The sequence below is a fragment of the Miscanthus floridulus genome, chromosome 6 (genome assembly GCF_019320115.1).
Source record: "Miscanthus floridulus cultivar M001 chromosome 6, ASM1932011v1, whole genome shotgun sequence".
Classification (NCBI taxonomy): Eukaryota; Viridiplantae; Streptophyta; class Magnoliopsida; order Poales; family Poaceae; genus Miscanthus; species Miscanthus floridulus.
Genome location: NC_089585.1, coordinates 80,606,659 through 80,678,747, shown reverse-complemented (window position 1 = coordinate 80,678,747; position 72,089 = coordinate 80,606,659). Strand labels below are relative to the sequence as shown.

Here is a 72,089-nt window from a genome sequence, read left to right as displayed (position 1 = left end):
CTAGGTGGCACCGACCGATGTGGCCATGTGGGCCTATGGCCCCCTGCCATGTCCACTTGACTCCTTTGTGTGTATTTTGCACCATTTTTTGCCAAAATTCCTGCATACAAATATTTCTTCATGTACAAGTGGAACTAGGTGAATTATAAAGCAAATTCAACACATGAGATGATGATTTACCTCACTTTAACTTGCTTTTGGGTGAAATGTTGATGGTCAAAATGGGTGTTAGTGACCATCAACAACGGTAGGCCTATATCGGAAAGGAGGGCCCCTTTGGGCCCAAGGCCGGCAACTCCCAGACGAGTTCGCTAGGCCCTCACTCAGCCCTGATAGCCAAGCTGATGTAGACAAGGCCCAATCTTTCGATAGGTATGATAGCGTCGATTGGTGGAGACTCGACATTCATGATCTAGGCTTTGAACCAAGACTGATTCAGACCCACACAACCATTACACCACTGCTCCGTTGGTTATCAACCACACGAACACAATTGACCTCACCGAGAAGGCTTTCCTGTAAGCCAATCGAGAACACAAGCAGGAACGGGATGAACGCAATTTGAAATTGCAAATAAATATGAGGCTTATGATAATGAGAAGGTGTTCAAGTCTTTATTCGAAAGGACTAATCGCCATAGGCGAACAAGATCAAGAACCGGGGCCTTGGTTCACATCAAGCGGCCTTAGTGGCACAGTTGTAGCAAAACAACATCTGTTTCGCAAGGAAATCAAGAACTAAACAAAACCCAAACCCTAAGGAGAGCGATAGCTGCTAATTATAGAGCCCCAGACGTCACCCCCTTGGATGCGCCCCCTAATGGGCTCTAAGATGATACACGGCCCAACGGACCAAAAGTCGGTGTCGCAGCACCATGGCAGATTCTGGATGCTGACTTGTTTCAACAATTCCTGTTGATTTTGAAGGTCTTTTGATGTAAGACCACTTGCATTGACTTCCTTATCTAATTAGCTTTCCATCCATATGCGGATCATAAAAAACAGAGCCCGGATGCGCTCGTGTGACTAGTTTTATGACATACTGGTCCTGGAACCTGAGATGGGCTCGAACTTGATTTGGGCCTCCACCTTGGTGACTCGAACCAGATGAGCTTCGAGTCTCCTTCTCGGTTAGGACACCCTTGCTGATCTCCTTGTCCTCTATCTCCAAGCATGGTCGTATGCATGGAGCTCATGTCCTCATCACAAGCGCTCCCATCATACTTAGGAAGAAGCCCCACGAAGGGCGCCGCACTCTTGTTACTGGAGGCCATCCCCGTTGTGGCTGGCTCGGTCACCAAACGATCGAACTCAGCCCTCCATTGCCATCATGAATTCAGCTAAGTGAGGCTACGAAGGACTCAAGGGTTCATGATAAGATCCTAACATAGGGGTATGTTAAGCCTCAGGATCAAAGGTTTCCGACCCAGAGACCCCTTATCAACCCATCTAGGATTGCCCGGGGGCTCGGGGGCTATACTGAGAATCGAGAACACAAGCAAGAACAGGATGAACGTAATCTAAAATTACAAATAAATATGAGGCTTAAGATAATAAAAAAGAGTTCAAGTCTTTATTCGAAAGGACTAATCACCATAGGCGAACAAGATCAAGAATAGGGGCCTTGGTTCACAGCAAGCAGCCTTGGCGGCACAGTTACAGCAAAACGATGTCTGTTTCATGAGGAAATTAAGAACTAAACAAAACCCAAACCCTAAGGAGAGTGACGGCTGATAATTATAGAGTCTTGGGCATCACTCCCCCTAGACGCGCCCCCCTAATGGGCCCAAACATGATACACGGTCTAACGGATCAAAAGACGGTGTTGCAGCACCCTGGTAGATTCTGGACACTCACTTGTGACCACGATTCCCATTGATTCCAAGTAGCTTTTGATGTTAAACCACTTGGATTGGCTTCCTTATCAAATTAGCTTTCCATCCATATGTGGATCATCGAAAACAGAGTCCGGATGTATCCTGGGTGACCAGTTTAAGGTAGACTGGTCCTAGAACCCAAGATGGGCTCCAACTTCAGTTGGACTGGGCCTCGACCATGAAAAGATGAATTGGACACCCATACTGGATCTCCTCCTCTCCTTGGCTTGTATGCGATGAGGTAGTGATATCCTCATCATCCTCCCTTTCTTGAATTGAAGTCGTCCTCAACTAAAGTAGATCGTCTCCTCTATTGGATGATAGCAACGATGGCTCCGGAAGAAGACGTTCATCTTGGCGCCCCATCCTTCGCAAAGGTGGCTACCATGGTGGCTTCTAAAAGGATCAAGATGCTCAAGAGGGGGGTGAATTGCACTAATTCTAATTTTTCTTGCAATAATTAAATCCTACGGTTAGCCTAATTAACCCCTTGTGCCTAGAAAAGTGTTTCTATTAATCTAACGCACAACAGACTTGCAACCTATATTCCAAACTTACTCTAGCATGGCAATTCTATAAATGTAAAGACAAGTATTGAATTGCTCAAAGTAAATGCTCAAAGTAAATAGAGAGAGAGAAACACGGCAATGTTTTGCTGAGGTATTGGAGAGTCGCCACTCCCCACTAGTTCTTGTTGGAGCACCCGCACAAGGGTGTAGCTCCCCCTTGATCTGTAACACCCCAGGTGTTTGGCTTCCACATTTGCACTTGCATTTCATGAACATGAGCATCATTCATTCATTCATAAGCTTATATCACATGAAACATAATTTTGAAACATGGCAACATGTTGCATATTTCCTGTGTGTTGTTTCTTGTATGAAATGAAAAGTGTGCAACACTTAAGTGCAACATGTGCAACTTACTTTAGTGAAATATGGTTAGTTAATACTATGCAACAAGATCATGAAACATGTGAAACATGACTATGAAACAATTGTAACATTTCATGTGTTTTTCATAGTTTCAGTACATACAATGCTTGATTCTTGTGTGACCAAGGTATGGTGTGGCTAATAATTCTTTTAAACAACTTAGTGACACCTATAATGTCATTTGGAACATTGTTCATATTGATCATGTTGCCTAAATAGGATTTCAAAAAGTGGTTTGACTTATTTTGACCCCTAAACCCTTTTGTTTGACTGTTTAAAAAGTGTAGCTTAGAGTGTTTGCATGTTTGAGCAACCTAAAGCAAAGTTGTAGAAAATTTTATAAGGAACAAACTTTGTTTAGAAGCCAAGTCATGAAAATGTACACAACATGTTCAAAAAGGACCCACAAGTCAGTTTTGAGATCTATTTTGTAACTCTGAAAATTTTCTAAGTCATAAAGCATGTTTCAGTTCCATGTACTGATGTTTAGCGCAGTGTATCTCCCAAACAAAGCCAAACTAGCTCGAGCTCCAATTGTAAAAGTTGTAGTTCACATGTAGATGTTCAACTTTGTCAATTACACCTTGAGCTATATCATCACGAATCAGGAGTGAATTAGTGTCAAACTTTTCCTGTTAGTCGGGATTGATGAACTCTGAAACGCGAGGTTCAGACCGGTCATGGCCGACCGAGGTCAGAAGATGGCCGCCGCATGGCCGCCATGTGCCTGGCTTTGCCTGACCGCGTCGCGCGCTGGCTGGCTTGAAGTGGAGAGCGCCCTGCTACCTCTCAGCTCACCCGCACGTGCTCTGCCTTCTCCTTCGCTTCCTCCGCTCGCCCAAAGCGCCGCAGCAACATCCGCAGCAGCTCTGACGAGCTCGTGCGCGCTCGCCGCCGCAAAAACACAAACTACGTCTTCACCATAGCTCCATCGTGTTCTCCTCTACCTCCTCCACCTCTTAGGTGAGCCGATTGGGTCTTGGTAAGGGCGCATTGGCCATTTCCACCACCGCCCGCCATGACGGGGTCTCGCCGGAGTTGGAGCTCTATGCGGCCAACTACCACCGAGTCTTTCCCATCCTCTTTTCTTTGCTTGGGTAGCATAGTAGTGACCTCCTGAAGCTCGTACCGAGCTTGGTTGAGGCAGCCATGGCTTGCTGTCGCCGACAGCTCGCGCCGGAGCTCTGTCGTTCCGCCATCACCGGCGACGAGCCCCTCCGCTAGGTCTTAGGTCTTGCCACTTGCACCAATCAGTTCCTCTCATCACGTAGAGCACGTAGGTGGCCTTGGTGTCGCCAGAGTCCTCATCATCGGCGAGCAAGACCACTGCCACGCCATCGAATGCCGTCTCCTCTGTTTTGTATCACTGACGAGTGGGGTCGGCTGACACCCGGGTCCCACGCGTCAGTGACTGCTTGTTCCAAAGGATAGTTCAAATTTCTAGTTTTAAATGTTGTTTTGTAAATTTTGTAACTCCAAATGTGTAGATCCAAATAGTGTGATTCAAATTTTGTTAGACTCATAGCGAGGTCTAGTATTTAAGAAAAATATGGCTTGAGCACATGATGTAGAAATTTTGGATGAATTAAATAGGAACTTGAAATGTGTTTTTGAATGCATGCAAACTTGTTTAAATCATATCTTGAGTTTCTGTGATCCAAAAATTATGAAATTTTGTGGGTAAGCTAGTCTTGCTTAGTAGAAGCTCTGGTTAAAATTTGAGAGTCATTGCATGTATGGTTTTTGAGTTATAGATTTTCCTTTTATCATTGATTGATACTTGTGTGAATTTTTGTAAATTATCTAGGAATCCTATGACCATGAAACTTGGTGGGTAGTATCTTAGTACCTTAAGGATGATAGAGAAAATATGAAATCTGTTGCTTGACACTTTTCACTAAGGTTTCCTAATTATGCCATTTTAAGCCATTATGCCTTATCATTTTTGTGTAGGCTGTTATACTTACTTAAATGGTGTGAAATTTTTATGGTAGTCTACTTAGAGCATGTAATATCTACTATAATTTTTGTAGATTTAATGGTGTAGTTTTCATATATGTTTACCATTTTCTCTAATTTATTAAATAAATTAAGAAAGGTATTCAAAGAAATGTTTTGGTGATTAACACCCTACTTTCTGGTGTTCTTGTGATATGTGTAATAAGTGAGTAGAGTTAGTTTTGTCCAATTATTTGTTTACATCATAAGTTATAATTATTTGTTTGCATTATGTCCCTCGGGACAGATTCGGGGACTTTAGAAAATTACCCATAATATTTTGATTTGCTGTGAATGTAATGAATACAAAAATTGTGGACAATTTATGTATCTAGCTCCTATCAAAATTTGAGGGCATTTGGCCTAGTAGTTTAGGAACTACAGCTGTTTAAAATTAGGTTCCAGTTTTACCTACTCTCTGTCTTGTGTGGACAGAGTTCTGTTGATTAAAGAATTCAACCTGGTAAAGGTTGGAATCATGCTTTGAGGTTTAAAAATGAATTGTAGACAATTTCATAAGCTTTCCAAATTGTCTTGTTGCATGTCAATTAGATTTATAAATCTCTAGTTATGGCTAGTTTACTGTACCGCTACATCGTCTTCATTTTGCTGAAATACAATGTTCTCGTTGATCGTTTAGGGGTTAGCCTAACTTGAGAATATGCTTAGGTGCAGGTGCTAGGTCATTAACTGAAGATGAGCAATTATACATTAGGTTGTATAAACTTGTTAAGTAAAGTGATTTGAATAGGGCTTAAGTTGGAATATGCCGACTACAGCGAACATGTGCATTCTCCGAGCATCCCTGACATTCGTTCATGTGCATCCATGATATTTATCTTGCGCATTCATGCAATAGGCGTGCCGGAGGGAGTGACATTGCTGGAGTTCGAGGGAGCCAACCAGGAGGAGGAGCCCGAGGTGCAGGAAGTTGACGAAGCAGCCGCCGCGGAGGAGTTGCCCGAGTGCCCTGACCACCAGCCTTCCTCTTTCCTGAAAGGCAAGCCCCGGAGCATATTAAGCCTCCCATGTTTTTACAAATACATTGAGTATCTTTTATTCGTTGAAGATGCATTAAGTATAGGAATTGGTTGGAACCAATTACTGCATTATATATCCCTCCTTGTCCAGATATCGCACCGGAATCCTATTTAAATTTAGGAACGAGTTAAATGCTTAGCCATGCTTAGTGTGGTAGAAGTCAGGTGATTTCCTATCACCTGCGAGCTTTAGGATGAGGTGGATCACGGTTGGCTATATTTGCTATCGTGGAAAAGAACCATGTTAATAATGAATTAAGACCGAGCAGAGTCTTGTGTAGGTTTGGACATAGTGACTCCGTCTGAGTCGTTTAAGGACCGATACGCTGTACGTCCTTATGTCATGTTGAACGCAGCCTAACACTTAGCTGGCCGGATAAGTCATTCCGACCGCAAAGCCTAGTAGCTCGGTTCGGGCCAAGGACGCAAGTAGGGGTCCACAATCTAGATGGAAGTAAGGATGTGCAGGGAACCATTGGCGTAAGCCCAAGGGCGGGTTAAGTCACCAAGCACTCATGGCAGAGTGGTTCTCTAATTTTGCGGTGTTGTTTGGACTCGTGACTTCTGAATTATACCAACGGTGACTTGTTTGCGACCCTGATGGGGGAAGCAGGGTTTGTGTTAGGAATACCCCTCCAGCTGGATAGGAATTGATTCGAATCGCCGTCTCTCCCAGATAGTGAGAACTTGACTAAGCCGCGGCAACGTAGATTCAATTAATTTAACGATATGGTTAAATGGATGATGATGATGATAAGGTTGCCACAATGAATACCTGATATGGTTATTAATGTTTGCACCCTAATAAAATAATTGCTTAGTACAGGTGCTAATATAGATGACAGGTTAATGGCTAAATGTCACTGCTAGTTCAGGTTAAGAGTTGATCATTATTACTTATGCTTTTCTACAAAAAGAAAGTGTCAGCCAGATCCACTACATTAAGCTATGCATAATCCTTGGTGTCATTTGTTTTGGTTTTCGACGGGTAAGTCTAGTTGAGTACATTCTCGTACTCAGGGTTTATTCCCTCTTGTTGCAGATGACCTCCTATATTAGGGATTCTATAAGTATTGTCTCCACCCAGCGGGTGATGAAGACTAGATCATGGGCATGATCTCCATTTCTCTTATCTGAATGCTTTTATGGGATTGTGATCAGCGAACCAGTATTTGTATTTGAACTCAGGTGTGTAAGTCAAACTAATTGCTTCCGCATGTTTTACAAAACTTGTTTTGTAATAACAATGACTCTATGATGATGTAATCTATTTGCAAACATCTGCGAGATGTTGTAACGTACGATATGTTATGTTGAATTACTGTGATCTTGGTTGTATGCAAGTTGGTTTGAAATCCTTCGAGATTTTAGTTGACTATCGGGTTTATATGGGCTCAAGTTCGAGAATTTGATCGTTTCGGCGATTGTTTTTGTACTTGTGCTCTTATAAATTGGTCGGTTCGGTGACATGATCCGCGCAAGGATCAAGTGCTCTCTATGGGTTGATTCTTTGACACTCCGTCACGGCGAATCACCCAAAACCGCTCACAACTTGAGTTGGGTCACCCACAAGCTCTGCTGGGTGATCACCAAGCTCCCAATCACCACCAAGCTGTCTAGGTGATGGCAATCACCAAGAGTAACAAGCACGAACTCTCACTTAACCACTCGAAGCCTAATGAGAACGGTGGATGCACACTTTGCTACTCTTGATTCACTAATGAGGCTACTCTCTTGGATTCATGAATCTCAATCACCTCACTAGGACCTTGCTCTTCTTGGCACTCACAAACATGTTTCTTAGCTGTTGGAATGAGCAAAAGTAACTCCACATACAAGTGGAGCTTCTATTTATAAGGCAGTCTAAAAAACGAACCGTTATGAGCTTTTGCGGGGTGACCGGATGCTCCGGTCAGTTCAACCCGCATTCCAGTGTTTAAGTGTTGACCAGACGCTAGCAGGGTTCGATCACCACTGACCGGACATGTCCGGTCACATTAAACCCTCACTGGATGCTTACTGTACTCGACCGGATGCTGGATCCTCAGGGTCTGGTTAGTATTGACCGGATGCGTCCGGTCGCAGGTTTCCTTCTCTAGAACCTTACTGGAGTCGATCGGACGCTGCCTCTCAGCGTCCGGTCACTTGACCACTCCAGCGTCCGGTCGCCCCGAACATGGTCTCTTGATCAAATGAACTGACCGAACCCTACGACCAGTGTCCGGTCACACCAGAGCCAACGTTCAGTTAGCATTTGACCCTCCATTCACTTCCAACTCTTGAACATATGTGAATGAAGTTTGCTCCATAGGATCATAGGGCTGTTGTGGAGCTACCTAGTGCTAGTTTTAACAAGTGTGCACCACACCTAACTCACTAGACTCACCTAGGTCAAGCTACCCATCCATACTCCCCTTAATAGTATGGCCAAAGGAAAAAACAAAGTCCTAAACTACTCTAAGTGTCACTCCAACTCCAATCGACACTTAGAACTAGTCATCCTTAACCTTGTCGTCCATCCTTTGAAAACCAAAATGATTTCCATCGTAGGGGCATGACAACCTTGATTGCCCAATTGATCTCCATTACCATGACCTAACTTAATTGCCTCTACAAAACACACGTTAGTTATAGTAATCTTGTATTGTCATTAATCACCAAAACCCAACAAGGGGCCTAGATGCTTTCAATCTGCCCCTTTTTGGTGATTGATGACAATACCACCTCGAGTATGTGAAAGAGTGAGGTTTTTGTTATGCTTGGTTCATATAAGCTTTTGTCAATAAGAACAAAAGAGTTAGGCAAACTTATATGACCCAAGCCAACACAATGTACTCAAAAGATATGAAATAAGCATGAGTACAAGTAATAGAGCTCATTTGCATCGGAGTATAAACACGGAAGCAAAGGCAAATGAGCATAACACAAATGATATGATATATAAATAATTCAAAGTAGAGAGCACACATGTCATATATCACAATCACGTAGATATCACTGTCACATAGTTATAATAGTAAACATGGATGCATAATGTATCACACACATAGAAACTCCAAAAGTAATAGATAATAAGCTAATAATAGATAACTAGCTCCCCTAAATGTCGCTCTCCCTGAGTCAACATACTCGAACCCTCTCCCCCTAAATATCACTCCCCCTGAGTCAACATACTCGAACCCTCTCCCCCTTTGGCGTCAAACACCAAAACCTAAGGGTTGGTCGGCGGGGCTGCAGCGGACGAGCCAGATGTTGAGGTATGAGGAGCAAGATGAAATTGGGCGCCATCATCATCTAACCCTAAGCTCTGTACTAACTGACCCTCTATGGTTGGAAGTGTTGCTGAAGTGGTCTAGGTCTGAGCTAGGGTAGGTGCGGCCTGTGATGCTGCTGGTATGTCTATCGTAGGATCTGAAGAGGCGACAGACGAAGGGAGCCTCTGAGTAGTCACGGCGACAAGGGCTACTATAGAAGGACCGGTGATATGCATATGTGGCGATGTAGGCATGCCTATCAACTCACTGAAGGATGCTCCAAGACTCCTGGAGACTGACATGTCTGGCACAAATAGCGAGAATGCCTGATTCGGTGAGAAGCCCATATGATATGGTGTGAACTACGGGGCTACTACTGGCGAGGATAACCACTGGGACACCTATACTGTGGGAGAGGCAAACAGAGCTAGAGGCTATCCCTGACTCTGAAGCCCACTGGGCTATACTGCTAGAGTCGTCGAAGTGGTGGCAGGCTGAGCAAGCTAGGGTGAAGGCTATGGCAGTGGAGTCCCAAGTGTTGTTACTACATGCTGCATAAATCCCATAAGCTGCTGCTGCATGAGTAACTATTGCTGATGCATCTGCTGCTGCTGCTGCTGGAGGATCTACTGCTATCGCTGGAACTCATCCTAACGAGCCTGAAACTGTGCAAAGTTGGCAGCTGTCTCCTAAGCCTATCATGCCTAATCCTGCTACATCTGCTCAAGAATAGCAATCAAGGTGGGGTCCATCTGTGGTGTAGGTGGAGCTGAGCTGGAACTGCCGGCCTCTGCATTGTGTCTACATGGAGGCATCTGAGGAATAGGTGAGTAGTCGTCATCTAAACTATCACTAGACTCGGTCCTCTCCTCCGAAGCCTCAAGCTACTCCTCCTTAGTAGCGGCTATGCCTCTGATAATCTCGTCCTGCTGAACTACTGACTCTAGTATATCTGGACGATGGCAAGGCTAAGTGGGTGCTTGTGGTGTGCTATGCCTGATTCTCTATGCCATGTTATAAGCTAGAAACTCAGTGGTGGCACCTTTGTACTCTACAACCATCTCAGGGGTCCTAACTTGCATAGCCTTAAGCATCAGGAAAGTGATCCAATGTGCATATGGAAGCTGCCTATGACCCTTGAAGCCCTCAGCTATAGTATCCTCCATGTCTGATAGAAGGAGGTCTCAAATGTCGAACATGGTCTGTTGCATCAGGGCATTGAGGAGCCAGAGCTGTAGGTGAGTCAGACCCTCTCTGTATCCCAACCTAGGAAGTAGTGTCCTCCTGATGATAGCCTCTAGCACACGAGCTGTAGGAGTAAGGTCACTGGGGTTTCTCCTCGACCCCTCACTAAAGGGCTCCTTGAAGCAATGGCGCACAAGATCTGTAGGGGGCACCATACCTCCATGAGGATGCCTAGGAGGCTCCTGCTATCCATAACATACCTCATGTAATCTGACAGGCTGCTCCTGTAGCCTTAGTATCTCCCTAGCCCTGAAACTCATCATCCTATAGTCTCTACCTCTGAATGCAAAGTGTATGAAGTTATGTTGCGGGTTAATGCAGAGCAAAGCATAGAACTGCCGAACCTAAGATGGTACATACAATCCTGTTCGGCCAATCAGATCTGTCAGCCCTGGCAAATAGTAAGGGCGGATATGCTCTCTGGCTGCTGCCACAATAGCCTTAATACTACAGACTCTCTGAGATCTGAATACTGCCCCACTATTGAGATAAGCATTGTAGAAATCCTCCTGCAGTGGCATGTAGAAACCCTCTACTACTCTCTCATCCCTCCTCGAAGGAAACCACACCTCAAACTCTACAAATCTTAGCTGCCGAACCTGCCTAGCCGTGGCGGCCCTCAAGTCAAGATGTACCACTGGAGGAGGACCCTGTGGTCTAGGTGGTGGATGTGATCCCCTCCACTATGTCAGCAGCCTCGGTGAGACTGGAACATGGGTATGACTAGAGCGGCATAGCTGGGTGCCTGCTCGGTCTCCTCGGCCTCCTCGGCCTGCTGGCCCTCCTAAATCTCCTAAGCTGGCTGAGGCTCTACTAGTGGGGGCTGCTGTTGTGGCTCCTGCTAGGACTCCCCCTGAGGCTGAGGCTCCTCAATAGCCAGACGATGTCCTGCCATCATGACAGTCCTAGGTGGACCACCATGACGACGCTCAGCCTCCTCAACTACTGCCCTATGTGCTGGTGTAAGCTGCTAATCTACAATGACAACACCACTGCGAGCACTGCCTCTCTCGGCATGCTCTACGGCCTCAGCGACTGCTGCTGCTCTGGCTGTCTTTGCGTCGGGGTACTTGCACTTCTTAGATGTAACCTGCTTCATTGCCTTGCCTTTGGTTCCTGCGGGCAAGCGAGGTGGGGGCCTCCGATTGTCATCTCCTGGACCACCAACATTCTTGGTGCGAGCCATCTGATCTGACAAGAGAAAAACTACCGCTATCAAGATCAACTATCCACTAACACTTTTGAGGCATGGCCTTGATCCATACTCATGAGCTTGGCTCCGAGTTAACTGACAACTGCACCTATCACCTTAATGACACTGACTCGCTGCATGATGGAGTAGATGGATATATGAATAAATACGATATATCTAAAAGATACGAAACCCTATGAGAGCAAGCAATTTAGATATGAAATTGAAGCGACTGGCTTGCTACCTGATGAACCAACAATCTGAGAAAAGAAGAGACGTCACGCGGGGAACCTTTGGAACCGGCTAGGGTTAGGGTTGCAAACCACTTCGATGAATCAGCGGCCCTGGATGTGATTTGAAATCAATGCTTTGAAATCTATCTAGGTCATGGGCAAAACACAGTGGGTGCTAGGGAATGGCCTTACTAGTGGAGGGGAGAGTGATGGTGGGGGAACAGTCGGCGATGAGCACTGGTGGGCTGCGGCATCGATGCATGGGCGCAGATGTGGCATTAGCAAGGGCTAGCGCTGGCATGGCGAGCTGGCGTGGGGAAGAGCAGGGCGGATGCAGCAGTGGTGGAGGCACGGCAGCGTTGGCATGGGAGGCGCATGGGAGGCTTGCGGATGCGGTGGGCGGTGGAGCTCATCAGTGATTAGGGCTTGGCAGCGACGGAATAGGTCAGCAAGGATGGCTCGCACGATTAAATAGATCCCCCCACGCGACAAGAAAGGAAACGGATAAAGAGTCCTAAAGCCGTATGAGATCTATTGACCGAATGCTTTGGTGGTAGCGACCGAACGCTACCACCTAGCGTTCGGTCGATTCCAGAGAGGTCCAATTCCTCTGGAATCATGACCGGACGCATTTGGTGGTCCATGACCGGACGTAGGCAGGGTCCGGTCTATTGCCTTGAACGCCATGTAGATCGACCGGACACTGGAACCCTTCCTGACTGGACACTCAAACGCAGAGTCCGGTCACTCCTTCAGCTTCTATTCACCTCCTATGAACTGACTAGACGCTGGACAACAGAGTCTGGTGCAGCGTCCAATCACTCTTTTCTAGCAAATCTTCAATGTTTCCCCGCGCTGCCTGTTCCCAATCAAGTCCCAACAAGAATAAGATCCAAATACACACCAATTGGGACTGATGTGAGTGACCTCTCTCAAACCCTCATATTTTTCAAAATATTTTACCTTAGGCTATAATTCTTTTTAAGAAAATAAGCAATAAGAGGGCAAATGGAACAAAATGACAAAACAACATTCATGCATATGCAATACTTTGTAAGTAAATCTAGTTGCTTGTCAAGTTTGATCCAAGGTTAAGCTTCTTCACACGCTTTTTGGTGGTTATCTTAACCATGTTAGACAAGCCCTATATGTATTATCAAAAAATAAACATGTTGTATATTACAATGAATGCAAGGGACAACACAAGCTCAATTTTTTGTGAAGTTGCTAAAGTCAAGCACATTGAGCTCATTACGCAATCTACAAAATGTAGCCTCATCTAGCGGTTTAGTGAAGATATCTGCTAATTAATCTTTGGTTCTTACACCTTCTAGTGATATATCATTTTTAGCAACATGATCTCTTAGAAAGTGATGGCGGATATCTATGTGCTTGGTGCGAGAGTGTTTAACCGGATTATTTGCAAGTTTTACCGCACTTTCATTGTCGCACAAAAGAGGTACCTTTTCTAGAACTACACCATAGTCTAGCAAAGTTTGTTTCATGTATAAAATTTATGCACAACAAGCACCTATAGCAATGTATTCTGCTTCGGCGGTGGACAAAGCCACACTATTTTGTTTCTTGGAGGACCAAGACACAAGTGATCTACCAAGCAAATGGCACCCTCTGGATGTGCTTTTTCTATCAACTTTGCAACTGGCATAATCCGAGTCGGAATAGCCAACCAATTCAAATATAGCTCCTTTGGGATACCAAAGGCCAATGCTTGGTGTGTGCTTAAGATACCTAAGGATTCTTTTTACGGCAATTAAATGTGTTTCCTTAGGATTATCTTGAAATCTAGCACACATACACACACTAAACATGATGTCAGGCCTAGATACGGTTAAATATTACAAGCTACCAATCATGGAATGGTAGAGAGTTTGATCAACCGGGTTACCTCCCTCATCTAGGTTGAGATGTCCATTGGTAGGCATTGGTGTCTTGATTGGCTTACATTCATCCATCTTGAATCTCTTGAGAAGATCTTTTGTGTATTTCTCTTGAGAGATGAAGATGCCTTCTTTCATTTGCTTGACTTGAAAACCAAGAAAGAATGTAAGCTCACCAATTATGGACATCTTGAACTCCTTCGACATCAATTCACCAAATTCTTTGCATGAGTCTTCATTTGATGATCCAAAGATGATATCATCAACATATACTTGACAAATGAAGATATGCCCATCAAGCTTCTTGTGAATAGTGTGGTGTCGACCTTCCCAATGGTGAAGCCCTTCTCAATGAGGAAGTCCCGAAGGTGCTCATATCGAGCTCTTGGGGCTTGCTTAAGCCCATATAGTGCCTTGGACAACCTATAAACATGATTAGGATATCTAGGGTCTTCAAACCTGGGAGGTTGATCAACATAGACTAGTTCATTAATAAAGCCATTTAAAAATGCACTTTTCACATCCATTTGATATAGTTTCATTTCATGATGTGATGCATATGCAAGAAGGATATGGATGGCTTCTAATCTTACAACCGGTGCAAAGGTCTCTCCAAAATCCAAACCTTCAACTTAAGAGAACCCCTTTGCAACTAGTCTTGCCTTGTTCCTCACAACAACACCTTGATCATCTTGCTTGTTGCAGAACACCCACTTTGTCCCAATAACTCTTGCGCCTTTTGGTCACTCTTCAAGAGTCTAAACTTCATTGCGAGGGAAGTTGTTCAACTCTTCATGCATGGCATTGATCTAATCTAGATCTTTGAGAGCTTCTTCTACCTTGGTAGGATCATAGCAAGAGACAAAAGAGTGATGAGCAATAAATGAAGTAAGTTTTTGAGATCGAGTCATTACACCCTTTGATGGACTCCCTATGATGAGATCTTGTGGATGATCTTGTAGGAGAGGTGTATTTCTTCTATTGACCACTTGAGGAGGAGGTTGTGGAGCATCAACATCTTGTGCTTGTACCACCGTTTTCTCATGGGAGACATGAGTGTCTTCATTTTCTACTCTCCCATCTTTTTCACCATCTTGTGGTACATTTGATGAAGAGGGTGGATTTATCACTTGTACATCATCTTCATCATCTTTAGGCTTGATGTCTCCAACTGGAATGTTCTTCATAGCCTCCCTCAATGGTTTATCACCTACATCATCAAGATTCTCATGTGCTCCTTGGGAGCCGTTAGATTCATCAAATTCCACATCATATGTTTCTTTAACCAAGCAGGTGGCATGATTAAATACTCTATATGCTTTGGACTTTAATGAGTAACCAACAAGAAAACTAATATCACAATGTCTTTGGAACTTCCCTAGGTGTTGTCGCTTCTTATAGATGTAGCATTTGCAACCAAACACCCTAAAGAAGGAGACGTCTGGCTTTTTCCCATTGAGCAACTCATAAGATGTCTTGCTAAGGAACTTTTGAAGGAATAGGCAGTTTGATGCATAGCATGCGGTGTTGATTGCTTCTGCCCATAGAGCTTCAGGGTGTTGTACTCATCTAGCATTGTCCTTGCAAGAGTGATCAAGGTCCGGTTCTTCCTCTCAACTACACCATTTTGTTGAGTGTAAGTTGCGAAGACTTCATGCTTGATCCCAACTTCATCACAATAAGTTTCAATGTTTGTATTGTCAAATTCTTTTCTATTGCCACTTCTTATCTTCTTGAGCTTCACTTTAAATTCATTTTGAGCTTTCTTGGCAAACTTCTTGAAGCAAGATGCAACTTTGGATTTGTCATGAAGAAAGAATACCCATGTATACCTTGAATAGTCATCAACAATCACAAGACAATAGAAATTCCCTCCCAAACTCTTGTATGTTGTTGGTCCAAATAAATCCATGTGAAGGAGTTTTAGCACTCTTGTGGTTGACATGAAAGCTTTGGTTGGATGAGTATTTGCAACTTGCTTGCTAGCTTGACATGCACTACAAAGCTTGTCCTTTTCAAACTTTACATCCTTCAATCCTCTCACCAAATCATTCTTCATAAGCTTCTTGAGTAAACTCATACCAACATGAGCAAGTCTTCTATGCCATAGCCACCTAAGTGTTGTTTTGGTGAATAGGCAAGTCTTCAAATTTGCATCTTCAGAGGTGAAGTCCACTAGATATAAGTTGTTGTATCTAAATCCATTGAATATCACTTGATTATCATCTACCTTGGATACAACAACCTCCTTCTCGGTGAACAAGCATTAGAAGCCAATATCACACAATTATCCAACAGATAGCAAGTTGAAGCTCAATGAAGCAACATAGAGCACATTGGAGATGGAATGATCATTTGATATTGCCACTTTGCCCAATCCTTTAACCTTGCCCTTTGAGTTATCTCCAAATGTTATTTTCTCTTGTCCATATACCTCTTCATCTAGTGAGGTGAACATACGAGGATTACCGGTCATATGTTGAGTGCAACCACTATCAATAACTCAATGACTTCCACCGGTCTTGTAGTTCACCTACACACAAGAGATTCAAGCTTTAGGAATCCAAACTTGTTGAGGGCCCTTCACCTTCTCAACAAGTGACTTAGCCACCCAAATCTTCTTAGGCCTATTCTTGTTAGAGGGTCCTAAGAACATGACTTTCATCTTTCCACTAGAATCCTTTCTAAGCACGTAGTGAGCGTTGAAGGCAAAGGGTCTAGCATGCTTGGGCAAGGGTTGTGGCGGTGGAGTTTGGCACTCATAAGCAAAGTGGCCTTCTTGTCCACACTCAAAACATCTCTTTGGCTTTGGCTTTGGCTTTGATTGTTGTTGTTGAACTTGAGCCTTCTTCTTTTCTACACTTGCCACATATCCAATGCCACTTCTATCCATCTTCATGACGGTATTCATGAGTAGCTCACTTTAGGGGTGCTTGCCTCTAGCAAACTTGCTCAACCCAATCTTGAGATGCTCTTTCTCCAACTTGAGCATCTTATTTTCTTCCTTTAGGGCATCATCTTTCTTCTCTTCCTTGAGCTTCTTGTTTTCTTCTTTGAGCTTCTCATTATCAAGGATCAACTCTTTGTCATGATCAAGAGTTTCTAGCACAATGGTGTTGTGGCTTTTCATCTCTTCAAGATCTTTCATGAGCTTTTCATTTGTGTTCTTGAGCTTGACATATTCATCATAGTCATTGCACTCAACCACTTGCTTGCCTTTGCCACTAGATCCTTGCTCAATGCTCTCATCAATTAAATCATCACATGATATAGCTATATCAATCTTAACAACATGGTTAGTAGCATCATATGGTTCATTTGGTAAAAATTCTTGAGCAATAACAAGAGTATCATGATTGATCTTAAGAATTGTATATTCATCTTTTAGCTTGTTGTGGCTAGTGATGAGCTCATTGTGCACCCACTCAAGTTTATCATGTTTATCTTTAAGCTCTTTCTTAGAAGATTTGATCTCCTTGAGTTTGGATGATATATCATCATTTGTTTCTCTAAGCTCAACATTAGACTTTTCCAATGTATCGCATTTTGCTAAGAGTGAATCATTTTTAGCATCAAGCTTTTCATTTTTAGCTCTACTCTTTCTAATGATCTTAGTGTATTTTCTTAGTATTTTGACGAGATCATCATATGAAGGTGAATCATCATCATCGCTATCACTATCATCATCACTAGCTTGCTCATCATCACTATTATCATCACTATTAGTTACCTTGCGTTCACCCATGGCCATAAGGCATAGGTGTGTAGAGGATGATGATGATGGTGGTGGTGAAGATGGAAGATCAATAGCAATGGCGACCACCTTCTCATTGTCACTATCATCATCGGATGATCCACTAGATGAATCAATGTCCGTGAGCCAATCACCGACGATGTAGGCCTTTTCACTCTTCTTCTTCTTGTGGAAGTCCCTCTTTTTGCCATCCCTCTTCTTGTATGGCTTGTTCTTATTCTTCTCATCTTCATGTTCATTACTTGATTCATCTTTCTTGCCCTTGTTCTTGTTCTTGAACTTGTCTTTCTTGGGCTTGGGGCATTGATGTGCTAGATGACCAAGTTCACCACAATTGAAGCAATCCATTTCGGAGATTGGCTTTCTTCTAGAGCTTGTGAAGAACTTCTTCTTCTTGCCATCGAACTTGATGCCACTCTTGTTTAGCTTCTTTAGCATCTTGGTGGCTTTCTTCACCATGAGAGCAAGATTTTCATCTTTATCTTCTTCATCACTTGAGCTCTCATACTCAAGTCTTGCTTTGCCCTTGCCTTGGCTACCTTTGAATGCTAAGTCCTTCTCTTTCTTCTTGGCAGAGGATGAGCCATCTTGTGGCATGATGTGCATGCACATCTCATGAGCATTGATCTTTCCCAAGATTTGTGTTGGTGTAGCAGTGAAAAGATCACCTTGGTGTAGCATGGTCACAATGTGCCCATACTTGTCAATGGGGAGGACACTCAAGATCTTTCTCACAATATCAGATGGTGACATTTGAGTAAGTCCAAGCCCATTGACTTCCTCTACAAGAACATTCAAACATGAATACATCTCATTAGCACATTCTTTGGGAAGCATCTCAAATGAATTTAGCTTTTTAATCACAAGATGATAGCATTCCTCACGCTCACTCTTAGTTCCCTCATGGAGCGCACAAATATCCGACCATAGTGCATGGGCGTCTTTGTGGTTCCTTATGCAGTTGAACACATCTTTGCAAAGGCCTCTAAAGATGGTGTTTCGAGCCTTTGCATTCCACTTTTCATAATTAACCTCATCGCCTTGTAGGTTAGTAGCATCCTGAGATTTTGGGAAGCCTTGTGAGGCGGCTCTAAGAATACCAACGTCTAGAGCTTCTAAGTACGCCTCCATGCGAATTTTCCAATATGGAAAGTCATCTCCCTCAAAGATAGGAGGAGGTCCATCCCCGTGAGACATCTTGCTCTAAGCGATTAAGCTTAAAAACGTGAGCACAAGCCTCTGATACCAATTGAAAGGATCAAGATGCCCAAGAGGGGGGGGGTGAATTGGGCTAATTCTGAATTTTCTTGTAATAATTAAATCCTATGGTTAGCCCAATTAACCCCTTGTGCCTAGAAAAGTGTTTCTATTAATCTAACGCACAATGGACTTGCAACCTATGTTCCAAACTTACTCTAGCATGGCAATTCTATGAATGTAAAGACAAGTATTGAATTGCTCAAAGTAAATGCTCAAAGTAAATAGAGAGAGAGGAACGTGGCGATGTTTTGCTGAGGTATCGGAGAGTCACCACTCCCCACTAGTCCTCATTGGAGCACCCGCGCAAGGGTGTAACTCCCCCTTGATCCGCACAAGGATCAAGTGCTCTCTACGGGTTGATTCTTCGACACTTCATCGCGGTGAATCACCCAAAACTGCTCACAACTTGAGTTGGGTCACCCACAAGCTCTGTCGGGTGATCACCAAGCTCCCACTCACCACCAAGCCATATAGGTGATGGCGATCACCAAGAGTAACAATCATGAACTCTCACTTGACCACTCGAAGCCTAATGAGAATGGTGGATGCACACTTTGCTACTCTTGATTCACTAATGTGGCAGAACCTCCTAAGAAATTGGGCCCACATGCACCTATCATTGTCTTAACAGACCTCGGATAGCGTACATGAGTTCCCAACAACTCAATAGGTCTGTCGGGTGTCCTCGGGAAACCTGAATCATCCACGATTCTCTTTTCAAACAGGATCCCAATCACAGTCATTATAGATTACAATAGTTTATTCAAATATATACCAGAGTAAAAGATAACAGAAGTCTTAAGATAACATAATTACAAACTAGTTGTTTTCAAACTTATAATACCATAAGTGTCATACAACCATAGTAGTAGGATAATATTATATTAACTTTATTTATCATACAAACTAGTGCCTTGTCCAAAGGCCATTCATTAATCCTCATCGTCGTTGACTTCAAACACCGACATGCAGCAGGGACCAAAACAAGCCTGCGCATGTGACTCACCTGCAACAAGGGTTAACAAACCCTGAGTACAAAGGTGCTCAACAAGACTAACCCAACATAACAGGTGTAAGACTTTAGGGATGCAGGGGTTTAGGACAAGGTAAGGATGTAGCAAAATTCAAAGTCCTTTGCCAAAAGCTTACTATATTTATCCTATTCTCAAATTTTACCCCTAAGTCCTTTTAGTTCATTATCTCAAACTAAATGTACATTTCCCATATTCCAATCCTTCTCATTCCATTCTTTTCTCATATTTTAGTAATTCACCAGTCCTGCATTGCTGCTGTAATGAATCGAGTCTCCATATCCGTGGAGCACCAGCAATTCAAATTGATTTAAGTCCCAGCTGGGGATTCCTTATCACACGACATATGTAGAACTTAATCTTGCATATATCAACCTCGCTACCGGATCCTCCTATACTAAGCCGTCTCCACGCCACCCGAGAGCACAGCACACCTCAAATCCGGCCACATTCCAGCCACGAGGGTACACGCTACTCCCGCCATCTCTCCACTCCCAGTGCGCGGGCATTCATCTTAGTATCGGATTAGCCAAAGTAGGCTTACCAGAGTATGTGACTAGTACTACAAAGTGTCTCGTTCAGAAGATCCATAATGAGTGGCCTTTAAGCGACATAGCCGGCAACATTACCCAACATTCAAGATAAGTCACCTGACTAGTCTCTAGTTCATTCAACCTTCTTTCTTTCTTTGGCCAGTATGCCATCTTTGATTGTATCAAAACTTTTACTTTTGAAAGCCTACTATAAAGCATACTAAGCATTCTACGCCTTCATAAATAGAAACATCTTCAAGGATGGTAAACAAGTAACAAGGTAGGTAATGCATCAAGTAGGTAACATTTGAATTAAACAACTTAATGCAATAAGTAACATAGGTGATAAACTTTTCAAAGTAATCAAGGTAAGGGCTTAATGCATAAACCAGGGCTTGCCTTTGTTGACGATCTCAGGTTCTGGATCAGTACCACAATTATCGAATCCCGTGACAACCGGGGATTCTTCCAAAACTTGCTCAACTAGAATTGTTTCATTCTCGGGTTCTACACGAAATGATAACATATGCTTTAACATGATGATAATGTAAACATGATGCTTTCACGGTACATGAAATGTAAAAACATCCGCAAATGATTTTATTTCACGGTACAGTTGCAAGCCAACAAAACCAACTTGCAATCCTACCATTAAGAACCACACATGTGACTTGACCAAATGGATCTTGAAACCCTACTAGTCACAAAACATGACCAAAACAAGATCCAACACTAATCAAACACTTAGGGTTTGCTTTTATCTATTTTTGAATTAATTTGGAATTAAGCCCAAAAATGAACTTGTTCCAAATGACCTAAAAATTTTATGTAAGATTCCTCATGACAAATTAGTGTACCAAAACAAATTTCATAATTTTTGGAATTATACAGTGACCTACAAAAATCATGAAAATTGCATTTTTCAATTAATGGACTAAATATTTGAACATTAAAAATTTATTCAAATTTCAAGTTTCAAATTTTTAAATCATACTAGAACATGTACAGAAGCCACACACAAAATTTTAGAATTTTTGGAGCTATCATAAATTTCCTACAAATTCCCAAAGTTTTAGCACTATTCATAAATTCAGAAAATAAAAATCATCACTGTTCTTCTTCCTCACTCGCACTGATAGGTTGACCCCACTGTCAGTGACTCAAAGCCATCACGGCAGCGCTACCCTCACTGACCGGCCGCAAAATGCACCGATGGTGATGCTCCGGTGAAGCCGACCTCACCAAAATGATCTACACCTTACTACGAACCCGTCCCCGTCCTTGGAATGGCAGAAGGTACACCGGAGAAGACCCCACGCCGGCCATGGCGGCTCGAGCACGTCGGCTCACGGTGTAACCCTGGTAAAACTGTGGTAGAGTTAAAAGTGAAGTGAACTTCACGTTCAGTGGCTCACCACAGTCACGTCGGTGGGCTTGGTGAAGGCGGAGATGGTCTGGAACGGCCTAGCCACGTCAAGGCGATGGTAGCGGAGCTCCAGCCAGGCTCGGGGAAGAAGCAGTTGTGCCGGGCGACTCCGGCCAACCCAAGCGGCATAGGCAAGACGTCGAGAAGCGTAGGACCAAGACGATCGCGTAGGCATAGCTGGGCACGGCGGATGCTGCTCAACGGAGGCTATGGCGAGCAGCGGAGCAAGCTGGCGGCGGAGCAGAGCAGAAGGTGAAAAACGGAAATGACGACGGCATGCTCCTATTTATAGCAAGAAGGAGGGCGTGCGGTGTTGACAGCACATGGGCGAACTCGCCACGGAGGTTTGGGCGTGTCACTGCGCGTGAAAGCGGCGAAATCCGATCGGTGGTGACCTCCGCGTGGCACCGACGGCAAGCAGAGAGGTGGAGGTGATTTTTGAAATAATTATAGAACTGCCACTGCGTCCATTTTTCAAATTACTCACAAATTTTCTAAAGAAGTTGAAAATCTCCAAAAATGAAAGTTGTTCAATTTTTCAAACTCTACAACTTTGCTTCTAGAAATATTTTCAAATTCTACCTCCATTTTGAAATTTGAATTTGGGGTGCATTTGAGCATTTGAATCATTTTAAAATTACTCCAAATTTTATATGTAAGCTTGAAAAACTTTGAATACCAAAGTTGATCTACATAAAATAATCTCCAACTTTGCTTTTTGCCTCAACCCCAAATCCCTCATGGATTTTGAATTAGTCAAAAGGGGCAAAAAGGACTTTTATAATTTGAATATGAATTCAAATTTGATTTATCTTCCTTTTACTCAGATTTTGATTTTTGACCAGTAACATGGCCCATTAGGGTTATTTGAGTCAAATGACACATGGCCTCACATGATCACATGAAATTTGACCCTTGTGGTCATGATCTTTATTTAGGGTTTTTGAAACACATCACATGAAATAACAACATTATGAAATAAACCTTATTTAGTGAATGCATTCAAAACTTTATACTATATGAATGCTTTGCAATGCACATGATGACATGTCAAATTTTAGTATTAGGTCAAAACACCAGAGGTGTTACAACCCCCCTTAAAGAAATCTCGTCCCGAGATTTAAAACTTAAGGCTAAGTAATGGAAAAGGAAATGTGTCAAGCTAAGACATCATAACTTTATTCAAAAGGCTAGTGAGGGGGTTTTCCATTCTGTTGACAAATAAGACAAGTTACAATATAGACAAGGTATTGCAACTAGATAGAAGTGAAGAAGTCAGGAAAATTCTCTTCTGAGTAATCCTCGGACTCCCAAGTAGCTTCATCTTTAGTGTGTTGATTCCATTGTACTTTGTAGAACTTGATCGTACGTCTCCGAGTGACTCGATCTTTCTGATCTAAGACTCTAATGGGGTACTTGGCATAAGTCAAATCAGGATCTAGTTCTACATCACCAAAGTTGATCTCTTGGTCAGGTACTTGAAGGCACTTCTTTAACTGAGATACATGGAAGATATCATGCACCGCTGACATGTGATCTGGTAGCTTGATGCGATAGGCGACTGGTCCACATCGTTGTTGGATCTGAAAAGGACCTACATATCGGGGTGCCAACTTTCCCCGAATCCCAAAACGATGAACTCCTTTCATCGGTGATACCTTGAGGTAGACATAATCTCCCACTCTGAATTCTAGCGGTCGTCTCCTCTTGTTAGCATAGCTTTTCTGTCAGGATTGAGCTACCTTCATATTGGCTTGTACGAGTTTAACTTTCTCTTCAGCTTCCTTGACTACATCCGGTCCAAAGAACCAACATTCTCTAGCTTCTGACCAATTTAAAGGTGTTTGGCACCTACGGCCATACAGTGCTTCGAATGGTGCCATTTTAATGCTCTCTTGATGGCTGTTGTTATATGAGAATTCAGCTAAGGGAAGGCATTCATCCCATTTAGCACCAAAGGAAAGAACACATGCTCTTAACATATCTTCAAGAATTTGATTTACCCTTTCAGTCTGTCTGTTGGTTTGCGGATGATAAGCAGAACTATGGATAAATTTAGTTCCCAAAGACTCGTGTAGACTTTTCCAAAACTTGGATATGAACAATGACCCTCTATCAGAGACAATGGTCTTGGGTGCCCCATGTAGACTGAAGATTCTATCAAGATAAAGCTTTGCATACTGTTCCGCTCAATATTTATCTCCGACTGGTAAGAAATGAGCTATCTTGGTTAAACGATCAACAATAACCCATATTGAATTGTAGCCTGCAGATGTCCTGGGTAGTCCCACGATGAAGTCCATACAGATATCTTCCCACTTCCAAGATGGAACTAGCAACAAATGTAATGGACCTACAGTCTTCATATGAACTGCTTTGACTCTCTGGCAAATATCACACTTGGCCACATATTGAGCTATTTCTATTTTCATTTTGGTCCACCAATATCTCTTTCTCAGATCATGATACATTTTGTTGCTACCCAGATGAATGGAGTATCTTGTAGAATGAGCTTCATCAAGAATCTGCTTTCGCAGCTCCGGATTCTTGGGTACTACCAACCTATCCTTGAACCATACGACATCTGATTCATCAATCTTGAAACATGTTGGTTTCCCAGATCTGACTTTATCCTTAATATGGGCTATGCCCTTACTTTTCTGTTGAGCAGCAATGATCTGATCTTTGATAGTGGACTCAACTACAATATTGGACAGGGAACCTTGTTCTATGATTTGTAAATTCAAATGCTCTATCTCTTGACACAATGTTCGCTGCATCAGTTCTACAATCAGGCAATGACAATGACTCTTGCGACTCAGGGCATCGGCAACCACATTAGCCTTGCCTGGATGATAGTGCACTTCTAAATCATAATCTTTAATAAGTTCCAATCATCTTCTTTGCCTCATATTCAACTCTGACTGGGTGAAGATATATTTCAAACTCTTGTGGTCCGTATAGATATGACATATATTGCCCAATAAATAATGTTGCCAAATCTTGAGTGAATGGACAACAGCAGCTAATTCAAGGTCATGGGTGGGATAATGTTCTTCATGCTTCTTGAGTTGTCTAGAAGCATATGCTATGACTCTGCCTTCTTGCATTAGAACACAGCCAATACCAATTCTAGATGCATCACAATAGATATCAAACGGCCTCTTGATATTAGGCTGTGCTAATACTAGGGCTGTTGTCAGCAACTTCTTCAATGTTTGAAAGGCCTCCTCACATTCTATTGACCATACAAACTTAGTTTGATTTTTCAATAGTCTAGTAATTGGCTTCGCAATTCTAGAGAAGTCAGGGATAAACCGACGGTAATACCCTGCCAACCCTAGGAAACTACGAACTTGATGAACAGTTGTAGGTGCTTTCTAGTTAAGGACTTCTTCTACCTTACTCGGATCAATAGCTATACCTTCAGCAGATAGCACATGACCCAGAAATTGCACTTCCTCTAACCAAAATGCACATTTATTGAATTTGGCATATAGTTGGTGATCTCTTAATCTTTGTAGAACAATATGGAGATGTTCTGCATGTTCCTCTTTGCTCTTAGAGTAGATAAGAATGTCATCAATAAACACCATGACAAACTTATCCAACTCGGGCATGAAAACTGAGTTCATCAGGTACATGAAATGAGCCAGGGCATTGGTCAGCCCAAAAGACATGACTAGATACTCATATAGTCTATATTGGGTAGTAAACACTGCCTTTGGCACATCTTCACGTCTGATCTTAATCTGGTGGTAGCCTGATCTTAAGTCTATCTTTGAGAATACCTTAGCTCCTACAAGTTGATCAAAAAGCAAATCAATTCGGGGTAAGGGGTATTTGTTCTTGATGGTGACTTCATTTAATGGCCTATAGTCAACACATAACCTTAAGGTTTGGTCCTTCTTCTTCACAAAAATAGCAGGGCATCCCCAAGGTGATGAACTGGGTTGAATGAAACCCTTGTCTAACAACTCTTGTAGTTGTATTTTTAATTCTACTAATTCTTTAGGTGGCATCCTATATGCTCTTCTGGACACTGGTGCTGTCCCTGGTTTCAGCTCAATTCTGAACTCTACATCTCGGTCTGGTGGCAGACTAGGCAGATCATCAAGAAAAACATCCGTAAACTCACATACCACTGAAATTTTCTCGACTCCTTTAACAATAGTTGCATAGACTGTTTCCACTATACTCTTAGGAAAGGGAAGTTGGATGAGAAGTTCGGTTTTGCTGTCAGGTGCATTTACCCTTATGGTTCTACGCAGGACATCTATGATAGCCCCGTGTTGAGTTAACCAATTCAAACCAAGGATCACATCTATATCTTGATCCTTTAATATCAGTATATTGGTAGGGAACACATAACCTCCCAAATCAATAGGTACATGCTGAACTACCTCCCTTGTATAGATTCATCCCCCAGGCGACTGTATATGATAGGGTTCTTTTGTTTCCCCAATAGCTATCCCATGCTTCACAACAAATGTACGATTGATGAATGTATGGGATGCACCAGAATCAAATAAGGTAATTGCAGGATGCTTAGCAATGGGAAACATACCCATCATAACTAGTTCTCCTTCTGGAATAGATTCCACTTGAGTATAGAATACCCTTCTAGTTTTCTTCTCAGCCTGACCCTTCTGATTGATCTGAGCATTACCCTTGTACTGATTCTAAGCTTGATTAACAGGGGCTTTAGGTGCATCAGGATTGTTCTTCCTAGGATATGGACATTCTCGGGAAAAATGTCCGGGTTTACCACAATTATAGCATGGAAAATTGTGATTCTAGGGAGTAGCATTGCGGTTTGCATTATTTGTATTGTTCTACTGCTGTGGTGCTTGATGAGTATAAGGCGTATTAGTTGCAGGGCGAATAAAGATCTATTGCCTGCTTTGACCTTGTTGTGGGCGGAATGGCGTACGGCCATGATTCTGAGGATGGTATACTATCTTCTAACGCTTGCCACTTGATGACCCAGAAGCAAATATTTTCTTCTTCTTCGCCTCCTTATGTTGGCGGTAATTCTCTTCTGAAGCGATAACAATGTTGATTGTCTCATGGTAAGTTGCGTTACCACAAGTTGCCAGCATGGTCTGAAGTTTAGTGTTCAGGCCTCTAAGAAAATGATTCTTTTTCTTCCTATCAGTATTCACATATTCAATAGCATACTACGACAGGTGGTTAAAACGCCCAACATAATGCATCACTGGGTGCTCCCCTTGCTTAAGAGCCAAGAACTCTTCTAGCTTCATGGTCATCACACCGTCTAGAATATAGTGTGCCCTAAAGGCATCCTTGAACTCCCTCCAGTTGATTTGGTGACCAGCAGGCTGTACTGCTACCAAATTTGCCCACCAGGCACCAGCAGCTCCTCGGAGTTGTTGTGCCACAAACCTAGGTTTCTGAAACTCAGTATAGTGAATCAGCTCAAACTTTTGCTCTATTGTCCTAAGCCAATTGTCTGCTTCTAAAGGTTCTTCTACCTTAGAGAACACCGGTGGGCGTGTGTTAGTAAAATCCACATAGGTTGACTCGTCATTTCCATTATTATGACGGCCACGATTAGGGTATGGTGCCTGCTGGTTTTGTGCCAACTCCCTTAATAGCCTAGCATTCTCTGCCGTTGCGTTGACGAGTGCGGCTATGGCATCTACCATAGTCGAGGGCATTGGTGGAGGATTTGGGCACTCATCATCGTCATGCGAGCCACTAGCACCAGTTCAGGTGATAGGATGAGGCATCTGTTAGAGAAACATATTTACTTACATTATTCTTTATTGAAAGCATTTAAAAGGTTTCATGCTACAAAGGGTCCTTATTTATATTACATGTCTTGTATCCCACAAGACAACCCTAGTTTTCTAGGAAAGCAGTAAAGGAACTACTTCTACTCCAAGCTCTTAGTCTTCGTCATCCATGCCCATATCGGATGAAACCTCATCTTCATCTAAGAAGTACACCAACTCCTCAGGATCCTCCTCCTCTTCTTCATTCTCGACTTCTCCTGGAGCTACAATCATTTCTTCATCGGTAACTTCACCATCCCCATGAGGTGGATGAAGTTGAGCGTACAACATGTGGACATTCTCATGAAGAATAGCATTGTCCATCTCTAGGTCCTCTACGTAGAACTCCAACTCATTGACGCGTTCATTGGCCGCATCCTCTCGTGTCTAGGCTTCATTCCGTAGCTCCATGGTCATGGTGTTGCCCCTTTGCATTTTTGCCAGCTCTTCTTGGTCTTTGGCATGAGCTCGACGAAGAGTGTTGAGCTCCTTGTTAAGGTTCTCGATGTTGGCGGGGTTGCTTAAAGATCCTTCCTCTCCCAGGTTCTTGGAATTTTCTTCACCAAGCTCATGATTTCTTGGTGCCAATTGGTGACGAGGGACTCCATGAGGTCCGGTGGACTTGCGTGCGGTTTTCTTGGTCTTTGCCATAGCCTATAGGATTTAAGGTAGGACTATAAGAATAGCTTGAGGATAATGGAGGTTAGCAAGAATGGGATTGACATTACTTACCCAACCACTATTAAGGGGAATTATTATGCAGTGTGCTCAAGCATGATGCATGAATCGATCATACGAATCTAAGTACAAAAGATTTATATAATCATAAGTACTAGATTTTTAATACATAGGACAAACCTAATCATATTATCCGCCACAAACTTTCAAATAAGATAGGATTGAGTCTAGATCAAAGGTAAGAAGAAAGAAATTTGAACTTTAAAATATCAAGTTTACTTTCTTTGATCCAAATCAGTTTTGAAGGTTTTCCAAAGTAACCTACAATGATCATAGATGGGAACTGCTCTGATACCAGCTGTGGCAGAACCTCCTAAGAAATCAGGCCCACATGCACCTATCGTTGTCTTAACAGACCTCGGATAGCGTACACGAGTTCCCAACAACTCAATAGGTCTGTCGGGTGTCCTCGAGAAACCCAAATCATCCACGATTCTCTTTTCAAACAGGATCCCAATCACAGTCATTGCAGATTATAACAGTTTATTCAAATATATACCAGAGTAAAAGATAGCAGAAGTCTTAAGATAACATAATTACAAACCAGTTGTTTTCAAACTTACAATACCATAAGTGTCATACAACCATAGTAGCGGGATAATATTATATTAACTTTATTTATCATACAAACTAGTGCCTTGTCCAAAGGCCATTCATTAATCCTCATCGTCGTTGACTTCAAACACCGACATGCAGCAGGGACCAAAACAAGCATGCGCATGTGACTCACCTGCAACAAGGGTTAACAAACCCTGAGTACAAAGGTGCTCAACAAGACTAACCCGACGTAACAGGTGTAAGACTTTAGGGATGCAGAGGTTTAGGACAAGGTAAGGATGTAGCAAAATTCAAAGTCCTTTGCCAAAAGCTTACTATATTTATCCTATTCTCAAATTTTACCCCTAAGTCCTTTTAGTTCATTATCTCAAACTAAATGTACATTTCCCATATTTCAATCCTTCTCATTCCATTCTTTTCTCATATTTCAGTAATTCACCAGTCCTGCATTGCTGCTGTAATGAATCGAGTCTCCATATCCGTGGAGCACCAGCAATTCAAATTGATTCAAGTCCTAGCTGGGGATTCCTTATCACACGACATATGTAGAACTTAATCTTGCATATATCAACCTCACTACCGGATCCTCCTATACTAAGCCATCTCCACGCCACCCGAGAGCACAGCACACCTCAAATCCAGCCACATTCCAGCCATGAGGGTACACGCTACTCCCGCCATCTCTCCACTCCCAGTTGAAAGGTCCTTGTTTGGTTTTGGTAATTGAGTGACAACCTAGGTGGACTAATTGTGTTTATGTGAGATACACAGGTGATTAGTCCACAGGTACATGTGTGTGAGCAACATATGCCATGAAGGTGAAAATGGCTTGGAGATGTTGCAAAGCTCACACATGTGATGATGAAGGAGCTTATTGCACATGAGACATGACATTGAGTCATGTGATCAAGGTGGTGAAGATCAAGACAAGACTTGGCTTGATGGACCGGTTGCAAGCATGAAGGGCAAGTCGAAGGCTTTAGAGTGATGGACCGTGTGGCGGTGAAGCTTGAGCAAGACTTGGCGCCGATGGACGATGGCAACGACGAAGAGCAAGTGGAGTCAAGATCGATGAACCAATATGATCATATGATGATATGAAGTGGATCATATCATTGTTGATCGTGTTGGTGCATGTGTTGCATCAACATTGGAGGAGATGGAATGGAATGCGCAAGGCAAAGGTATAACCTAGGGCATTTCATTTCACCGGTCATAGGTGTGTAGAGAAGTTTATGACCAGGTTTAGGATAGATGGCCGTACTATCAAGAGGGGCAAACTTGTTTGCATATCGGTCATCTAGTGCCACTCGAGTGATCTAACTTTGCATTGTCGCTAGGATCGAGTGGCATGGCAAGTTGAGTGGCTAACATCCTTTGGGAAATGATTGTGAAAATGCTAACACACATACACATGGTGGTGTACACTTGGTGGTGTTGGCACATTTACAAAGGCGGTGGTGTTTGCAGGGTTGAGATGGGTTTGGGTGTTGGCACATTTACAAAGGCGGTGGTGTTGGCACATTTACAAAGGCGGTGGTGTCGGCGCTTTCGGGAAAATGGAATGTCTATTTTCTATTGCGCCGGATGCAAATTCTTGTGGTTAGCACACTTGAGCAAGGGTGAAGAAAATGGAGGAGATGCCAGCGTCGGTCAAGTGACCGGACGCTGGATCCAAAAGCACCAGACGCTGACTGCCTGTGTCTGGTCACACTGACGTGGAGTGTAGCAGTAGCTGGAGAGTGACCGGACGCTGGCTGCGTCCGATCGCGTTCGACCAGACGCGTCCGGTCATGCTCGGGAGCTTACTGGAAACGACCGGACGCTGAGGGTCCAGCGTCCGGTCAGTTGAGTGCTGCTACATCCGGTCAAGTCAAATGACCGTTGGAACCGGGACACGTGGTTGTCTGCGAGCGACCGGACGCTGAGGTCCAGCGTCCGGTCAACACGACTGGAGCGTCCGGTCGGCCCGATCGTTGCCCAGTGAAGGGGTAACGGCTAGTTTAGCCCTTAGGGCTATAAATAGAAGTGGCCTTCGGCCATGGCTGGTGCTGAGCACCTCAAGGGACTTAGTGTCCATGCTTGTGAGTGCTTGGGAGCCCTCCATCACACATATACTTGATAGTGATCATTCGATTGTGTGAGTGAGCGATTCTAGTGCGATTGCATCGTGAGGTTGCATCGAGTGGCACTAGGTGATCGAGTTGCAAGCCGGTGGGGCTTGTTACTCTTGGAGGTTGCCACCTCCTAGATGGCTTGGTGGTGGTCTCCGTCGAAGCCCGCAAGAAGCTTGTGCGGCGCTCCGGAGAAGTGCTTGTGAGGGGCATTGTGCTCACCCCGCGGGAGCCGCGAAGAGCAACTCTAGTAAAACATGTCATTGAGCTACCCTCACTCAAGGGGTAGGTTCTTGCGGCGCCCGACGTGCGGGCTTAGCGGGTGATGCTAATTAGCCGCCGAACCACCAAGTGAGCGGTCGACACAACGGGGACTAGCGTGTTGGCAAACACGTGAACCTCGGGAGAAAAATCATCGTGTCAACCTTGTTTTTCCCGTTGGTTTGCATCCCCATTACACAAGCTTGCAATTACTTTTATACATATTAAGCTTGTGTAGTTGCTCTTGTAATTAGATAGCTTGTGTAGCTTGCTAATTACCTTCTTGCTTGTGTAGCATAGAAGTAGCTCCCTTGCATGGCTAATTTGGTTTTAGTAACCTTGTTAGTCACATTGCTTAGTTTGTGTAACTAAGTATTTACGCTCTCTAATTAGGCATTGGTTGCCTTGTTATTGAGCATTGCTAGTGAGCTTAGTTAGCTTTGTACTTTTGCTTACTAGCATGTGTAGGAGCTCCCTTGTTGTTTAAAGTACTAGTGGCATAGGTTTGTGTGACCTTGCTCCTAGAATTGTTTAGGAGAGCTCTAGCTAGCCCGGCACCTTAGTTGCATAATTAGTATCTTTGCCAGGTGCTAGTGAACATATATAGAGGGGTATAGTCTTGGCTAGACCGATTGTTTTAATTCCGCATTTATATCGGTTAGCCGACGTGATTAATTTTAGAAAAGACTATTCACCCCCCCTCTAGTCGCCATCTCGACCCTTCACCAGTGCGCGGGCATTCATCTTAGTATCGGATTAGCTGAAGTAGGCTTACCGGAGTATGTGACCAGTACTACAAAGTGTCTCGTTCAGAAGATCCACAATGAGTGGCCTTTAAGCGACATAGCCGGCAACATTACCCAACATTCAAGATAAGTCACCCGACTAGTCTCTAGTTCATTCAACCTTCTTTCTTTCTTTGGCCAGTATGCCATCTTTGATTGTATCAAAACTTTTACTTTTGAAAGCCTACTATAAAGCATACTAAGCATTCTATGCCTTCGTAAATAGAAACATCTTCAAGGATGGTAAACAAGTAACAAGGTAGGTAATGCATCAAGTAGGTAACATTTGAATTAAACAACTTAATGCAATAAGTAACATAGGTGATAAACTTTTCAAAGTAATCAAGGTAAGGGCTTAATGCATAAACCGGGGCTTGCCTTTGTTGACGATCTCAGGTTCCGGATCAGTACCACAATTATCGAATCCCGTGACAACCGGGGATTCTTCCAGAACTTGCTCAACTAGAATCGTTTCATTCTCGGGTTCTACACAAAATGATAACATATGCTTTAATATGATGATAATGTAAACATGATGCTTTCACGGTACATGAAATGTAAAAACACCCGCAAATGATTTTATTTCACGGTACAGTTGCAAGCCAACAAAACCAACTTGCAATCCTACCATTAAGAACCACACATGTGACTTGACCAAATGGACCTTGAAACCCTACTAGTCACAAAACATGACCAAAACAAGATCCAACACTAATCAAACACTTAGGGTTTGCTTTTATCTATTTTTGAATTAATTTGGAATTAAGCCCAAAAATGAACTTGTTCCAAATGACCTAAACATTTTATGTAAGATTCCTCATGACAAATTAGTGTACCAAAACAAATTTCATAATTTTTGGAATTATACAGTGACCTACAAAAATCATGGAAATTGCATTTTTCAATTAATGGACTGAATATTTGAACATTAAAAATTTATTCAAATTTCAAGTTTCAAATTTTTAAATCATACTAGAACATGTACAGAAGCCACACACAAAATTTTAGAATTTTTGGAGCTATCATGAATTTCCTACAAATTCCCAAAATTTTAGCACTATTCACAAATTCAGAAAATAAAAATCATCACTGTTCTTCTTCCTCACTCGCACTGACAGGCTGACCCCACTGTCAGTGACTCAAAGCAATCACGGCAGCGCTACCCTCACTGACCGGCCGCAAAATGCGCCGACGGTGACTCTCTGGCGAAGCCGACCTCACCAAAATGATCTACACCTTACTACGAACCCATCCCCATCCTTGGAATGGTAGAAGGTACACCGGAGAAGACCCCACGCCGGCCATGGCGGCTCGAGCACGTCGGCTCATGGCGTAACCCTGGCAAAACTACGGTAGAGTCAAAAGCGAAGTGAACTTCACGTTCAGTGGCTCACCACGGTCACGTCGGTGGGCTTGGTGAAGGCGGAGATGGTCTGGAACGGCCTAGCCACATCGAGGCGATGGTGGCGGGGCTCCAGCCGGGCTCGGGGAAGAAGCAGTTGCGCCGGGCGACTCCGGCCAACTCAAGCGGCGTAGGCAAGACACCGAGAAGCGTAGGATCGAGACGATCGCGTAGGCGTAGCTGGGCATGGCGGATGCTGCTCGACGGAGGCTACGACGAGCAGCGGAGCAAAGCAGAAGGTGAAAAACGGAAATGACGACGACGTGCTCCTATTTATAGCAAGAAGGAGGGCGTGCGGTGTTGACAGCACACAGGCGAACTCGCCACGGAGGTTTGGGCGTGTCACTACGCATGAAAGCGGCGAAATCCGATCGGCGGTGACCTTCGCGTGGCGCCAGCGGCAAGGAGAGAGGTGGAGGTGATTTTTGAAATAATTACAGAACTGCCACTACGTCCATTTTTCAAATTACTCACAAATTTTCTAAAGAAGTTGAAAATCTCCAAAAATGAAAGTTGTTCAATTTTTCAAACTCTACAACTTTGCTTCTAGAAATATTTTCAAATTCTGCCTCCATTTTGAAATTTGAATTTGGGGTGCATTTGAGCATTTGAATCATTTCAAAATTACTCCAAATTTTATATGTAAGCTTGAAAAACTTTGAATACCAAAGTTGATCTACATAAAATAATCTCCAACTTTGCTTTTTGCCTCAACCCCAAATCCCTCATGGATTTTGAATTAGTCAAAAGGGACAAAAAGGACTTTTATAATTTGAATATGAATTCAAATTTGATTTGTCTTCCTTTTACTTAGATTTTGATTTTTGACCAGTAACATGGCCCATTAGGGTTATTTGAGTTAAATGACACATGGCCTCACATGATCACATGAAATTTGACCCTTGTGGTCATGATCTTTATTTAGGGTTTTTGAAACACATCACATGAAATAACAACATTATGAAATAAACCTTATTTAGTGAATGCATTCAAAACTTTATACTATATGAATGCTTTGCAATGCACATGATGACATGTCAAATTTTAGTATTAGGTCAAAACACCAGAGGTGTTACAACTAATGAGGCTACTCTCTTGGATTCATGAATCTCAATTTCCTTCTCTAAAACCTTACTGGAGTCGACCGGACGCTGTCTCTCAGCGTCCGGTCACTTGACCACTCCAGCATCCGGTCGCACCGAACGTAGTCTCTTAATCAAATGAACTGACCGGCCCCTGCGGCCAGCGTCTGGTCACACTGGAGCCAGCGTCTGGTCAGCATTTGACCCTCCATTCACTTCTAACTCTCAAACATACGTGAATGAAGTTTGCTCCATAGGATCATAGGGTTGTTGTGGAGCTACCTAGTGCTAGTTTTAACAAGTGTGCACCACACCTAACTCACTAGACTCACCTAGGTCAAGCTACCCATCCATACTCCCCTTAATAGTACAGCCAAAGGAAAAAACAAAGTCCTAAACTACTCTAAGTGTTACTCCAACTCCAATCGACACTTAGAACTAGTCATCCTTAACCTTGTCGTCCATCCTTTGAAAACCGAAACAATTTCCATCGTAGGGGCATGACAACCTTGATTGCCCAATTGATCTCCATTACCATGACCTAACTTAATTGCCTCTGCAAAACACACGTTAGTCATAGTAATCTTGTATTGTCATTAATCACCAAAACCCAACAAGGGGCCTAGATGCTTTCAGCTTCCCTGCTGGGAATTCATCCTCCTCCTACAAAAGGTTAGTACCAACAAGAGGCATAGCACTAGGAGTAGGACCAAGTGGATATATAGGCGATGTACAAGTTAGAGCATAACATGGTTCACCATAAACAACAAAAATAAATTTAAGAACAAATAAAACTTCTTTCATGTTACTTGAAGGTTCATTTAATGGTTTGCTAGAGTCTTTATCAAGGCCTTTCTTTTTCTTTTCAGCAAGTTCCTTTTCATATTGCACAATTTCAGCAGGTGTTAAAGGAAGCAAAGCAATGGTCTTTCCTTTAAATATAAAAGTATATCTATTTTGCCTACCATGATATACAACATTATTATCATATTGCCAAGGGCAGCCTAACAAAAGTGAACAAGCTTGCATAGGCACGACATCAAAATCAGCATAATCATGTTATGATCCAATAGAAAAATGCACACAAGCAGATTGTGTTACCTTTGCCTTACCACTATTGTTGAACCACTGAACATGGTATGAAAGTGAAAGAGCACATGTAGATAAACCAAGAGTCTTGACAAGCTCAGAACTTACCAAGTTATTGCTGCTCCCTCCATCAATTATAGCATGAACATGGAAATTATTGAGAATGAGGAACATTTGAAACAAATTATGGTGTTGTAGCGTGTCTACTGGATCAACTTGTGTACTCAAAACACGCTGAACAAGAATTGATTTGTAGTCTGTAGTGCATGCCACACTATCAATTACCTCATCAAGATCTTCAGCACTATCTGCAAATTTATCTACATAAAGATCAGTTGCAAATGCAAATTCATTCTCTTCATCACTAGCACTAGCATACCCACCATCATCAGTAGCAATATATGTGTATTTGCTAGGGCATTCTTTAGTAATATGTCCCATGCCCTTGCAGCAGTGGCACACAACTTTAGAAGAGCTACTAGAGGAAGGTGTAGCAGATCCACTGGAAGAAGGTGTGATAGGAGAACTCTTCTTTATAGACGCTGGTGGTGTCTGCATATTAGAAAATTTACTCACCTCGGTTGGACATGAAGGAGTGGATGGAGTCGCGGACGGAATCATGGAACACCTAGGTTGTCGTCCCTGTACTTTCCTTTCAGCTTTAATAGCATAATGATATAATTGGGAAAATCTAGTCCATTCTTTATAGTCAAGAACATCATGTATTTCACGACGCAAACCTCCAAAAAATCTAGAACACTTATCCATTTCATCCTCTTGTATGTTACTACGTGCTAGACCAATTAAAAGCTCCTGATAATATTCCTCAACAGTCTTACTATCTTGATTTAAACATTGCAATTTTAATCGTAGATCACGCTGATAGTATGGAGAAACAAATCTTGATTTCATTCGTCGTTTAAGTACAGTCTAGGTTTGAGGTATTTGAGCATTAGCATTAGCATTAGCATTAACATTATTACAAATATCATTCCACCAGAAAAGAGCAAAACTAGTAAACTCACTAGTAGAAAGTCGAACTCTATATTCTTCCGGTACTTGATGGGGGCTAAATTTTTTATCTATAGCCATCTCCTAATCTAAATAAGCTTTAGGATTAGCGGAACCAGAAAAAGGAGGTATCTTAAACTTGGTTTTAGAGAAAGGATCTTTATTCCCTTGGTTATTACCTCCCATACCGCGTTGGTTAAAGTTCAACCGATTACGGTTACGTGCATCCTCAGCACGTTGTTGAGCTTCGGCTTCAGCCTCCGCGTTGCCATCCTCCTCAGAGAGATCATCCTCATCATCTTCAGGACGTTGTTTAGGATGTTATTGTTCAACATCTTCAATCCTCTTGGCCAAATTGGTGATTTGTTGAAGGATCTCATTGAACTTGTTATCGACACAAAGCTCATTCTTAGAAACACAGTCATTGAAATCTGTAGGTGCGTCCTCGTTTCCTTGGCCGCTGCCTCTGGCTTTTTCTGACATGGTTAGTAGAAAGGAGAAAACAACATAAATAGTATTATCCCTACCAACTACTTAGGTTGTGGACAAGGAAAAACAAGGCACTCAACTTTCAAGCGTCTTACCACGGTCTTACAAGTGTTCTTACCAAAGCAACAGGCGGTGCAATCAGTCGATGACTGTGATACCATTGTAGCTCAAGTGTAATAGTTGCAAGGCGAACATGTACTTGGTTAGAAGAAAGTAGAGCTTGGATAGGCACAATATAGTAGCAAAGAAAAACAATATTCGAACTGAACAGCAAAGCTAAATAAGTATCCCGAGTACTTGTCTTAGTTGCTGGCCTACTCACGTTCCAAGTACCAGATATATCAAGTGATGTGAACAGCAAGAATATGATTAGGAATAAGGTAGAAATCAGCACACGCAAACACAGCTCAAATGACGCTCTTTATGTGCTCCTCTAGATATTGTTCCTCTTTTGCCCCTCTTTTTTCTATTTTTTTGGCTGTCGTTGTTTTTTTGGAAAATTTTAACTTTTTCTTTTATTTTTTTATTTTTCCTTCACTTAGGAGCACAAAAGAAGTAACCACAAAAAATATGAGCGTAAAGAAGTGAAAGGCGTGGCCTGTGGAAATTTCAGAAGAAGTGCTCAAAATCGACAAAAACCTTGTGACCACAAAAAGATAATCTTGTGACTACTTTTTGACCAAAATAAAAATCTCCGACCCTGACTAGTCGGGGGATGGACGGATCCAAAAAAATTTCTGATCGATTTTGATATATGGACGTCGAAATCCGAGTTCGTATGTGAAAACTAGACTAGTTTTACGAACGGACTCTGAATTAGAGGACAAAACGGGAACACTGCGCGCAAAATTAGTCACGACAGCAAGGATTTGATGGAAATAGTGAAGACAAGTGTAACAAATTAGATAGCATGGACTAGGGTTTGATGGATATAAAGGAAATACAGCAAGGCTTGAAGGTGTTCACGGATTATGATGAAAAATAAAGGGAAAAACAAAAACTGGACTAAAAACGATCTAAAACCAGCAACCAGAACTTGACCTAGACACAAACTCAACAATGCGAAATAGAAACAAAATTGCATGGCACAACGAGGCTATAGAACAGGGAATATGTGGCAGTATATATATTTTTTTGGCTTTTTGTGGACTATAGGTATTGCAAAAATAGTAACAATCTAAAGGAGAAAACAAAGTTATACCTAACGGGCAACTGATGATCCATATACTCAAGACCACTTGATGTAAACTTAGGCCTGATCTTCCAAAAAGTATGACAGTGTCGATTGGTGGAGACCCGATGTTCATGATCTAGGCTTCAAACCAAGACTAATTCATACCCCCGCAACCGTTACACCACAGCTTCGTTGGTTATCAACCACGCGAATGCGATTGACCTCGCTGAGAAGGCTTTTTTTGCAAGCGAATCAAGAACACAAGCAAGAACGGGATGAACGCAATCTAAAATTGCAAATAAATATGAGGCTTAAGATAACGAAAAAGAGTTCAAGTCTTTATTCGAAAGGACTAATTGCCACAGGCGAACAAGATCAAGAACAGGGGCCCTGGTTCATAGTAAACAGCCTTGGCGGCACAGTTGCAGCAAAATGATGTCTGTTTCATGAGAAAATTAAGAACTAAACAAAACTCAAATCCTAAGGAGAGGACGGTTGATAATTATAGAGTCTTGGGCATCACCCCCTGGACGCGCCCCCTAATGGGCCCAAACACGATACACGGTCCAACAGACCAAAAGACGATGTCGCAGCACCCTGGCAGATTATGGACGCTGACTTGTGACCACGATTCCTGTTGATTCTGAGCAGCTTTTGATGTGAAACTACTTGGATTGGCTTCCTTATCAAATTATCTTTCCATCCATATGTGGATTATCAAAAATGAACTCCAGATGCATCCTGGCTGACCAGTTTAAGGCAGACTGGTCCTAGAACCCAAGATGGGCTCCAACTTCAGTTGGACTAGGCCTCCACCATGAAAAAGATGAATTGGACACCCATGCTGGACCTCCTCCTCTCCTTGGCTTGTATGCGATGAAGTAGTGATGTCCTCATCATATACCCATCGGGTACGCACGTCCTCTAGCAAAGGAATTGGGCTGAGCCCGAGCACGCCCGCCGCCTCTGCTTTGGACTCGAGGGCTTGCCTTAGCCACACGGACTCATTTGATAGGAGTCTAGACCCGATCCTTGGCCCCCCTTCCTGGCTTTTGGCGCTAGTCAAGGCCTGGGCCTGAGACAAGTGCCCTAAGCCACCAAGGCTCGGAGGATCCCCTGCGCTGCCCCGTAGGCGCGGCGCTGTCAACCGCTCCCTCGATAGGGTCACGCACGGGGTGTGACGCAAGAAGACAAACTCCATCGCTGGCTTCAAGGGCTTATGGGCCCACGCATTAGCCCCTCAAGCCAGCCACCTTCACCATCAAGATGCCTCCGTAAGGTGCACCTGGTGGAGGTCGGTCCAAGCCGATATAGCTTGACACTCAGCATGTCACGGAGCAGCCAGACGATGCCTAGAGCTTCTTCAGCTCCACAACATTGCCACGGTGCACACAACGCCGCTGCAAGACCTTCTTGGACTCTGGCGCATATAGACCATAGGCTAAACTCCCCCGAACCGTCATGTACCTGACCTACCTCAATATATAAGGGGAGGTTAGAATCCTAGAGAGGAGAGGACGATTCCCAGATGATCCCAGACAAATCACTTGAGTCCTCATCGATCAGCTCATGCTCTACACCAGGAGCAGAGCCACCCAGAGAGAGGCACCAAGAGCTCCTCCCCTTCCTCAAACCGTCTTCCTCCTCTCCAATGAGGGGGAAGGCGTCACCGGCGGTGAGGTTTCTTAGGATCAGCACCGAGCGATCCCTACTAAATCTCTCTCACACACTCTGTTGTAACCCCCCAGATTTTGGGTGGTCTTGAGTATATGGATCATCAGTTGCTAGACATAGGGCCTCGATAGCCTGAACCAGGATAAACCGTTGTGTCTCCTCTGTGATTCTTATGTTCTTGAGTCCACCCGAGCCACCGGAGACACACACTCTGACACCCGACGAACAACAATGCTTGTCGTGGTTTGATGTAACTGTTCTATGCTGATCTACAAAAGAGTATACTTGCAAGAAGGCTTGAAAATTAGTAGTACTAAGATAAATATATGTGCAATTTTTTAGAAAGATGGGTACCAGAGCACTTCAAGGTTATTTAGGATTGCAAAAATGAGCACTTACAAATATTTATCTTAGTAAACTTTAGAATGTACTTATTTGAGCACATCTTTTTTTTGAGACGCTTATTGCAGCACATATGGTGCCACCTTGTTTAATAGTGCGAGCACATTGGTGCCTTTCCTAAAAGTAGCAGATAGTACTTGGAGAAAGCACATTTACAATACCAGATGTGTCTACAAAAATAATGTGTTCAGTCCCATAAGACCTTTTGGTAAATTCTTTCTCAGTCTGCAGAAAATTATTAGGCTATAATTTATAGTACATCTAGACAATGCACTTTCCTTTTATTTTACTCTTTGATAACATGTTCAGTTCATCATCTAATATGTTCCTTGTGTTTTGTTTTTATAGCCAAAATGGATTCAGGGAGACCTTTGACCGACATTATTATGGAGGGTTTCACTCCAGGTGCAGTGTCTAACAGTATCCCACGTCATAATGAATTACAAGCACGCGATGAGGTCCCTGCTGCAATGAAAGGAAATCAGAAAAGGTCCAAATATTTCACTATTAAGGAGGACGAAGTGCTGGTGTCAGCATGGCTAAATGTGAGTTTGGATCCTGTGTGATGAGTCAATCAATCAAAAAATACCGATTGGAAAAGAATACATGATTACTTTCATTCAAAGAAGGATTTTGATTTTGATCGGACACAAAGCTCTCTAATGAGTCGGTGGTCAGCTATACAACATGATTGCAACATATTTGCTAGTTGTGTTTCAAAGGCTAGAAATCAGCACCAGTAGAAATATACACATACATAACGAACTGCTTTCATCACTGAAGGAGTGGTACATCTGTCGATGACAAGGTTTGATGACCTACCTTGACATGGCAATTTCCTATGTTTTTGCTGAATCTCATGTGTTACCTTTGTTTCCCATTGCAGCAAGCAAACACATTAACTATGTATAAGAATGACGACCAATTTCACAGGACTTTCCAGTACATATATTGCTGGAAAATTCTCAAAGACCATTCCAAGTGGATGCATAGGCGCCAACATATACCAAAACCTATCACTGGTAATGTAGATGAGACTCATACTGCAATAACTAAAGTGGACAGGCCTACATGGACTAATAAGATGGAAAAATAGAAATTAAAGCAGTGTTCCAGCATTCAAGCTTTGGATTACTTATTGGCAAAGAAGAAAGAGGTGGATGCTGAGAAGGAGTTGAATAAAGAGGAAAGGGAGTTGAAGAAACATGAGATGTGCCAAAAAGCCCTTGCTTTACAGGAAGAAAGGATAAAACTTGACAAAGATAAATTTGACTTCGAGCGGGATCTAGAAGAAGAAAGAATTATGAATGTTGATACGAGCACCATGTCAACCGAACAACAACAGTTCTATGCTGATCTACAGGAGAGTATACTTGCAAGAAGGCTTGAAAATTAGTAGTACCATGTTCTTCAATTTTTAGATTTGCACATAGTGTGAGACATGTCTAATTTTCTGAAACATTTTAGTTGCCACCATTTCACAGCATATCGGATTCATTAATGTTCTTGTATTGAACCATGTTATCTATATCATGCTAGAATATATGGAGTTGCTTCTAACGTTTGCACCATCACATTTATATGTTGATGCCATGAACAATGTATTTGTAGATACTGATAGGGGTACTATGAATGCCATCCATTGCATCTTTTACATCAAACAAAGAATATAGGTCCTCAAACTAATACAGAATGCCTTGATGTCGTGGTAGTAAATGAAATCATTCCAAAATACTATTTGTAATTTTGTATATAAATCTAGAAAATTATGCCACAAGTGCTCGATAAGGTCGGCCTGAAGTTGTGTGTGTCTCCTTGTCCTTGATCTTCTTGTAATTTTGAATAAATGCATCGACCTCGGGTGTATCATCGTGTGATACAGTCACCTTTTCTCCCACATCATCATATCTGAAATCTTTTTGGTCAACTCCCTCGTCTTCAACAATCATATTGTGCATAATGATACAAGCCGTCATTCATGACAAGTTGAATTGCACTACTATAGATTTGAGTTTCCGTGTCGGCCCATCAGTGTCAGTTGCTATTGAACCGATAGTGATAACTCTTCAATGCCGGTTCTTAGCATCAAAATCGGAAAATGATTGGAGGTCCGCAAAAACCGATAGTGAAAGTACACACTACTGCCGGTTTGTGACTAGAATCGACAGTAAACCGACGATGATATATCACCGTAGGTTTTAGCCACAAACCGGTAGTGACATGCTGCTATCATTGACGGTTTTTGGCTTAAGCTGATAGTGATAAACCATAGTACAAAGAGCTGTCGTCCTCTCCTCCCCCTCTCTCCTATCCCGAGCACACTCACCCAGGAGTCGCGTGTTTTCCCTACTCCCTCCATTGTTGCAGCCGTTGTTGACCAAAATGCTCAATGAAGTTCTTGGATTTTCAAACATGGGCATGGTCTTCTTTCTTTAAGGTTAGTAAAAAGCATCCATTTCTTTGAATTTGTAGCTTTACAATTGTTTTGATGGCTAGACTGCTTAGTTGTTTCTCCATTTTAGAGAACACTTTTCAATTGGATTTTGAGGAAGACATCCAAATCGTGGTGAATCCATCTTCCAAAAGGTTGGTATCTATAAACCTATTTTAATTCATAGCAAATTACATGATGATTTTGATGATTGTTAGTATGTGATGCTTTTAAGTCCTAGCAAAATACATGGTGGTTTTAATTGCTAGCAAATTATATGGTAGCAAATTAGCATGTGATGCTTTAATTAGTTCTTGTGTGGAGTAGAGTATAATTTTTTCAATAGGGCTGTTAATTTCTATTTTGATGAGTAAATCATGTGATACCTATCAACCCATTGTTAGGAGCTACATTGGTGCTCAGGCTCTGACAACTGGTGAGATGTGCATGCCCATCGTGGGCGAGCTAGAGCTCCCGGCACGCAAAGCTCTATGAGACTATCGAGCATATCCAAGCTGCTTTATTTGGATTGGAAGTATTATATTTGGTAAATTGCATTGTGTTCTGGCTGCTAAGGCAGTAAGGAAGCTAACCCACGAGTTTGTGAGATAACGAATAAAGCGGAGGCCAGATAAAAAGAACAAGGACCGACTCGCCCATGGCGAGCTTGTTCACACACATAGTGTCATGGGCTTTTAGATGGGCCACTCGAGTGGCTGCTGTAAGACTGTAAGAGACACATGTTTCCTGAAAGTGCAATTTCGTGGGATCACCGTTGGATTGCCACGGACAGCGCAGATGCAACGACTACAGAGAACCGTCGCCGAGCCCGACTGCAGTGGATCTCATTCCTAAAACTTCAGCTTTTTTCTTTTTTGAGAAATAAACTTCAGCTATAACTCGACGGCTGGAGAAGAAGTTCTTATTTACTGAGAACATGCCAACAAAAACTAAACTGATTGGGACTAGCTGGTGGGCTGCAGATAAATCTGGTTCCGACATTGGGCCGGGGCAGGAACTGAAACCCCACAAGCCCAGTGCCCGAGTGGCGGAGCGGGGACATCCTCATGGCGCGGCGTTGGTCACCACAACACCATCCACTATGGGCGTGATTGGTTGCTCCTTGGTCTGCCAGCCGGGATGGAGGGCCTGTGCAGGCTCGAACTATCCCAGATGAGACCATGCACCTTGGCCTGTTTGGTTGTAAATGAGTGTAGCATACTAGATCATAGGAATCGTGTTTGGTTGTTTGTGTGGACGGTTTTGTGGTATGAATTGGTGTGCCCAGCTGTGTTTTGTTTGGCGCATGACAGAAGGTATGAGCACACAGGTATGATTTTGGTGAGGTTACCACTCTACTCAGCAGTTTGGAAAACCAGTGACCTGTGCATGGCATGTAGCCCAGGTACACAAAATACCAATAATAAGATGGTGATCAAATGATGTAGTATTCAACACATTGGCCTCAGATATCAGTTGCTCCACGGTTGACCTTGAGCTTAGAGCATAAGAAACAAACAGAGTAAGAAACAAAGTTCCAGTACCTCAACACAAGCTCAAGGTCATCAGTTCTTGGTAACGTAGTTGACATGCTTAATATGATATCATCATTGGCAAAGTAAGTGAGGTCTCAGCTTAATGATATGTTGGTACAATTTTTAGGTACTTAATCATAGGTGGCTGCCAAGGCAAACAAAAACAGATAGAAGAAAACTAAGATCATGTCCCATGGTTTGATGACAGCCATGAGAATCATATAGAATGCACAAAAAACAAATTGCAGCCACCTCAGAGTTTATTTTTCATGTTGCATCATTGGCCAAATAGATACCAAGAGTTTGAACATCACAGTCATATCAAGAGATTGAACATCACAGTCATAAATTCTAGATGCTTCAGCACAAAGAACCCTCACTAGAATCAGAGCTATGAACTTAAGTAAGACGCGGCTGCCACACCATAGGGTGCTCCTCCAGCGCCTAGGGTTACAAAGTAAACATCATCGACCAAGGCACTTTGCTCAGTTTGTAAATCGGACTAGACATCATCATGTGCAAAAATCTAGGCGACAACACATGTGTACAACAAATAAGAGGTGCACATCATATAGATCTAAGGGCGGAACAAGACGAAAGCAAATATAAACATGTAGATCAGCAAAAATGTCGCCCAGATCTAAGTATCTAAGAACATGAACCATAATATCAGTGGACAGCAAACAAAATCCACAAACGATTCAACAGAAATCACCGTACAGAGAGGGGTAGGAGATGGGGGCAGGTGAGATATACTATTGGAGCACTGGAGGACCAACACGAATCCGCCGGTGGAGGTTGACCGTATAGGTCAAGCGAGCTCGATGGGGAGGAAGAGGAGAGAGCGCACCAAACCAGGGGAGGAAGGAGAGGCGCGAAATGAGGACGGTAACCCTAGCCTAGAATGAGATCTCCCGCGTAAGCCGAAATCGTTCCCGCCAAGTATCGCGGTGTCCAGGATCGAGAAGGAAGGAGAAATCGAGAAGATAAAGACGTGCGGGATGGCGGAGAAGAAAGAGAGAGAATCGAGCATATATAATACGAGCCAGCGTACCGATCACGCCCTCAGGGCTTGTTTGGTTTCAGACTGGCCAGATTTGCCTGGAGCTCGCGTGAGTCTCAGGCGTCCGATTTTCCATGCCTGGGGATAGGATCAGCTGCCTGACAGGCATCTGCCTGCGAGGGCTCAATCCAAACACGCCCTCAGTGCACCCACTCGTGCCGGATAGACGTTGGACCGCCCCGTCGGGGCAACCAATCACGCCCTACGTCACCACCTCCTCACCGATCCCACGCCTGACGCCTCCCCAACCAAAGCCCTCTCCGTTCTCCGGTCCGGCGCCGCGGCCCGCAGCGATGGCCTCCACGGGGGGCCGCGGCATCATGGAAGAGATCTTCGCCTGCATCCCCACCCAGCCCATCCCCTCGCCCGCCGAGGGCTCCGTTTCCGCCGCCGCCTGTTCCGTCGTCGGTGAAGCCGAGGCCGACGAGGACCGCATCAGCCGCCTGGCGGACGCGCTGCTCTCCAACATCGTCTCCCGCCTCCCCATCAAGGACGCCGCCCGTACCGCCGCGCTTTCCCCGCGCTGGCGCCGCGTCTGGGCCTCCACGCCGCTCGTCCTCGACGACGCCCACCTCCTCCCGGACCCGGACGAACCCGACGGCCCCTTGGGCTTCGGCACCGACTGGCGCTCCATCGCCGACGCCGTCTCCAGCGTCCTCGCCGCGCACCCGGGCCCCTTCCACTGCGTCCGCCTCACCAACGTCTGCAGCTACGCGGCGGCGCGCGACCGCGGCGCGCTCGCCCGCGACTGGCTCCGCGTCGTCGCGGAGAAGGGCGTCGATGACCTCGTTCTCGTTTGCCCTCGCTGGCCCCTCAAGGCGAAAATCCCCGCCGACATCCTCCGCGTCGCCTCCCTCCGCAGCCTCTACCTCGGCCTCTGGGACGAGTTCCCCGGGAGCACCAAGTCCCTCCGCCGCGGTAACGTTGCCTTCCCCCACCTCGTCGAGCTCGGGCTCTGCCGCACCGACATCAAGACCGCGGACATCGACCACCTCCTCCAGTGTAGCCCCCTCTTGGAGAAGCTCGCGCTCGTTGCCTGCGACAACTCGCCGGACTGCGTTCGCGTCCGCAGCCGGAGCCTCCGTTGCGTGCTCTTCTGGATGTCCGTCGCCAACGAGGTCAATGTGCTCGTCGTCCCGCGCCTCGAGCGGCTCATCCTGTGGAGTGAGTGCCCCGGTGCCCGTCTCGCTGATGACTTCCGCACCAGGCTCAACATTGGCTACGTCCAGGAGCTCAAGGTGCTCGGCTACCTGGACCTAAGGATCCACGTGCTCGAGATCTCCAACACTATCATCGAGGTGAGCTCAATTTCGTCAAATTGATGTACTCAGGCAATGCTGCTTGCTGCAATACATATATGGATTCCTCCATAAGCTTCATATGTGGAACCATCATTAGCATTACATTCAAGTAATCGTGAATTCCAAACTTTTCGGTAGGCTGGGAGAAAGCCGAGTCCACGTACCATTGTTCCAAGTGTCCATATCCTGGCTTTGAAGGTCCGGTTTGGAGTTCGCAAGGAAGCTAGAATGCTGCCAAGCTACCTCAGATGCTTTCCCAATGTGGTGACATTACATATCATGGTGAGACTCCATTCCCCCTTGTCCTGATTTAGCATCTGCGCCATCTTCAGTGTATGATGCTTAACTTGAATCACGGATAATTGAACTAGCAGCATTTTGATTCTGCAGTCTGATGAAGCTGATGAGCCCACGGGCAAGCTCAACTTCAAGTTCTGGCAGGAAGCTGGCCCCATCAGCTGCCTTGAATCCCAAATCAAGAGGGTGGTGTTCAAGAACTTCCGAGGGGACCGCAGCGAGCTCGCATTCCTTAGGTTCATCTGGGAGAGAGCACAGCTGTTGCACAAGATGGTGATTGTTTTGGCCGATGGAGATGATCCTGCCTCGTTGGAGCAGATGGTAGCCAAACTGAAACCTCTGGCTTGCGCAAAACGGGCCAGCAAAGACCGCAAGTTGACCATCTTGGTGCGTAATGGAGGCTGCGTGTGGAGCTTCCACAGAGCATCTGATCTTTCCGTGAGCGACCCTTTTGATTGCTGAAGTTCTAGGTTTTGGATGTTCGCAGAGCCATTTTGCTGAACCGCCAACATTCCCATTTCACTATCTGTCAATTGCAGGACATATTTGGATCGCTGGCATATTTGTTGTCTAGATTGTTTACTGTCATCTCAAAAAATTACATTATAGTAGCTTTGAACATGAGACAGGCTAGTTAGCCCATGCTGCTTAAGGTTTCAAATTAGCTACAGTTTATTTCTTTGTGATGCAATGCTGTTTCATCAAATGCCTTTTTGGTTGTTGGTCGAAATTAACTAGTTCCATTGTTGCTATTTGTTATAGATTGTCAGGTTTGAGCGCAAATGCTCACAAACTGGTGAACCTGTTTAATTGAGTACTCATCCGGTTGTGCCCACAACGTTGTTTACAAGTTATCTCGTTGATCAGTTGACGCGACGGTGTTTTTCTGCACAATTTTCTTTAGCTACTATATGGTCCGTGGTCTTTCACGTATTCACTCTGATTCAAGAGGGCATGTGTGTGTGTTCACTGATAAGGTCAGCTGTTCAGAGGCACAGATATTGTACCTGTCTACAATCATGGTGCCTGTTGTTTTACTTGGATCGTGAAGCAATCAATCAAGGGGCGAGATGAATCATGTGATTTTGGAATGCTTCGGACTGGTAGGTATGTCGCTGGTTTTAGTGGCAGCTGTGTCTATATCAATCTGAACTTCTGAAGTAATCCAGGGATGATCAATTTGTTGTTTAGCTGTTATATGGAATGCTTCAGTTTCTGGAATCAGATGGCGGTGGCAGGAATGGTGTTCGATGGTTTGTACCAGCCGCTGGGTGTCTCGATTTGCTTGCTAGTTTTTGCACCCACCAGCCCGAAAATGTGCACGACCAGGTACTGGCGTATGGCGTGATTACGGTTGACGATCTATTAATACTCGTTTTTTATTAGATTAGAGATCAATATTCCATTTGTAAGGTACTGTGGATGCAACTCTATCCGGTCACTCACGTGCCAAACGTAAAGCCAGCACGTAGTTGTAGAATTGCAGCAGCAACAGCCAACAAGCTGTCCCGAAGTCCCGAACGCTGTGTCCAAGTTCTGCCTAGAAACCGACTGCATGGTGCTAGTGAACCTTTGGGAAGCAATGGACGATCAGCGCTCTGCGATTAGCCTCATCCTTGGTGATATCAGGATTATCTCAAGGAGCTTCAATGAGTTTACCTTTGCTTTTGCAAATAGAGATTGTGATAGGGTAGCTCATTTGTGTGCTAGACAAGTTTCACACGATCGAGTAATGGAGAAGCGGCATAATAATCCTCGGTTGGGCATCCATGAACTGCTAGCAAAATATTGTAATTCTGAAACTATCTGATCAATGAAGCTCCGTTCATCTCAAAAAAAAAAAAAAAAAGAGTCCCGAACGCTGCCACATAGCAGTGACAGTGTACCACCCGCTCTAATTTGCAAACGGACTAATCAGCGTCCCTAATTTTCCGTATAACTGACCGATGGGCCTGCGTGCGTGGGGGAGAAAGCGAGGAACCGAACGCCGGTGTCCCTCATTTGATTTCGCCCAGAAAACCCCAGCCGAACTCGCCGCCGCCCACACAGCACTGCACAGCACGCGAGCTCAACAGAAAACCCTCCCTCTTCTTTCACGGGCGCGGCGCGGGCTAGGAGCGTCGCCGTCGCCTCGCAGCTATGGCTCCGGAGGCCGTCGTGGAGATGGAGGACATCATACGTGTCGTCCTCCCCTGCCTCCCCGCCCCGCCCTTCCGCACCACCGGTGCCTCCCGTCGCTCCAACAGCCCCCGCGGCGGCGGCGGCGGCGAGGACCGCATCAGCCGCCTCCCGGACGCGGTGCTCTCCAACATCGTGGCGCGCCTCCCCGCCAAGGACGCAGCGCGCACCACCGCGCTCTCCAGGCGCTGGCGCCGCGTCTGGGCCTCCACGCCGCTCGTCCTCGACGATTCCGACCTCCTCGTCTTCCGCGACGGCGGCGGCGGCCGCTCCGCGCCCGTCAACTGGCCAGCCGTCACCGACGCCGTCTCCCGCGTCGTCGGCGGGCACAGGGGCCCCATCCGCTTCGTGCGCCTCACCTGCTGCTGCATGGAGCTGGCCGCGCGCCACGGCATTCTCCAGTACTGGCTCCGGGTCCTCGTCGCGGGGGGAGTCGAGGACCTCGTCCTCGTCAACCGCCCCTTCCCCCGCTCCCTGCGCCTCCCCGTCGACGTCCTCCACATCGCCTCCCTCCGCACCTTCTACCTCGGCTTCTGGCAATTCCCGGACACCGCCGCCCTCCCGCGAGGCCGAGCCGCCGTGTTCCCCCGCCTCCAGGAGATTGGACTCTGCGCTACCACCATCCACGCCAGGGACATCGACCACCTGCTCGCCTGCAGCCCCGTGCTCGAGAAGTTCGCCATTATCGCCAGCCTCTACCACACCCGCTCTGTCCGGATCCGCAGCTGCAGCCTCCAGTGCCTTGTCTTCTGGAAGTCCCTGGCGGATGAGCTCGACGTGGTCGTCGCCCCGCGCCTCCAGCGCCTAATCCTGTGGCAGGCGTGCCAATGCATGATCATCGGCTCCGTCACCTTCCGCACCAGGGTCAGGATTGGCCACGCCACCGAGCTCAAGGTGCTCGGCTACCTGGAGCCAAGCATCCACCAGCTCCAGATTGGCAGCACCATAATTGAGGTATCTCTTTCTCCTTTGTTTCCTCCTACGTTGCATAATTCATAATTGCATAAGCATAGCTCTATCTATGCATCGATCCAAATGTTACCTTCAATTTTAATCCATGTTCTCAATTGTGCTGTAGAGTGGAACAAAGATGATCCCATCTAGCATGGTTCCAAGTGTCAAGATCTTGGCCTTGAAGATACAATTCAGAATCCGCAAGGAAGCTAAGATGCTACCCACTTTCCTGAGATGCTTTCCCAATGTGGAGACATTGCATGTTCTGGTGAGATCCCATTCACCCCATATCGTTATAGTTTATTAATTTCAATCTCTCTCTTTCGAAACCCTCGAGCATTATCACCGTTGTTAGTGGAGTCACATATACACACACGGTGATTTTGCAGTCTCATGAAGCTGAGGAGCCAGATGGCAAGCTCAATTCGAAGTTCTGGGAAGAGGTTGGCTCCATCGACTGCCTAGAGACACACATCACCAAGGTGGTGTTCGACAAATTCAGAGGAGAGCGCTGCGAGCTCGCGTTCCTCAAGTTCATTCTAGAGAGGGCACAATCGCTGCTGAAGCTTGTGATTGTATTGGCCAATGGAGATCAAGCCTCAGTGGATGAGATGCTCGCTAAGTTGAAGTCTCTGACCACGGCGAAACGAGCCAGCGAATGCCCTACTCTGTTGGCAGTCGTCCGTGAGGGAGACAGCGCCTGGTACTTTCAGAGAGCATCCGATCTTTCTGTTAGTGACCCCTTTGATTGGTGAAGCTCAAGTACATGACCGATCTATTATTCTCCTGAGCTGGTCAGTTGTTTTTTTGTCATTCAGTGTATACTTGCTAGGCATTCCCCAGAATGTTGTCTCGTGTTGTGTTGATAGTATCAGCTTGGTAAGTGTGATTACAGTTCTGAGTGAATCAGGAGAGGTATATAGTTCATGCAAAATGCTGCTTGGCATTTCACTATTGAAAATATAGATTCTGCATAGCTGCTCTTGAGTTGACTACCTCCTAATGTTGTCACTGGCAAGTTTCTCAGTGGAAATTTACTTTATCCTGGGCATAGTTGGAACTGGAAAATGTCATATTGGTAACCCCAGATTCTGTGTATTGGTAACCTCCTAATGATTGTGGTTCTATGTAATTTCTTGAGCCTGCCGTTTGATTCTACTCGACTAGTTTCCATTGCTCGTATAGTCGTATTGAAGATTGTACCTGCACAGTGACGATATGTATGTGCTCGGTGAGAAATCAGGAAGTCACAAAGTTTTTTTCCATGGCGGCGCCCTTCTCCATCCTAGGGTTTGGCCGTTGGTGGCGGTGCCCTTCTCAAATGCGACCGACCGGCTGCGCTTAGACGCGAGGAGAGCAAGGGAACGGGTAAGACAGCGGTATTCCGGTCTTCTGGCGCCGCTCCAAAGGGCTGTTTCACAGCACGGACGGACTGACTGAACGGAAGGGCCAAGAAACCAACCAAATTTAGTTTTAGGGTCAGCTAAGTTCGAGAGAAAAAGGGCCAATAAACTAAACAGTATTTTTTAGGCAAGGAAATAATTTTCTCCCAATAGAATTGTTGACAACTACTGCGGGGGTACTTGGGCCCGCGTTAAAGCCACTTCCAACATTTGGCCCACGGCGGAAAGCAGCACCAGACCCCGAGGGTCCCGACCGGCGACCGCCGACTCCACCTGTCCGCTATATCTATAAATGTCAATGCAGTCCGAGGCACGACGGCCCGACACGAAGCACGCAATTTTGATCCGGCCCAAACACGGCCCGGCCCGATGGTCAGCGGGCCGGGTGAAAGGTTCTAATGGCTAGAGGGGTGAATAGCTTATTAAAAATTTATACAACAATACTTAACAAACCGGTCAGACCGGTTAGACAATTATGAGGCGAAGCAAGTATTGCGCTAGCCTAAAAAAAATACAAGCCACCTATCACAATTCTAATTTCTATTGTCTCTAACCACACAATGACTATGGCACTACACTAAGTTAGTGTACTCTCAAAAGCTAACTAAAGAGACACACTAACCAAACTAACAAGCTCTCACAACTAGCTACACTAAAGTGCTTGATAACTAGTTTGCGGTAATGTAAAGAGATTGAGCAAGATGGTTATACCGCCGAGTCGAGGAGTGAACCAATCAATCACAAGAATGAATACCAATGAAGACCGATCACCTCGGAATCAAATGATGAACACAATGATTTTTTATCGAGGTTCACTTGCTTGCCGGCAAGCTAGTTCTCGTTGTGACGGTTCACTCACTTGGAGGTTCACGCGCTAATTGGCATCACACGCTAAACCCTCAATAGGGTGCCGCACAACCAACACAAGATAAGGATCACACAAGCCACGTGCAATTCACTAGAGTACCTTTTGGCTTTCCACCGGAGAAAGGTCAAGAACCCCTCACAGTCACCACGATCGGAGCCGGAGACAATCACCAACCTTCACTCGATGATCCTCGCTGCTCCAAACCGTCTAGGTGGCGGCAACCACCAAGAGTAACAAGCGAATCCCGCAGCGAAACACGAACACCAAGTGCCTCTAGATGCAAACACTCCAATGCACTTGGATTCACTCCCAATCTCACAAAGATGTTGAATCAATGATGAAGATGAGTGGGAGGGCTTTGGCTAAGCTCACAAGGTTGCTATGTCAATGCAAATGGTCAAAAGAGTGAGCTAGAGCCGGCCATGGGGCTTAAATAGCCTCCACGAAATAGAGCCGTTGGGCTCCTCACTGCACAGAATACGGGGCGATCAGACGCGCCAGTCATATTGACCGAACGCTGGACCTCTGCGTCCGGTCATGCGATGTGTGCCACGTGTCATCGGTTTCAAACGATGATCGCCCGATCTCAACGGTCATCGGTACACTTAAGTGGTGACCGGACGCGCTGCTTCGAAGTGACCGGACGCTGGACCTCAGCGTCCGGTCGTTTCCAGTAAGCATCCAGAAGCGAGAAATCATGACCGGACATGTTCGGTCATGCTCGACCGGACACACCCAGCGTCCGGTCACTCAACGTCATCATACGTCAGACTGACCGGACTCAGGCCCTGAGCGTCCGGTCAGTTTTTGCGCCAGTGCCCGGTCATGAGACCGAAACCACGCGCCCTCTGCTGCCACTGACCGGACGCGCCGGTCCAACCGAGACCAGCGTCCGATCACTTACAGTGACCTCTGTCTTTTCTATATAAAGCGCCGGTGGCACCGTCGGACTGTCCGCACTCTATGGGCGAACACTCCGTTGGTGAAGTTTCTAACCCTTGCTCAAATGTGCCAACCATCAAGTGTATCACCTTGTGCACATGTGTTAACATATTTTCAAACATTTTTAAGGGTGTTAGCACACCACTAGATCCTAAATGCATATGCAATGAGTTAGAGCATCTAGTGGCACTTTGATAACCGTATTTCGATACGAGTTTCACCCCTCTTAATAGTACGGCTATCGAACCTAAATGTGATCACACTCTCTAAGTGTCTTGATCACCAAAACAAAATAGCTCCTACCATTTATACCTTTGCCTTGAGCATTTTGTTTTTCTCTTCCTTCTTTTTAAGTCCAAGCGCTTGATCATCACCATGGCATCACCATCATCATGATCTTCACAATTTCTTCATCACTTGGAATTTGCTACCTATCTTATGATCACTTGATAAACTAGGTTAGCACTTAGGGTTTCATCAATTCACCAGAACCAAATAAGAGCTTTTAATCTCTCTTTTTGGTAATTGATGACAACCCTTTCACAAAGATATGAATTGAAATTCAATTGAATCCATGTTGCTTGTCCAAGCATATTACCATGTGTAAAAGGATATGGACAAGTTTCATGAACCCTGTATGGTAGCAATTTCTCCCTCTACATATGTGCTAAGAGTTTGGATTATAGCTTACACATATGCTTAGATAGAAAATGTAGGAGACAATGTCTACTAAATGATGCTAAGGTATAAAAGATGGACCTTTTAAGCGTGATACCAATCGGAGTGCACCATTATACCATCCTTAGCACTATGGTTAGCTCAATACTACTTGAAAATGAAATCTCTAGATAACCTATGCATGCTAGTTTTTCATTTCATCATTCAAACCTACAACTATCATATACCACACAAGCATAAATATTGAAATTTAAAAACTTGTGTCATGCAAGCAAACATATGAAATGCACATTCAAATGCACCATACAAGTTTATGAGCTTGTGTGGCAGAACCGCCTAATCTAATGTCTTATAGGAGTGCTCGTCTTCTATTAGACACTAAGCACACAAGGGAGAACACTAAATTACTCGGTTCCGTCGGGCACACCCCAGGGGAGAACCCGAAAATCCATATTTTTGCCATCAGGATCATAAATAAGAGAATAAAACTTACATCATTCTTAACCATTTCTTACACCATTTTTTAATACAACATCATAGTACAATATTTATTATTATAACAGCGGAATATAATCATACTATCAGAGTTATGAATAATTTAATTGAACAACAGAATATAAACATGTGATCAGAATTGCAGCAGAAATAAATATCTATTCATGACATGATGAAGTGTTGATATATAAACTACGACAACATGTTATGAAACTTTCATTTATAAAAGCATTTGGTGAGAGTTATAAATAACAACTACGATCACAGCGTAAAGGAATCCTCGCTGAGCCCACCAGGAGGTATCCATACACAAGGGTCAACTCTAGCATCCACCTATCACCTACAACAGGGGGAATAAAACCCTGAGTACTCAATTGTACTCAGCAAGGCTTACTTGACAGAAGGAAAGAAAAGGCTCCAAGGAAATGCAAGGCTATCTGGCTTGTGGGTTTATTGCATCTGTAGGAAGCATTACTAAGCGTGCATCCTTATATTCGATTTTTATTAATAGTTGCATTGGTTCATTAACTGACCATTCTATGTAAGCACCTATGCTACTTTCAAGCAGGTGGTAAGCAATCAGATTTCCTTTTTCCATCTTCCATCTTTTATCTTCAGTTCTTACTACGGTGCTAAAGTTAAGACAAGTCGTACCGACTCGGCAGCGATTCATGAACCAATGTCCCCAGCTGGGTACCTCGAAAACACACGCCCCGTTTATACCCTGGGTACAAGCAGGACCAACCCATCACCATCCTGTCCTAGAGTCCTAGGTCCCTATCCAAACTAGGACTCCAAACCCCCGTCCCTAAGTCCTGGACTCAGTGCAGTGCAAAGACCTCCTTCACCAAAATAAAACCCTGACAAACGGTCCAGAAAGAGCCGGAACCCACGATAAGAGAGCAACAAGTCTTCCAAGCGCCCATACATAAGTATGCGCTCGAGATAATAGATCTGTGACTTGCCTAGCGTCTTATGCAACGGCCGGTCCTTAACCGACACAGACAGGGAAAAATAGTGTAACCAAGCCATGCCCCGTGTCCACGGCGACACAACCTTTTACACCCACCAATACCCAAACTATATCCCTGTCCGGTCACCATTTTTCCTTTTCACCATTTATATTTTCCAAGTGATAATGATATAGTAACATATTTCCTATATCTCGCGAGTGACAGGCAATCACTCGACTTCTATCGGTTCCTATAGCATAGCAATCTACCCGATCATGTTATACTAGTAAGACTAATAGGATAAAGATATATATATGCAAGTGGGTTTCATTCAACTCCTTAAAACTTAATGCACAAATATAATTTAAACGGTAGAAAAGTAGGGGTTATGCACCAGGGCTTGCTTGGGCAAGATATATATTAAAAAATTAGTATCTGCATCTTCTAATCATCCACCATCAACTGAATAGAAAGCCTATTGCATCATCTTCGGATTCCCAATCATCCTTCAATTGATCCATTGATCCATCATCGTACCTATATGATATGCAATGCGATGCAATGCAAAGACGTAATTAATCAATCTGCAACCGTGACTTGTAAAATACGATTTATGCCTCTCAAGTTAACAAGCTAGTTCTAACGACGACCGTACTTAGGCTACATATCCATGTTGTCGAATAAGACGCTATTTCCTAATAATTATTTTAGTTATATAAACCCAAGTTGTTTCTTTATTCCATTCTATCAATTTAATCATTATTTGAAATAGGACATCTTTATCTATTTAGCAAACTAATTATTCTAGAGCTACAAAAATTACAGTGAGTACCTAATATTACTAGTAGTCTACTGTACAAATTTTAGATTCAACAATATTACCAATTGATCACAATAATTCCTACAAGTTTATATTTTTATAATATTAAGTATGTTCAATTAATTATATAGCTCCCAAAAATATTATCAAACTATGTGAACAAATCTATTAACAGGTAGCTCATGATTTTAGGAACTCAACAAAACCAGTTTCATAATTTTTGGACACCTACACAATTTTATATTGATTTTACAAGTTAAACGAGAAACCTGTTTTTGAAAAGCATTTCGGAAATGGAAAAGGGCCGGTGGCCACTAACTAGCCTAGCAGCGCGGTGTGGACCACAGGGGCGCATGGCCCAATGCACAGCGCGGCACCAGGCCGGTCCAGGTGGACAAGCTGGTTTGGCCCGTAGGCGTACAGCGCACGTGCGGCCCAGCAACGCAAGAGCAGGCCGGTCGGACGGCCCACAGAGGAGGCCGGCGGCCCAACCAGTTAGCCCAACTGGGCAAGCCTAGGTTTTGCTGACAGATTTGCAAAAACATCCCCAAGTTTCTATCTATTTAGTATGCTACCATTCTACTATTCATTCGAGTCACAGTCTTTACATCAAGACCCTCGGAAAACCCCGTATTTACATATTTACGTCCTCACCTCAACCTCCAAAACAGAGCACGGATAGGGAAGCGATTTGCCGGCCCAATCGGTGGCTCACTAGCGGTGGAGGTGAAGCGAGGCGGCGTAGGGAAGTGCCAGTGGCTCCGGCCACACCCAAGGATGGAAACAGCGTGGCCGGGCAGAACCCGAGGAGCACCCGCCATGCGCGCACATGGATGGCCGCGGGATGGTGACGGCAGGCATAGAGGCGCTGTAGGGCATGAGTCCACGGCATCGACGGTAATGCGCGAAGGCGAGGCAATGCGGAGCTCGGCGTGAGGCGAGCGCGAGCCAGGGGCGCACGGCGTGGCCGGTGATCGGAGCGGCTACGGTGAACGGGGCTCTGCTCGACTACGACTATGAGGAAGGCGCTCGAGAGGACGGCACGGGGTAGCGCGGCCAGCAGCATGAAAGGAGGGACGAGGAGGTTCGTGCGCACATGCGCGTGTGGTGGCCGGCGACGGGAGCGCGGGCGCGCTCGCGATGGAGGCAGAGCAACGGCAGGCATGAGACAGCCACGGCGAGGACGCACGATGTGGGGAAGAAGAGGAAGGGCGCTAGTGCATGGTAGCATGGGCAGCGAGGGAGAGACACGCGCGGCACCGTGGAGCAGCGGCGTGCGGAGAAGGTGCCTAGAAGGGGCCGCACGGGGAAGCTATAGGTCTAGCACGGGGCTCGCGTGTGGAGAGGACCGGTACCGGCGGTGTGAGGCACGACACGAACGATAGCGAGGTGGTCCCGGTGGGGTGTGGCAGCAGTGCGGGACCAAGGAGCTTCGCGCACAAACAAGGAAAAAGCTGGCGACATCGACGCGCAGCAGCGTTGGTCGGGCGACTCCAGGCGACGTGGGCGTGAGGCATGTGGCCACAGCGGGGAGCTACGGCAGTGGCGCTGGGGCGCAGCATGGCTCGGGCGCCGAGCAAAGGAGATGGAGCTGAGTAGTTCAGCTCGGCATAGGGGCAGGCAAAAGTAAAGAGAGGTAGCTAGAGACAATCAAGGCCGACAGACAGAGGCAACGATCGAGAGAGTAAAAGGGAGCAGAGGCGAGGAGGAAAAGGTCTGCTGCAGCAGTGAAGGTTCGGCTGCTTGTGCTATAAAAATGCGCTGGCTATAGGGCGACGTGCGTGTCTAGCGAGAGCAGTGCAGGGCCGGCAGGGCAGCATGGCATGGTTGCATGTGTGCATGCACTTTCTTGCTTGCTGAGTGCACTTGTGTCCTATGCGGGTACTGCTACGGGGTAAGAGCTGCTAATACTTGTTGTTTGCTCTAGAATGATGCGACGGAGCAGGCAATGAGTAAAGGAAAACAAGCAAGCAGTACACGGCAGCAGCAGCTCGGCCAACTCATCCATCAATACGCGCATCATACCGACGAGGTAGGTGAGGCGAGTGGCCAACGGCACTCTCATTATTATTTCAGCTCTCAATATTCATTTAACAAGCTAACTATTATATTTTCAAACATGGCTAAAGCACTAAGATTTGTTACTCGATATTTTAAATGCAACCAAAATCATGCTCTGAATTTTACTTAAGTACTATATACCAGTCATATCGTATTTTTGTTTATAAAAAATATTTTTCATGCTTAATAAATGAAACAAGCCGTTCGCTATTTATTTGCTACCACCATTATCGGATATTCCTAAATATTTCTACACACTAACTAATTTAACTTGGGCATTTATTCGAGTCCACAAAACCGAGTCATGGGATTCACTCATCGCATCAAGTATGTTTTTAAATAAAAAATCCGAGAAACTCGTTTCAAAATTTTTTACTTAGGACTAAATCATGGTGCTAAATAAGCTCATAACACCAGGGGTGTTACAGCTTGCTCCCCCTACTTGTGTGCTCAAAATTTTAATTGATCACTTTCCTTTGTCATATCTATCTCCCTGTGTCAAGTTCTCCTTTGTTGTCTTTTCATTATCTTAGTACACTAATATCTTTTGTTTTTCTCCCCATGTACTAATATCACTAATATCTTTATTTTTCTCCCTCTTTGTCATCAATGACCACAAAGGTTAAAAAATAGATAGGTTAAGATTATCAATATCAATCAATGGGGTGAGGATCATTTTTCTAAATTTGGTTCAATCTAGAATACTTGTCATAGACATTTAACTTAGTTTGATCCAAGGACAAGCTTCTTCATACCTCTAAATAAGGGTTATCTTGTACCATGTTGAGTTAAACACTTAGAGCTCATTTTCTAGATTAAACACTAGGTTTACAAGCCCACAAATATGTCATATGCTACCACTAGACCAAATCAAGCATAGAAGCAATAGTGGTACCATATAATCATCAAATTCATTTGATTTTCATAAATGAGTCTATTAAATGTGAAAGATGTCTAGATGCACTAAACATGTCCTTAGCAAGGATATATGCCATGCCAATCAACTTTTACCTTGGATTGCTCGAATGAGAGGCGTGTCATATAAGTGGGGGGGGGGTGCCTCAACACATATTTGAGAAATCCAATATGTTCAACTTATTCCTTAGTTTGCAAAACCTTTTCTCATCCAATGGCTTGGTGAATATATCGGCAAGTTGATCTTCAGTGCCTACACTCAATGCAAATGTCCCCTTTTTATTAATGATCTCTTATGAAATGGTGGTAGACATCAATGTGCTTTGTTCTTGCATGTTGAACTGGATTATTTGTCAACTTGATTGCACTCTCATTGTCACATAGCAATGGCACTTTATTGAACTTGATTCCAAAGTCACTTAAAGTGGCCTTCATCCAAAATACTTGTGCACAACAACTACCGGCGGATATGTATTTGGCTTCGGCGGTTGATAATGCAACACTATTTTGCTTCTTTGATGACCATGAAACAAGTGATCTTCCCAACAATTGACATGTGCCTGAGGTGCTCTTCCTTTCAACCTTGCATCCCACATAATCCAAGTTGGAGTAACCAACTAGCTCAAACTTTGCTCCTTTAGGATACCATAAACTAATATTTTGTGTATGCTTCAAGTACCTCAAAATTCTCTTTGTAGCCTTCAAATGACTTTCTCTTGGTGAGGCTTGAAATCTTGCACACATGCATACACTAAACATGACATCCGGCCTTGATGCGGTCACATAGAGTAGGCTTCCAATCATAGACCGATATAATTTTTGATCCACCATATTGCCACTTGCATCACTATCCAAGTTGCCATTTGTTCCTATTGGTGTGCTAATAGCTTTGCCATTTGTTCCCATTGGTGTGCTAATAGCTTTGCTATCACTCATGCTAAACTTCTTGATCATGTCCTTGATATACTTGCCTTGTTCAATTATTTGATTTGAAGACCAAGTAACTTAACTCTTCAATCGGACATCTCAAACTCATTAGCCATCATCTTTCTAAACTCATCACAAAAGTCTTGATTGGTTGATCCAAATATGATATCATCAACATAGATTTACAACACAAATAAATCTTTTCTAATCTTCTTGATGAAAAGAGTGGTGTCAACTTTGCCTATTATGAACCCTTTAGAGAGTAGGAAGTCTCTCAATCTCTCATACCATGCTCTAGGTGCTTGCTTCAAGCCATATAATGCCTTCTTCAACTTGTACACATGGTTGAGCTTCTTGTCATCTTCAAAACTAGGAGGTTGCTCAACATATACTTTTTCATTGATGTAACCATTGAGAAATGCACTCTTAACATCCATTTGATAGAGTTTGATGTTGTAGGCACAAGCATAGGCTAGCAAGATTCTAATTGCTTCCAATCTAGCAACCGGGGCATATGTTTCTCCAAAGTCAAGACCTTCAATTTGTGTATAGCCTTGTGCTACCAATCTTGCTTTGTTCCTTACTACTATTCCATCTTGATCTTGCTTGTTTCTAAAGACCCATTTGGTTCCAATCACATTATGTCCCTTTGGTCTCTCTACTAATTCCCATACTTGATTTCTTGTGAAGTTATTCAATTCTTCATGCATAGCATTCACCCAATCAACATCCTTCAATGCTCCATCTATCTTCTTTGGTTCAATGGATGACAAACAAGAAATGCTCACAAAATGAAACCAATCTTGATCTTGTTTGTACACCTCTAGAAATATCACTAATTATAGTGTCAAATGGATGATCCCTTGCAACATTGGTTGGTTGGAGGATTAGAACTTGATTGCTTACACTTGCTTGATCATTGGGTTGAGATGATGTACTAGCCACTTGATCTTGTTCATTGTTATGAGATCCACTTGTACTAGCTTGATTTGTATCATCTTACACATTTGAGTTAGAAAGCACTTGCACTTGATCATCTTCATCATCATTCACTTGTCTAGGCCTCAATTCACCAACATCCATGTTCTTCATGGCATTTGAAAGTTGAATGCCTCTAACATCTTCTAAGTTCTTATTATCTTCTTGTGAACCCTTGGTTTCATCAAATTCAACATCATGAACTTCCTCAAGAGTACCACTATCTAAATTCCAAACTATATATGCTTTGCTTGTAGTGGAATAACCAAGTAGGAATCCTTCATCACATTTCTTATCAAACTTACCCAATCTAGTGCCTTTCTTCAAGATATAGCATTTACAACTAAAGACCCAAAAATATGCAATGTTAGGCTTTCTACCATTCAAGAGTTCATATGGTGTCTTCTCTTTCAATGGGTGACAATAGAGGTGGTTGCTATAATAGCAAGCCGTATTGATAGCTTCAGTCCAAAAAGATTGACTCACATTGTACTCACTAAACATAGACCTTGCCATATCAATGAGTGTTCTATTTTTTCTCTCAACAAGGCTATTTGATTGTAGAGTGTACTTGGCCAAGAATTGATGTCTAAATCCAAATTCATCACATAATTCATTAATTCTAGTGTTCTTGAACTCACTACCATTGTCACTTCTAACTCTCTTGATGGTTGTTTCAAACTCATTGTGAATGCCCATGACAAATGATTTGAATGTTGCAAACACATCAGTTTGTCCACTAGAAAGAATACCTATGTGTATCTAGTATAATCATCTACTATCATAAAGCCATATTTGTTACCACCAATACTAGTGTATTGTGTTAGCCCAAATAAGTTCATGTGCAATAACTCAAATGCTTTACTAGCGCTCATCATGCTTTTTTTAGGATGGGTGTTTCCAACTTGTTTTCTAGCTTGACAAGAGCTACAAAGCTTATCATTTTCAAACACAACATCTTTCAAGCCTCTAACCAAGTTATGCTTAACTAATCTATTCAATTGTTTCATTCCAACATGACCAAGCCTTCTATGCCATAACTAACCCATGCTAGACTTAGTGAACAAGCATATAGATAATTTAGCTTCACTAGTATTGAAATCAACCAAGTATAGATTCTCATATCTAAAGCATTTGAAGATCAAATTAGAGCCATCTACACTTATGATCTCTACATCATCTACCCCAAATATGCATTTAAATCCAAGATCACACAATTGAGTCACGGATAGCAAGTTGAAGTTCAATCTCTCTACTAGCAACACATTGGAAATGCTCATGTCATTGGATATTGCAATCTTACCAAGCCCTTTGACCTTGCCTTTGCCATTGTCACCAAATGTGATACTATCATAACCATCATTGCCATTGGTGTTGATTGAGTTGAACATTCTTGCATCACCGGTCATGTGTTGAGTGTACCCAATATCAAGAACTCAATGCCTTCCTCCGGCTTTGTAATTGACCTACAAAAGAAGATCAATTCTTTTTAGGTACCCAAACTTGCTTGGGTCCTTGAAGGTTAGTAACCAAGCTCTTTGGCACCCAAATGGCTTTCTTCTTTGAGCCCATCCATAGTTTACCAATGAACTTAGCCTTTACACCATTTGTACCCTTGGTAAGATTATAAAAAGAATCAAGCTTAATGGAGGATACATTAGCATTTTTGCTCTTATTTTTGCATTCATGCTCTTTATGACCAACTTGCTTGCAACTAGTGCAAAACCAACCATTGTTCTTTACAAAACTAGTCTTGTGAGGAGCAAAAGCCACCTTGCCTTTCTTGGGAGTATAACCCAATCCCTCTTTGTAGAGAGAAGCTCTTTGGCTACCCAAGCATATAAGCAAGCGGTCCTCACCACCATAGGCCTTAGCCAAGGTGTGAGTGAGCTTATTGACCTCCTTATTGAGGGTCTCATTCTCAACCATTAGTGAGACATCACAAGTGAAACCATCACTACTAGATGAGGTGGAAGTATAAGTACTACAAGAAGGCTTAGTGGGAGCAATAATGATAGGTATAGATAACGATTCATCAATTATATCACAAGTTAAGCCTATATTGCAAGTTTCAACATGCTTCTTTTTATTTTGCTCATCAAGCAAAGAGGAATGAGCCTTTTCAAGCTTTTTGTGAGCCTTGCCAAACTTCTCATGGGCTTCCTCTAGCCTCTCATGAGATGCATTGAGCTCATCAAAGGCTTGCTTAAGGGCTTTTAGTTCCTTACGTAAGCTTTTGCATTCCCTTCTCTTGATGTCAAAGTGTTCTTTAGCATCTTCTAGCATGTCAAATAGTTCATCCTTAGTAGGTTCATCATCATCATCATCACTATCACTATCACTTTCATTTTCGTTTTCATTATCATGTTCCTCATCACTTCCATCATCACAAATTTATACCTTAGTGGCCTTAGCCATGAAGCATGATGGAGTGTCAAAGAGAGAAGGCTTCTCATTGATTGCAATGCTTGTAAGTGCCTTCTTCTTGGTGGTCTTGTCATCATCACTATCATCATCATCACTTGAGGAAGCATCACTATCCCAAGTGACCACATATGAACCACCCTTCTTCTTGAATGTCATCTTGTCCTTCTTCTCTTTCTTTTCCTTCTTCTTGTTCTTCTTGTTGTCATCATCATTGTTGTGGTAGAACCTCCTAAATTATAGGGCCCACATGCACCTGTCACTGTCCAATGACCTCTGACAACTATGCATATGTTCTCGGTAACTTAAGAAGACTGTCGGGTGTCCATGGGGAACCGTCAATCATCCATGATTTTTGAGCAAGATCCCATTATAGAGTCATTGCAGTATTACAACATTTATTCAAATATCTACATCAGAGTAAAATAGCGGAAGTCTTACAATAACTTAGTTTACAAACCAGTTGTTTCAAACCTTACAAACTAAGTTCGATAATTATTACAAACCATAGTAGTGGAGTGGCATTAGTAACATAATACAAACACACAATATAAGTACCCTGCCCAAGGGTCACACATTCACTTATCATCATTGACCTGAACAACAGTCATGCAGTACAGTCCAAAACAGACCTGCTCATGAGGCTCACCTGCAACAAGGGTCAATGAACCCTGAGTACAAAAGTAATCAACAAGACTTAACCAAAATAAAGGTGATTAGACTCAGGAATGCAGGCTTAGGGATTCAAGGTATGGCTTTAGTAATAAACAAAGTTCTTTTGCATAAAAGCTTTCTAACAAGATCCTTTTATTCAACATGTAAATCTGTCTCAAAATCATATATGAATCTACCATGATCCGTAATGAGATCATGAACTTCATATCAAACCCTTTCTCAAAACTTCCTCAAGTTTTAGTTATTAACTACGATGATGAACAGTGAGTTGAGTCTCCATAACCGAGGAGCAACGACGATTCAAACCGATTAAAACCCAGCTAGGGATTCCCAACCACACGACATATGCAAGTCCCCAACCTACATATACCAACCTACCCTCAGATCCTCTAAAACAAGAATGGGTTCGCGCCACCCAAGAATACAGTACTCCACCATTCCAGCCCATTGCCACGTGGGTACATGCTATTCTCGCCATCTCTCCACTCCCAGTGCGTGAGTAGCCATTCTCGTACTAGAATAGCCAAGTTAAGGCTTACCGGAGTATGTGATCGGTACTACAAAGTCTCACCTCATGCAATTCAACAATGGACGTGTCTTAATCGACATAGGTGGAAAGAACCCGCTCACAAGACCTCCATGTCTTGTGGCTCCCATACACCGAGTCCGCCTGGTCTAGATTTATTACTTCACATGCTCATATATCATGATCACATAAATAACCAGTCATATCCAAGAAACCATTTATATCTCGTAGGTGACCGGTAATCACCCGACTTTTATCGTTCTAAGCATGGCTAAGCATAATTAAGCATTCTTGAATCAAAACGGGTAACAAGGTTGATATGAGAAAGCAAGGTTGGTAATGCACCAATTAGGTTTCCACTCAACTCCTAATCACTTAATGCAGTATATAAAATCAAAAGCGATATAATTTGTAAAACACAAGGTAGGTTTAAATGCATCCGGGGCTTGCCTTGGTTGATGGAAAAGTCAGGTTCCGTAGATGTTCCACAATTATCAAACCTAACCTCAACAGACGGATTAACCTCCTCCTCAACTTGATTGACCACATGCTCACTTTCATTCACTATACATAGTAACAATGCCATGTTTAATATGATGCGTGATATGAAACATGATGCTTGACAATGGATGCAAAACTTAATAACTTGAATACAACTTTCCTTCGCGGTACAGTTACAAGCCAACAACTACTTAAACCATTTTGTAAATTCACACACATACTTTAAGTACCAAGGATCATCTTATACTAATGACCCAAGGTCATCACTCAATCCAAAAATTCAAACAAAAACCTAAATTATTAAGGTTTACTATTTGCTTTTATGAATTAATTATTTAATTAAAAGATATGAAATAAATCAACTTTCTCCAAATGAGCTCAAAATTTTGATGAAGGATTATCACATGATAACTAAGTGGCAAAACAATTTTCATAATTTTTGGATAAATAATAAAGCCTAAAAAAATCATGGAAACTCATTCATTAATTAATTAGAGCAATTTTTATCACATTCAAAATGTACTGAAAATCAACATTTAATATTTTTCCTAAATATTTTACATCACAGAGAGGTCACACAAAAAATTTCATAATTTTTGGAGCTCTAATTAATTTTGTACAAAAATAACAAATCACAACACTATTCATTCAATTCAGCAAAATAGAAAAATCCATTTTCAAACACAGAGTCACTGACAAGGTGACCCCACCTGTCAGCGTCTTCCTCTCACGTTCAACAGTGACGACCACGGTTTGACCGCCGGTAACTTGCCGCCAGTGAGGTCTCCAGCCATGGCCAATGCACTACCATGTTCCCCACATCACAGCGCGTCGATTGGTGGCACTGACGAGACTAATCACGACGAGGTTCGAGCTTGACGCCGGCCATGGTGGCCATGACGGTGCGGCTATGCTACATTAGCAAAACAAGACCGGTAGCAGTTAATTGAAAGGTCCAGGAAGCACCAGGAGCTCACCCCTAAAAGCTCTAGTTTGGTTTTGGTGAATTGATGAAACCCTAAGTGCTAACCTAGTTTATCAAGTGATCATGAGATAGGTAGCACACTCTAAGTTGTGAAGCAAACAAAGATCATAGCATGATGAAGACGATGCCATGGTAATGATCAAGTGCTCGGACTTGGAAAGAAGAAAGAGAAAAACAAAAAGCTCAAGGCAAAGGTATAAACCATAGGAGCTATTTTGTTTTGGTGATCAAGACACTTAGAGAGTGTGATCACATTTAGGATTGATAGCTGTACTATTAAGAGGGGTGAAACTCGTATCAGAATATAGTTATCAAAGTACCACTAGAAGCTCTAACTCATTGCATATGCATTTAGGATCTAGTGGAGAACTAACACCCTTGAAAATGTTTGTGAAAAATATGCTAACACATGTGCACAAGGTGATACACTTGGTGGTTAGCACATTTGAGCAAGGGTGAAGAAGTTAGAAGTGAAAACAAGTTAGTGTCGCTGGTTATACAATGACCGGACGCTGGACCTCTGAGGGACTGGCACGTCCGGTCATGTGTAACAGTGAGATGCTAGCATTGCTCATATGACTAGATGCTGGGTCGCTCAGTGACCGGACGCTGAAGGGTTGCGTCCGGTCATGTTGTCGGATGGCACAGTAATTAGGGTTAAGCACCAGACGCTGGGCTATATCTGGTCAAGCATGACCAGACATGTCCGGTCGGCAAACACTAGTTTTGGACCCTTACTGTAAACAACCGGACGCTGAGGGTTCAGCGTCTGGTCAACTCTACTGGAGCGTCCGGTCAACATGTCAACCGTTGAGATCAAACATTCACTGTTGAACGCAAGAGACATGTGGCCACCATCGGGCGACCGGACGCTGAGGAGAGCATCCGGTCAGTTGGACAGGAGCGTCCGGTCACCCCAATCAGTACCTAGTGAAAGGGTACAACGGCTCTATTTCGTGGGGGCTTCTATTTAAGCCCCATGGCCGGCTGTAGCTCAGCACCTTTGGCCATTTTCATTGATATAGCAACCTTGTGAGCTTAGCCAAAGCCCTCCCACTCATCTCCATCATTGATTCATCATTATAGTGAGATTGGGAGTGATCCAAGTGCATTGTTTGAGTGATTGCATCTAGAGGCACTTGGTGTTCATGTTTTGCTATGGATTTCGCTTGTTACTCTTGGTGGTTGCCGCCACCTAGACGGCTTGGAGCAGTGAGGATCGTTGAGTAGAGGGTGGTGATTGTCTCTGGCTCCGATCGTGGTGATTGTGAGGGGTTCTTGACCTTTCCCCGGTAGAGTGCCAAAAGGTACTCTAGTGGATTGCTCATGGCTTATGTGATCCTCATCTTGTGTTGGTTGTGTGGCACCCTATTAAGGGTTTGACATGTGAAGCCAATTAGCGCGTGAACCTCCAAGTGAGTGAATCGCCACAACGAGGACTAGTTTGTCGGCAAGCAAGTGAACCTTGGTAAAAATCATTGTGTTCATCATTGATTCCGAGGTGATTGGTCTTCATTGTTATTCATCCTTGTGATTGATTGGTTTCTTCATCTACACGACAGTATAACCTTCTTGATCACTCTCTTTACTTTACTACAAACTAGTTGACAAGCTCTTTAGTGTAGCTAGTTGTGAGAGCTTGCTTGCTTGGTTGGTGTGGCTCTTTAGTTAGCCTTTGAGAGCACACTAACATAGGGTAGTGTCATAGCTATTGTGTGAATAGACACTATCTAAACTAGAATTGTGGTAGGTGGCTTACATTTTGAGTAGGCTAGTGCAACACTTGCTTCGCCTCATAATTGTCTAACCATCTTGTTAAGTGTTGTTGTAGAAATTTTATTAGGCTATTCACCCCCCTCTAGCCATTAGGACCTTTCAAGTGGTATCAGAGCCGAGGTCACCATTATTTGAGGCTTAACAACCTTCGGTGTTAAAATGGCTCAAATCAACAACACTAAAAAGCCACCCCAATTTGATGGCTCAAATTATTCTTATTGGAAGTCAAAGATGACCACACATATCAAGTCAATCAATAGAATGGTGTGGAAGGTGGTAGAAACCAAAATTGAGATTGGTGATCTAGAGAATCCCACCGCCGCCGAAGAAGTGCTTCTCCAAAACAATGACATTGCTCTAAGTGCCATTCATGATGCAATTGATGTAAGACCATTTGAGCAAATCAAGAATATTGAGATGGCTTATGAAGCTTGGAAGAAATTGGAAGAATCATTTGAGGGCACTCAAGCCATGAAGGGTTCTCAAAGAGAAGTTTGCAAGCTTCAAGATGAAGGAAGATGAGAGTGTGCCAGACATGTTCCATCGGATGGACATGATTGTCAATGATCTCATGGCACTTGGTGAAAAGATAGAGGACAAGGACTTCTCCAATAAGTTCTTGAGATGTTTGCCTGCAAGATTTGGCATGTTGGTCACCTTACTAGTGAGGACCGGTTTGAACACAATGACACCAAACCAAATCTTGGGGAGATATCATGACCGATGATGCTTATAGAGATGATGATGAGAAGGAAGAAAAGAAGGAGAAGAAAGATGACAAGAAGAAGAGCATGGCATTCAAAGCTACATCATCAAAGGGCAAAGCTAAACAAGAGACATCAAGTGAAGAAGATGAATCTTGGGATGATGATGATGATGAAAAGATGGCTCTCTTTGTTAAGAGATTTGGCAAGTTCATGGTGAAGAAGGGCTACCATGCAAGAAGAAAGAAATCTTCATTCAAGAACAAAGAAGAGTCAAGAAGGTGCTTCAAGTGTGGAAGCAAAGATCATCTTGTTGCTCAATGCCCATACAATAGCGACAATGATGATGACAACAAGAAGAACAAGAAGAAGGACAAGAAGGAAAAGAAAGAGAAGAAGGACAAGATGGCATTCAAGAAGAAGAAGAAGGGTGGTTCATATGTAGTCACTTGGGATAGTGATGCTTCCTCAAGTGATGAAGATGATGATAGTGATGATAACAAGACCACCAAGAAGAAGGTTCTTGCAAGCATTGCTATCAATGAGAAGTCTTCTCTCTTTGAATCTTCATCATGCTTCATGGCTAAGGCCACTAAGGTACAATCTTGTGATGATGAAAGTGATGAAGAACATGTTGATGATAATGAACATAAAAATGAAAATGATAGTGATAGTGATGATGATGAACCTACTAAGGATGAATTATTTGACATGCTAGAAGATGCTAAGGAACACTTTGACATTAAGAGAAGGGAATGCAAGAGCTTGAATAAGGAGGTAAAATCCCTTAAGCAAGCCCTTGATGAGCTCAAGGCAACTCATGAGAGGCTAGAGGAAGCCCATGAGAAGCTTGGCAAGGCTCACAAAAAGCTTGAAAAGGCTCATTCCACTTTGCTTAATGAACAAGATAAAAAGAAGCATGTTGAAACTTGTGATGTAGGTTTAACTTGTGATTTAATTGATGCATCACTATCTATACCTATCATTGTTGCTCCTACTAATCCTTCTTGTAGCACTTCCACTTCCTCCTCATCTAGTAGTGATGGTCTCACTTGTGACACCTCACTAGTGGTTGAGAATGAGAACCTCAAGAAGGAGGTCAACAAGCTCACTCACACCTTAGCTAAGGCTTATGGTGGCGAGGACCGCTTGCTTATGTGCTTGGGTAGCCAAAGAGCTTCTCTCTATAAAGAGGGATTGGGCTATACCCCCAAGAAAGGCAAAGCGGCCTTTGCTCCTCACAAGACTAGTTTTGTGAAGAACAACGGTCGGTTTTGCACTAGTTGCAAGCAAGTGGGTCATAAAGAGCAAGAATGCAAAAATATGAGCAAAAATGCTAATGTATCCTCTATTAAGCTTGATTCATGCTATATGCTTACTAAGGGTACAAATGGTGTGAAGGCTAAGTTCATTGGTAAACCATGAATGGACTCAAAGAAGAAAGCCATTTAGGTACCAAAGAGCTTAGTGACTAACCTTCAAGGACCCAAGCAAGTTTGGATACCTAAAAAGAATTGATCTTCTTTTGTAGGTTAATTACAAAGCTGAAGGAAGGCATTAGGTTCTTGATAGTGGGTGCACTCAACACATGACCAGTGATGCAAAAATGTTCAACTCAATCAACACCAATGGCAATAATAGTTATGATAGTATCACATTTGGTGATAATGGTAAAGACAAGGTCAAAGGGCTTGGTAAGATTGCAATATCAAATGACATGAGCGTATCCAATGTGTTGCTAGTAGAGAGCTTGAACTTCAATTTGCTATCCATGGCACAATTGTGTGATCTTGGATTCAAATGCATATTTGGGGTAGATGATGTAGAAATTATAAGTGTAGATGGCTCTAACTTGATCTGCAAAGGCTTTAGATATGAGAATCTATACTTGGTTGATTTCAATGCTAGTGAAGCTAGATTATCTACATGCTTGTTCACTAAGTCTAGCATGGGTTGGTTATGGCATAGAAGGCTTGGTCATGTTGGAATGAAACAATTGAATAGATTGGTTAAGCATGACTTGGTTAGAGGCTTGAAAGATGTTGTGTTTGAGAAGGATAAGCTTTATAGATCTTGTCAAGCCGGCAAACAAGTTGGAAACACCCATCCTAAGAAAAACGTGATGAGCACTAGTAAAGCATTTGAGTTATTGTACATGGATTTGTTTGGGCCAACACAATACACTAGCATCGGTGGAAACAAATATGGATTTGTGATAGTGGATGATTACACTAGATACACATGGGTATTCTTTCTAGTGGACAAAAGTGATGTGTTTGCAACATTCAAATCATTTGTCAACACGGCTTGCTATTGTAGCAACCGCCTCTATTGTCACCGATTGAAAGAAAAGACACCATATGAGCTCTTGAATGGTAGAAAGCCCAACATTGCATATTTTTGGGTCTTTGGTTGCAAATGCTATATCTTGAAGAAAGGCACTAGATTGGGCAAGTTTGACAAGAAATGTGATGAAGGATTCCTACTTGGCTATTCCACTACAAGCAAAGCATATAGAGTTTGGAATTTGGATAGTGGTACTCTTGAGGAAGTTCATGATGTTGAATTTGATGAAACCAAGGGTTCACAAGTAGAGAATGAGAACTTGGAAGATGTTAGAGGCATTCAACTTTCAAATGCCATGAAGAATATGGATATTGGTGAATTGAGGCCTAGGCAAGTGAATGATGATGAAGATGATCAAGTGCAAGTGCTCTCCAACTCAAATGTGCAAGATGATACAAATCAAGCAAGTGCAAGTGGCTCTCATGACAATGAACAAGATCAAGTGGCTAGTACATCATCTCAACCCAGTGATCAAGCAAGTGCAAGCAATCAAGTTTCAATCTTCCAACCAACCAATATTGCAAGAGATCATCCATTGGACACTATCATTGGTGATATTTCAAGAGGTGTACAAACAAGATCAAGATTGGCATCATTTTGTGAACACTTCTCATTTGTGTCATCCATTGAACCAAAGAAGATAGATGAAGCATTGAAGGATGTTGATTGGGTGAATGCTATGCATGAAGAATTGAATAACTTCACAAGAAATCAAGTATGGGAATTAGTAGAGAGACCAAAGGGACACAATGTGATTGGAACCAAATGGGTCTTTAGAAACAAGCAAGATCAAGATGGGATAGTAGTAAGGAACAAAGCAAGCTTAGTAGCACAAGGCTATACATAAGTTGAAGGTCTTGACTTTGGAGAAACATATGCCCCGATTGCTAGATTGGAAGCAATAAGAATCTTGCTAGCCTATGCTTGTGCCCACAACATCAAGCTCTATCAAATGGGTGTTAAGAGTGCATTTCTCAATGGCTACATCAATGAAGAAGTATATGTTGAGCAACCTCTTGGTTTTGAAGATGATAAGAAACCCAACCATGTGTATAAGTTGAAGATGGCATTGTATGGCTTGAAGCAAGCACCTAGAGCATG

At 43.5% G+C, this 72,089-nt stretch overlaps 2 protein-coding genes and 1 pseudogene across 3 annotated transcripts; all 3 read left to right on the top strand.

The window, feature by feature from the left end:
* Window positions 1-40,605: 40,605 nt before the first annotated feature.
* Window positions 40,606-41,648, top strand: LOC136461455 (glutathione S-transferase T3-like; annotated as a pseudogene).
* Window positions 41,649-45,456: 3,808 nt separating this feature from the next.
* LOC136458457 (F-box/FBD/LRR-repeat protein At1g13570-like) lies at window positions 45,457-48,669 on the top strand. Of its 2 annotated transcripts, XM_066458392.1 has the most exons (4): window positions 45,457-46,579; window positions 46,721-46,864; window positions 46,973-47,266; window positions 47,642-48,669. In XM_066458392.1, the coding sequence occupies exons 1-4, from the start codon at window positions 45,575-45,577 to the stop codon at window positions 47,687-47,689; spliced, it is 1,491 nt and encodes a 496-aa protein (XP_066314489.1). In that variant the 5' UTR covers window positions 45,457-45,574; the 3' UTR covers window positions 47,690-48,669. The 2 variants fall into 2 exon arrangements, with proteins under 2 accessions (XP_066314489.1, XP_066314488.1); XM_066458391.1 differs by lacking the exon at window positions 47,642-48,669 and having other exon boundaries at window positions 46,973-47,521.
* A 240-nt stretch (window positions 48,670-48,909) lies between these two features.
* On the top strand, window positions 48,910-51,043 carry LOC136458456 (putative FBD-associated F-box protein At5g56700). Its single transcript, XM_066458390.1, has 3 exons — window positions 48,910-50,011; window positions 50,136-50,279; window positions 50,401-51,043. Exons 1-3 carry the CDS (start codon window positions 49,019-49,021, stop codon window positions 50,764-50,766), a joined length of 1,503 nt encoding a protein of 500 aa, XP_066314487.1. The 5' UTR covers window positions 48,910-49,018; the 3' UTR covers window positions 50,767-51,043.
* The last annotated feature ends 21,046 nt before the right edge of the window (window positions 51,044-72,089 follow it).

Bases quoted from the DNA above. Each gene is read 5' to 3' on its own strand.
- LOC136458456 (XM_066458390.1), top strand. From the start codon at position 49,019: ATGGCTCCGGAGGCCGTCGTGGAGATGGAGGACATCATACGTGTCGTC. The intron at 50,012-50,135 runs GTATCTCTTTCT...ATTGTGCTGTAG, and splicing joins TTGGCAGCACCATAATTGAG to AGTGGAACAAAGATGATCCC. The intron at 50,280-50,400 runs GTGAGATCCCAT...GTGATTTTGCAG, and splicing joins TGGAGACATTGCATGTTCTG to TCTCATGAAGCTGAGGAGCC.
- LOC136458457 (XM_066458391.1), top strand. From the start codon at position 45,575: ATGGCCTCCACGGGGGGCCGCGGCATCATGGAAGAGATCTTCGCCTGC. The intron at 46,580-46,720 runs GTGAGCTCAATT...ACTTTTCGGTAG, and splicing joins TCTCCAACACTATCATCGAG to GCTGGGAGAAAGCCGAGTCC. The intron at 46,865-46,972 runs GTGAGACTCCAT...TTGATTCTGCAG, and splicing joins TGGTGACATTACATATCATG to TCTGATGAAGCTGATGAGCC.